Source organism: Solanum dulcamara, chromosome 2 (genome assembly GCF_947179165.1).
Source record: "Solanum dulcamara chromosome 2, daSolDulc1.2, whole genome shotgun sequence".
NCBI lineage: Eukaryota > Viridiplantae > Streptophyta > Magnoliopsida > Solanales > Solanaceae > Solanum > Solanum dulcamara.
Window position 1 is genome coordinate 18,298,158 of NC_077238.1, and position 72,089 is coordinate 18,370,246.

Sequence of the window (72,089 nt, forward strand, 5' to 3'; positions counted from 1 at the left end):
TCAAGTTTACAAATGTCTCTAAGAACCGTAGAGGGTTATACGACCCGTAGAAACAAGTCGTAGAGGGAGTATTGGTGGTTGATTAAGACCAACCTCAGAGAAAGGTCCTAGGACCCAAGTTGATGACCAGTAGTCCCTCAGACGACCCGTAGACATAAATCGTAAGCCAACATCAGAAGCCATGTCCCATAAGTCCCTTAAGGTCAAGTTTACAACTTGACAGGATGACTCGTAAGAACTATTATGAGTCGTAGCAATGACTTGTAACCAAAGTCCTGAGGCTCTCAAATTTACAGGTTTTGGGACCTGTAGAACAGATGGATTTGACAAGCTGTAATGAAGATTACGAGCCGTAGAAACGACCCGTTTGCAAACTTCAAAGACTCAAAAATAGGTCTTTTCTCGGAGCTGCAGGATGAGTTATTTTGATGACTCATCACTTCTTCTACAACCCATAGAAAGGGTCTCGTAGGTCCAAAATCTGAAGTTTAATGAGGGGTAATTGTGTGTTTTTTAAATTTCGATTCAATGAACCTAGACACTTTTATGGCCAAGTTCAAAGTCTATATATATCCACTTTTTAAAATTTCCCTCCTATTCGATTCAATCTCCTAAAATTTCTCTAAGGCAAGAACTCCAAGTCTCACAAGGTTTCATTTACAAGCTCAAGCTAGGATTTTCTGATTTCTTCAAGGTTTTTCTTCAATTCTTAGTGAATTTAATTAAGGTATGTGGGGATTGATTCATGGGTTCCTTTCACCCATGAAGTCCCAAAGTTTTCTTAAAATTTCTTTCCATTTCAATTGAATTATGAACCCTAGTTTTGATGAATTACATTGGACTGATTCAATTCCATTTTTAGATGTCATCAATGATCATTATATACATGTTTTCATATGAATTGCATGATTTTGAGATAAATTATGAATGCTCATGCATAAAGATACTTTCAAGTTATGATTATAAAAGTTAAAGATGATTTTATGAGTTGATCATGAGTTCAGTGATTTTTAATGAAAGTTTCTAGGATTTAAAGTTGAGATTTATGATTTTATGATGAAAATTATGACGATGATCAAAGTTAAGATCAAAGATGTTATTATGGTGTGATAAGTACAATTCTCACACAATCATGTTAAAGGTAGTGATAAGGACAATTTTCACCGAAGTTACGAATTCTTATGAATCACTAAAGTTAATGAGCTATTTTTCTAATATGTTGATAAAGATGGATTGATAGGTAGTTACTATCTTTCTCCATTATGTTATGATCATGTTATTATGAGTTTCTGTTGGGATATTAACCAAGCACCGAGAGGGCTTCTAGGTGGGGTTTGGTCCAATAATGCAGTTAGTTATTCAAGGAAATCCTAGTAGCAACCTAAGGTCCTAAACTACGTTGCCCGCATTGGATTGCCTTCATGGCCTAGCTAGTGGATCCACATATAGCACAATTGAGTTGAGTTGAGATGAGTAACATGACGGAGTATACCCTGGCAAGGTAACCTCCCTTTTCTCGATGAGGGTTCTATCGGATTCCATGTTATAGCTTGCATGATCTTAGATGTCGGTTAAAGGTCTTGTCCCACACAAGTTGAAGTTAAGTTTGAGTTATATGATAAAGTTTTATGATATGCATTGACCATGAGTTTTATATGTTTTCAAATGTTTTAAGCTCTATCCATATTCATTATGATTGGTCATGCATCTTATGACATATTGTTCATGCTCCTATTAATGGTTCATACATACCTTACATACTTAGTAGATTCAAACTTACTAACGCATATTTTGCCTACATTGTCGCATAATATAGGGACGGACGACGTTCTCGATCATCTTATTCGTGGCTAAAGTTGCCCTAGATTCTCAAGGAGTATGTGAGTCCTCATTCTATCGAGGACATAACTTTTATTCTTGTTGTTTACCTGAATTTATCCTATAGTTAGGATGAGATAGGAGCTTGTCCTAAGCCCATATCAAAGACTAGACTAGAGTTATGTTTAGACGGCTTATGATGTAGTCCGATTGGACATTTATGGAGTTGATTTCCCTTAGCCCCATTCCCTTGTGATGATTACTTCTGCTTAACTTTATCTTGGTTCTTTACCTTATGTATGCGATGTATGCTAACATAGCTTATGGTTGGGATCTCTCGCATCCCAATTGCCATATCGCGGCTAGGCCCTAGTCCAGGTCGTGACACTTGTTTTAATTCGCGATTGTCCCACCATGGCGCCACTTACCCCACCATGACGAGAATAATCCCTCTATGATGAGTTGCATCAAAACAGAAGCTCAGAATTTATATCCCAGGCTCCTATTTTACAACATGCCCTCAAACCACGACATTCGAATTTTTACCCTTCACGCCAGGATCAATTACGGGAGTTCTACTCACTCGAATTCGATTTCGTAAATTCGTACGGGATCCTTAGCGTCTTGGCTATCAACTATAACTATCACACTGATACAATCGTTATTCATCCATAACTTGATTACCCTAGACCTCACCTGACTCAAATTTTATCAAAGTCTGGCTTAGGCTCAAATTTTTCAAATCACTGCTCACAAGTTTTCTGGGCCAATTTTCTTCCCTATTGGCTTATCCATAACGAAAGGGACAGGTCGTTACAACATGCCTCTACTAAACTATAGAAGGTGCATAGGACAAGCCTTTAGTTCATCAAACATAATGAAAGAATCATAAGTCTGAACATAAAAATAACATGACGGGTTCAACCTCGAAACATGAGGACTCACCAAAATAGATAAGTAGAATAAATCACTAACTAGCCACATGGAGGAGCGGGAACGTCGTGACTTATATTATGAGATAATATAGGCAAAAATATATTTTAGTACACGGAATGTACTACATATGTAAGAAATATGCATAATCATGAATAACAGACATAATAAGCATGAAACATGTGATGCATGACCAAATAACTTGAAAAGACTGAAGTAAAAGCATGAAAGCATTTAATAAGGTCAATGCATCATAATAGCATCATTTGAGGACTTATAAGAAAACATAGTCATTATGTGGGATATTAACCTTAACCAATATTTAAGACCATGTGAGCTATAATATGAAATTTGATATAACTCCCACATCGAGAAGAGAGAGGTTACTTTTCAAGGTAGACTCCATATCATAATCATCATCATGTTCTATATATGGATCTACTAGCTAGCCCAATTAAGACAACCTACGGGGGCAACATAGATTGAGACTAAGGGTTGCTACTAGAGACTCTCTTACCAAGTCTCCACCACAAAGTCCTCTCGGTGCTAAGTTAATTCCAACAGAATAAGTAAAACATTAACATTTGGAAAGGAAAAAATGTACCAATCCACATTCATAAAATATAGCATAAGAATAGCTCCTTGAAAATTATGATCATAACATATTCATATAGACACTTACCTTTCTAAGTATCTAAATGATGATTCATTTATATTGCGAGAAAATCTTTCACAATTTATCCATTCATACTTGAAAACATACTTGAAACATAATCATACCTTCTCATAAAACCTTCATAAGTTCTTGATCATAAATTCATAGTTCATAATTGAAAATCATATCATAATGCATGGGTCCATAAGAAATAGATTTAAAATCATGTATCATAGTAAATTCATTCATAAAGACGAAGAATAACATTAATTAAAACCAACTGGGAAAGACACATGAAAAATTAACATGAAACTCTCATAAAATCGGGTAAATTGAAATTAGAGAATTGAGTTTTTTTGGAACCCAATGGATGAAAGGAATTCATTGATGAATTCCCACATACCTTAATATCAAATCTCTAATGCAATGGAGTTTGAAGAACCTTGAACGTGAAGCTTGAACCCTAGCTTGAACTTGAAAATCTTGAAAAGAATTCTTTTATAGAGAAGATTTTGGTTGGGATTGTATTTGAGAGAATGAGGGGTTAATAAGGGATTTTTGGGTAGTTATTGGTATAGGAAATAACCCCAAAAATGTTCAAGTCTAATTATAAAAGAGTGGGAAACAGTCGAAATACCCTTAAAATAATAATTGAATAGCCCTTTATACGGAACCCTTCTATGGTCCGTACAAACTTCCACGAATCGTATAAGCATCCGTGGAGAAGGTTGCTACTGGTTCTTGGAAGGTTAGACTTATATGATGGGTTATACGGGTTGTGCAACGTTTGACAGGTCGTAGACCCTGTTGTGAACCTTGCCTTGCTTTTCAATTCCCAAACTCACTTTCACGGGACCCTTTCGGATCGTGGTTCCTTTGACGGTCCGTACAAGGGTCCGTATAACCCTTCCCCTAAAGCCTTCTTCCTGTACCTTTCCTACAGATAGGTCTATGATCCGTAGGACCTTGTACGTACTGTATGACCGTCCGTATAACTTACCTTTTCCATTTTCCTTTTCCAGCGCACTTCACGATGGTCTTCTACGGACCGTTTATGATCTGCGCAAATCTCCATCAAGTTGTGCATCAACCGTTTTTTCTGAGATTCTTCCTTTGTTTGACTTTTTGACTTTTGGGGTCTTACGAGATTTAGGCCAAAAATGATTTTCGTTGAGGTGAAGAAATTGAAGGGTTATCTTTTTCTTTCTTTTATTGTGCATCTAATTTTAGGGGGAGATTTTGAAGGTGCGGGTAATGATATACTGTGGATTAAAAATGAAAGAAGAATGAGAAGAAGAAGATAGAAATATTATTTATGTATTTGTCATGGCGGAGTTGCATATGTGTGATTTGTAAAAGAGGAAGGGGTTAGGGAGAGAGATTGATTATAGTTAATTAAATTCAATTAATTATATAGTATTCAGTTAAGAAGTGACAGTTGTAAAATTAGTTTATTTTGACTTACGTTTTTGCCTCATACTTGCCTACGAGAAAGTGAACACATTTGATATGGCACATCACCACTTAAGGGTATATATATTTCGGTCTAAAATACTTCAAGGGACTTATAAGACTCCCGTGAAATATAAATATGTAGTTGAAAATTCAATAATAGATTAGGGAGATATTTGGCTATTTTCTCTTTAATTTTAATTAAATAGATATCTAAAAAAAATTCTATCTATAAAATAACTTTAACAGTAAACGTGCATTGATATTTGTCATTTTTCATAATTTGACCTTCAAAAGTACTTTTTAAAAAAGATTAATCAAACGTAATCTGCTTATCAAAATTATTTTCAAATAAATTATCCAAACACTATTAAAAACACTTTTTGAAAAAACACTTCTCAAAATAACCAATTTTTAGCCACTTGGCCAAGCATGCTCTTAATCATAGTAATTTTTATACAAAAACAACTTTTTTAATTTGTGATATACTTTAACACCCGTTTGGACATGAAAATTATTTATTTACTTATTAAAAATAAATTTTAGTTGAAAATCAGTATTTGATCATATTTTAAAAAGTGCATTCAATTTCTAATATTCTTTGCAAAAAGTATGGTCAAACACAACACCAATTTCAACTTTTTAAAAAAATCCAAATGAAGTGAATATATTTTATTTTCAAGGTCAAACACCCACTAATTTTAATTAATCTCTATTTAAACTTTATAAAATTTAATTTTACACAATTTTTATTTAGTGGATCATAATATTTCATTTAGCTAAGATGGATTAAAATAATAAATTGAGTATTATTTTATTTTATTGGAATCATTGAATGAAATGCTCATATTCTTTTTTGAGGTTGAAAAAAAAAAACAATACTCATATTAAAGGGGTTAGATCTCACATTTCAAAATATGAGGGGTTCTAAGTAAAACATTTACCCGTCAAAATGTACTATTCTAATAAGGTAAGTCAAGAGATCACCGATCTGGAAACTTAGCACTCTCTCTCACACACAGTGACTGAATATAGCCGTTGCCGGAGCCGAATTTCTAGAAAATTCTCAGTTACTCCGTCAACGTTAAATACTCGCCGGATTCCGGCGAAGAAAACTGGCGTTCAGTCCGAAGAGAGCAATGGCGGAGCTACGCCACTCAAGCTCCATCGGAAACCGAGTTACAGCGTCACCTAGGAAGCGAGACGACGTCGTAGCTTCCTCATCTCCTTTGGTTCCTGACAGTGCTCCTAACGTTGATGATGATGATGAAGATTACCGTGGCCGGTATCCTCGAGATCGGTTTCGTTCATTCTTCTCTTCGCATCTTCAACCTCTTTTCCCTTTCTTCTTCCCTGATGAATCGAGGTCTCATCCTCACAAGTTCAAGATCTCGCTTTTTCTGCTTGTTGTTGTCATACTTTCACTAGTCGTCCTGATTTCCTCCGTTGTTCATCGTTTGGTAAGCCTTCATTTTATTGATCTCAAAATACACAGATACGCATATGTATATATATCGCTTCTCAATTCGCTCACTGGAGCTTCTTTTTTTCTTTTTTTCTAGTTTGGATATTTCTAGTTTTTCAAAAGATTCTCCGGTTCTAATTAGTTTGAAGCTGGTATCAACTAGTTGAGGTTATCAAGGGTTAGATGTTTCTGTTATGCTCTCATAAGGTTCGGGTAGGAAAATGTGTGGAATTTGGGGAAGGTGCATTTTAAGAGAACATGTGATTTGCCTTGAATGATAAAATTATTTGCCAATGCTGGAATGAATGAATCTGAGTAGAAGGGGATGGAATAGAGGATTCCTATAGCTATTTCAACTAGTTGAGTGATTGGTCAATTTGAAGCAGCTAGAAGTAATTTAGGAAGTGCTTTTGATAACTTTGGGTCAATTCAGGACCTTGACTTCCATATAGTGTTTTCTAGAGAAGATGTGCATCGACTAGAGATAAATACAGGAAGTCCTCTTGATGGTTATTGGTCAAGTTAAGACCTTAATTCCGTAATATATTTACTAGAGTAGAAATGTATGTCTTTCGGCTGCTAATGTAATTAAGTAATGCCATGTAATTTGGTAAATGCAAGCCAATCTTTAGTGTTGTTCTTATATGAACACTAACAAGTCATATAGCTGAAGTTTGCTTTATATTATCTCTGATATCAATCAAATTGTTGGCCGTGTAAGCATCTTTCTTCCTCGACTTTCTTCATATAAAGGATTTCATTTGTGGTATGGAATCATATGAACAAAAAGCTTGGTACTTCTGATTTCATATATACGAATAATTAGTTTTGATGAAGTAAGGTTTTTCATTAGAAAGGCATCAAGTTGATGCAAAGTTACAAAAGCTGAAAACAAAAATACATGTAAATGAGAGTTAGCTTAACTCAGTGCTAATTACATGGGCTTGTGTAACCCAGCTAAAGAGACTAAGTAGACACTTAGCTTTGAGGGAGGAGTTTGGAATTGAGATTCATCAAAACATCTTCCGTTTCTTCCAGTCCACAAACACCAGAAAATAACTGCATGAATCATCAACCCCATCTTCTTGATGACCTTACCCCTAACCCGACTTGAAGTTTGCTTTTTGGTGATGTTCTTGTGGGTGGTGAAATTAAAACACATAGTTTTTTAATAGGTAAATTGAAGCACATAATTTTCAACATCAGCTCTCAATGATTATGTGTGTAGTTACATCTTTCCACATGTAATAGTTCTTTTCACAATTAGGAGGTATAAACAGGTTACAGATTTCAAGCAAATAATCTAAAATAAAAGAATTGGTTTATAATATGTTAGATTAGATAAAAAAAATTCTTGATTAAGGAGTTTGTCATCGGGGCTATTATTGTTTTGTGTGCTACATTGGCCTTTTGATTTGCTTAAACAAACTATTATTGAAATAATGTTTGATGTATTCCCTATCTGATGTTCTTTGACTCAATTTCAGTGTTTAAAACATTGTTTATGTTTTTTCTCTGTGTAGAATGCTCCATATTTGTGCAAAAAGGATGGTATAACTCTTCAGTGTCCACGGGTAAGTTCTTGAAAGACTACCCTTTTGTCTCCTACTGCATCCTATTACATAATCACTACCATCATTGTAGTCAAGCGTCCAATCTGTCTTATTTATTAGGTGAAAGAGCCTCCTTCCTTGTGGGAGAATCCTTATTCATCAACAACCTCATGGAAGCCTTGTGCGGAGCGACGTGAGGGACTGATATCAGGTATTCTTATGCTCCTTAAAATTATATCTATACATGTGCCTTGTCATGTCTTCTGGTGGGGGAATTTGGTTCATATACTCCTTTAAGTTTATGAGTTTAGAGAATTTACCTCATCCTCTCCCCTCTTCCTCAAGGTAACAGTGCAGGAGAAAAAGAGAAAAATATCTTTCAGGATTACACTCTAGACAGATCCCTTCGATCAATTTTATGATTTTCTTTTTTTCCCCACGAGAGCGATATCCCTTTGCTACTTTCCTCAGCTAATGGAAAAAATCCTCCTGCTTGGCGCCATCCATCTCCAAATAATAAATGCGCTGCTTGAGCTCAGACTGTAGCACTTAGGTGCAAGGGGCATTGCTTTCAGTGCAATCCATATCTCTTCCCCTGCTTTGCCTGCTTGCTGCTCTGCTCCCCCTTTGAATGAATTGTATCCGTTTCCCCTCTAATAGAAGCTCAAGTTGACTTTTAGAGATACAAATATAAAACAATATATTGGATGAACCATGCGACGGATCGAAACCTGACATTTAAGTGAGAGCAGGGTAGAGTGGCAGATGTTTTTGGTGTTTGGATAGAAATGTCATTTAATATCTGAAATGATAAAAGAACAAGGCATGTAATCTTAAAGGTGAACTTTATTCAGAAATAGCAAGTTGTATCATCTTATGCAATTGAAGAATGTTGTCGTTAGTAGTTTAATTTAAGTTTCAAATTTATCTCTGTTGTTGATAATTTGATTTATTAGGTCAATTGGATTAGACTCTTGAGTGATTCTTCTTCTAGTGCTCATGGAGTGATTAAAGAACTTTCCAAACTCTAAGAGTAGAAATAAGTAAAAGTTCCTCCAATATTCAGGGATTTGACAGAGAGGTAGCTGTGAAAATATTGGTTAGAAAAAATGTGAGTGATGTGTGCATGGGTCAAACATTCCTCTTTTGGTTGGTATGTGAGATTTCATATACGAGTGTTAACTTCCTGTTGAAAAGAGAGGGACTGCTAGTAATGCTTTGATAGATCCTTTCACTTAAAACTCACATGGACTCAAATGCTTATAATGCAATATCCCTCTCTGCAAAGGAGAAAGGTAGAGCGGTAGGCCCATTAGCCACCAAGTTTCGTACCGTGCAACTTTTAGCCCTCGGAGATTCTCCAATGCTGAATCTCAAATTCCTTAATTACAACTATTCTTTTGCCTTCAAACAAGAGTTGCTCCTCCGTCCCCTTCCTTCCATCGTAATAAATGGTCCAATATCTTCAAATTTCTATCCAACTGTCTCCTTGTGTCATGCACCTTATCAGCATTAGCTTTTTCACAACGCATTCTGTTCTCAAATCATAATATTATTGATTGCACAAAATGCAGAATCCTTCTGGTTTTACTGCAGTCAGAGGTGCTTTTCATTTTCCCTTTCACATTGATGAAATGGGAAATTTCTCAAGCATCACTTTCTGAAAGGTATTCTAGCATTGCTCTTGCAAATTTGTTATATTGTCTCAAACACATCAGAGCTTCCTTATTGTGTTCTGGTATTCGTTTTTTGATCCTTAGCCGCTTCCTTTTGTCTCATATTGAACACTTTGAGGAGTAAAAGTGGAATAATTGTGCATGAAAGCTTCTTTAGTCTATGTTTGTTCATTAATATTCAGGAACCTAGGTTGGGCAACATTCTACCGTCCCTTGTAGCAACTAACCCAGAAAACCCAAATTTAAGAGACCGTGTAATTTATTGAAATTAAGCAACTTTTGTCTTGTGTTCTTGGCTAATTATCTGTTATAGCTATAATGATTATCTTTTAAGCATTTGACATCTATCATTTTGATAAGTAAGCATTTAATATCTTTCTAAAGGCTTCCATTAATATCTTTGGTATTTTGATTCCTCTTATTTATTTGTGTATTTTTTCTTAAAATTTGAAGTTATCTGTGTTTTCTTTGATATATGTAATCTATCTCCACTTTTTTCCCGACTTCTTGCAATGTTGTTCTTAGATCATTACATTCTGGAGCCTAGAATTGTTAGTTGTTTTCCCACCTTAGCTTTTTGTATGAATTACAGCTATCTAGGATAGAGTAAATTAGAACATCATACTTGATACAGAGCTGTGGAACTCTGTGAATATTCTTTGGTATACGTCATGTGTCATTGAGAAGGGAAAACCGAGCTGGTCTTCCCATTCATGAAGCTTGTAGCATTACTTAGAAATGGAGAAAATGGTGTAACAGGTTTCTTCCTGATACTCCCTTGTTTGCAAAAGTTATTCATCAAACTTCTTTGGGTTAGATGTATCATTGACAGCTTGTTGGAATACCCAAATCAAATAACTGATCTATTATCCGTTTACTTCCTCATTTTGCAAAATAGTGATATAGCTTGGCGCTTTGCAGATATTCCGCCCGAGAACGCCACAAACGGTTATATATTCATACATGCTGAGGGTGGCTTAAACCAGCAAAGGATCGCTGTATGTTTCATGTCTTATGCTATGCTTTTGTCTCCCATCTTTTTATTTTTGTCTCTGTAACGTTTAGTTATTTCTTATTTTGCATGTCAGTTAATGAATGAAAACTATCTATTGTCTTTTGTAATTATCTGCAGATCTGTGAAATCTGTTATGTGTTTCAAAGGATTTTTACCACTTTAATTAGTCATGCATTTCCTCGCAGATATGCAATGCTGTTGCAGTGGCCAAAATTATGAATGCTACCCTTATTTTGCCAGTATTAAAGCAAGACCAGATATGGAAAGACCAAACGTAAGGGAAACTTGACTGAAGCAGCTGTTCTTTGCTCATATGGATGGATATTGTCAATTTTTAATGTTGCACCATAGTGAGATTTTAGTCAAACTGCATAGAAATTAAAATTGAGGTTTATGGTTATTGTATCAGTTTCTTGTAGAAAAAACATTCCAGATTAAATATCATTGTATTGCGAGAGTTTTCCAAAAGGTTGGTAAGACGTTAATTATTCTTGACACGAGTTAACTATGTTTACAGGAAATTGGAGGACATATTTGATGTAGATCATTTTATTAACTACCTGAAGGATGATGTGCGAATTGTTCGCGATATCCCAGAGTGGTTTACTGACAAATCTGAGCTGTTCACAAGCATAAGGTATGCCCCCCTAGCGTTGTTAGCATTTTACATTTGCATTCTAGTTTCATTTTCATGTAGCAGTTCTAAGTATAGTTTTCTTAAATAGTTTTAAGTATAATTCCCTGACAAGATAAATCAACATAGTGCTCTACAAATTCAAGTTAACATCATGCAAATCCCCAGCCGACCTTGTCGTGGTGTGGTTGTAATATATAAATGAGAAACTGTCTCTCCATGAGAATTCAAATTAGTAATTACCCCCAGCACAAAATTCTCTAATCCCCATACCCCACCACAGCTACAGGATTTGTGCAAGATTTCTAGAATTATCTCAGTTACACCGAAGTCTAAGAGACATTGATGAGGATAATAACCAAAATGGACTTGGTATTCTCATAAATAGACCTTGTTGACACCATAAATCGTACAAGAGCTCTAGAGTTGCCTTACAGCTTTGGGGTTCCATGCTTCTAAATTGGCATCACTTGGACACACTTGAAGACAGTATTGGGCATTTGCAAGTTGGAGAGGAAGCGTTGGATTGAGCCAAAAACAGCATGGACAAGTAGTCCACCATTTCTTGTTTTGATTATATTGTATGTGAAAAATAAAAATAGTTGGATATTTCAGGGTACTGAGAAAAGCAAAAGGAAATAAAAGAGTTACTGATTCTGTCTTGTATACTTTCAATGTAAAGAAAGTAGCCTGCATAAATACAATAAAGACTTATGAATAAATAAAATCTCACAAGAACTGCAATTAAGGTATAGCTGTTGAACGTGAGCACATAGTGACTATTTTCATTTATGTTTTACATCAGTTTTTCTAAAGCTTGTACTATATGCTTGCCAGGCGTACAGTCAAGAATATTCCCAAGTACGCTTCAGCAGAGTTCTACATAGATAATGTTTTGCCACGAGTCAAGGAGAAGAAGATAATGTCACTAAAACCTTTTGTTGATCGACTTGGGTAACTAGATTTCCATACTCCTTTTAGTGGTCTGATTTTATAAACTGGCTTTGACCTGATAAACTAACCGCGTTTCATTCAGGTATGATAATGTTCCTCCAGAGATAAACAAATTGAGGTGCAGGGTTAACTATCATGCTCTGAAGTTTCTTCCCGAGATTGAGCAGATGGCTGATCAACTCGTTTCAAGGATGAGAAACCGCACTGGTAGTTCAAATCCTTTCATGTGAGTTATTATGCTTGTAACTGCTGTTAAACATGCTGTTTCGCTTCTTCTGATCTATGATGGAACTTAAAATATTTTGTCAAAACTAGGGCTCTTCACTTGAGATTTGAGAAAGGAATGGTGGGTCTATCATTCTGTGATTTTGTTGGAACAAGGTCAGAGAAAGCTCTCATGGCTGCATACAGAAAGAAAGAATGGCCTCGGCGGTTTAAGGTTATCTAGATTATGATCACTATCCTATAAAGCCGACAGTGACCATTTCATTTTTGATATATTTATCTTCTGTTTGCTGTTTGTTTCACTGGCAGGATGGTTCCCATTTGTGGGCATTGGCGCTGCAAAAGCGTAAGGAAGGACGATGCCCTCTTGAGCCTGGTGAAGTAGCCGTGCTGCTTCGGGCCATGGGTTATCCTAAAGAAACTCAAATATATGTTGCTTCTGGACAGGTCTATGGTGGACAAAACCGCATGGCACCACTGAGGAACATGTTCCCAAATCTGGTAAGCTACTTGCCCAAACTTCTGATCAAGGGACCTTTATCTATATTTTGTTCAGGTTCTATTTGCTTGTAGCTGATCTTATTGATGACTACTCTTGTCATCTTTAAAATAAACATGAAGGGAATGATTTTGTGTAATTTTTCACCTTTGTATTTTGTTTTGTTTTGTTTATTATATCAATATCCTGTAGATTAGATATGTTTTACCCAGCATATTTTAATATACCTAGTGAAATGCCTGTGTTTTTTCCTTTATTTCTATTATATTTTGGGATCTGTAATAGGTTACAAAAGAGGAACTAGCTACAAAACCAGAATTGGATGGCTTCAGAAAGCATGTGACAAGCTTGGCAGCCCTTGACTTCCTAGTCTGCTTGAAGTCTGATGTATTTGTGATGACACACGGAGGAAACTTCGCCAAACTGATAATAGGAAATCGTAGGTACATGGGTCATCGTCTAAAATCCATTAAGCCGGACAAGGGTCTGATGTCCAAATCCTTAGGAGATCCATATATGGGATGGGCTGCCTTTGTGGAAGATGTTGTCATAACCCACCAAACCAGAACTGGTTTACCTGAAGAAACGTTTCCAAATTATGATCTTTGGGAGAATCCTTTAACGAATTGCATGTGTAGAGCCTGAATTGACAGACCTTTATTGTGAAGATAAGCCCTTTAAGTAGTGCATCTTTCTAGAGTTGTGCACAGGGAATTGCGAAACTTTCGCTGTTAACAGAGCCTGAATTATAAGGCAATTTACACATGGGGATCCCAGAATGGATAGAATGTTGTAGTCTTTGAAGAGTATTAACACAAGAGTTAAGCAATTGGCTATTGGGAGTGGGCTCTCTCTAGCTGCTGCCCTGTATCGACCACACCTCTGTTATGATCTTTCTTTGGGTGCGGATACCAATACAGTTTTGTATTCTGGAATATCAATTTATATTCTCAATTGTTTCATGATATAATGTATATTATTTGCAGTAATAGAAAAAAGCTTCTTTCATTTCATTTGAACGCAGACCAAATCTCTTGGGCGATTTGGTGCATCATAAAATACACAAATGTCTTCATTTAGACTACCAATCAACTACCCCTCCCTCTCCTCTCTTTCGGTTATTATTCAAGTGAACTGATACACTTTTTAACTCTTATCCTGTTCTTTGATTGTTTGTAGTATCCAGTATATGTCCTTGTCATTCAGGATTATCCATTTACTTAAAAGAGTGTTTTCTTGTTCCTAGAAGACTCCTAGCGTGCTGAAATGGTTTTTTCTTATTTGATGGGCGTGTTTTTCTATTTACAAGTAGAAAGTTGTGATATACAGATGTATGATAATCATATATTGGAATGGTTTAGGTCATAAATTAGGTTATTACTTTATTGGAAAAAGATATTGTAAGAGGTGGTAGTGAACAACTTTTGTTTGAATCTATTTCGTCAATGTTGTTACCATTTTCGACTGTAATAATCAAATTTAGCAAATTTCACATTATAGCAGGAAGTTGGCTATTTTTTGAGAAGGAATCGAATGCCTATCCAAATGGGTGGCTGTGTTATCATTGTCAAACTATTTAGATAACTACCACAATCCTAATAATGTAATCGTCTTTTTCTCTTATTTAATTTTAGTGTAATTTATATAAATTCCAGTGTTAAAAGCTAATTACATTATTTTTCTATCATTTTTCAAATTACAAAAATCTCTTTTAATATTACCCCTTAGAATCAAACTTATGCCTAGCAGGGTATAAGTTCTTTAATAGCTTATTTGGAATGGTTGTTACTTTTTAAATATAATGTTTGTTTTAATTGTTACATAAATTTTATTGTATCATATCATTTAAATTCGTTAGATAACAACGAAAAATTTTCATTTCGTTAACTAAATATTTTCTTCTTATTTTATCTTTATTTATTATTGGGAGGGACTAATTACATTTTTCAATTCTCGAGGGAGGTGAGAATTACTAAAGATTTTTGAAATAGATTTTCCATTTTCCATTATTTATCTTTCATTTGCTTTCTTTTCATTTCTCAAATTTTTTACTTTTAGTAATTCTATGTACTTGCTCGTTTTTTTTTGTTTTTTTTTATTTTTTATTTAGCATAACTGCATTATTATTTTAGTTTTGAATTAAAGTAGAATTTTACTATTGAAAGAAATTATATTTTTCTTTTCTTATATTTCTTTAAGTTTTATTGGAATTTTACATAGTATAATGTTAATTACTACTACTACTTTTTTAATTTTGAATTTCTGTCATATTTATTGTTTCAATTTATTTGCTTTAGTAGTATTAACTTGTAATTTCACATAGCATGACATTCATGTTTTAGTTAGAATTGATGGATTTTTTTTTGGTCAAACATTTGAATAGTTTTATGAAATTATATTTATAAATTAAATCTTTTTGTCAAACATGTAATCCACGATGTTTATACTTCTATTTTTTATAATTATTAAATTATAATATTTTTAAATATATATATATATATATATATATATATATATATATATATATATCAATTATTATTTATGATATCAGTTTAAATATATGTGTTTATTAATAAATATATTTTCGAAAGATAATATGTATTTTAAATACCTAGTTTAATATCCTTTATAAAGGTACATATTTTTGTCAAATATTAACTTTTAAATTTTGATAATTTTTTATTTTTAAATTTAATTTAACTGTGTAATTACAATTGGACAATTTAAGAATGCACTTGTAATTACACTATAATTATATTATGATAAATAAATAAGTCATTATAATTATTAGTCTGTGCAATTATTATCTTTTAAAAATTATTTTAATTCTAATCATCAAGTGACTTCAAATTGACCCTTAATAATTTTTTAAGGGATATGCATTAAAAAAGGACAAATATTTAATAGAGACGGATTCAGAATTTAGAGTCTCTGAGTGCCAAGTAGACTCATCGATTAAATCAACTTTAGGTTTGGATCAAACTATTCGTCTTTTTGATCTATGTAACAAATCAATAAATAAAATATGAATAGTAACAAGATGAAAATTTATGTATTACATATATTATAAATTCACACTTCACATTCAAATAAGATCATAAGGTGAACAAAGAAACTTTCAATAATATTACTAATATCATAAATATTCATCATTCATTTACAATTGCCCTCGACGAGTTTTTATATTCTGAAAACGGTCAAGAATGACATCATTACTTACATTTGCAAATACATCACTTTATTAACATACTAAACAATTATTTAAATATTGATCACCAATGTTATTCCGCACATTATTTTTGATGTGCTTCACAGATGAGTGCTTTCTCCACAGTTGTCGTAGCAACGGGTAAAATTAAAGTCAACTTCACAAGTAAATAAATAAGTGAATAAATCTCCACAAGATTTGCCTCAACCAATGCCATTGCCAAATCTTGAATTTCTTGCAAGTTGGAGAACTTGGAATTACCACTTCGCATATGAATAATGAAAGTATCGAGTTGGTAACTCAAATTTTGAATTTTTCCATCATCAAACTCACTTGGATAACACTTTGCTAAAGTCATGATTCTACCTTTGTCAAAATTAGAGAAAAAATTGACCGGATTCAAGCTACCCAACCCAAGAAGCAAATCACTACTCACAACATCAAAACGATCATTCAACTCTCGAAGTTGCACATCAATGACCAAAAAAAAGACTTCAACACACAAGTGATGGGAATAACCAACACTTGAAGACTTACGCTTTGACTTTCCGAGAAAATAAGACTTATCCAACTTGGGAATCAAGATCATGCAAATCACAAAATGAGGAAACATTATCCAACAAAGATTCACATCCACTTTCCCTCATATCTTGCAATCTTTTCTTTGCAATATTAAGAAACTCCACCGCATTAACAATGTCTTGATCTTTTTTTCTTTAAAATCTTGCTCAACTCATTTGACATTGCCAAACACTTTCTACATCAAGTGAAGCATACAAATAAATTTGAATGTTTTAATTTTTGTCAAAAGATATTCCGCTTGATTTCTATCACTTGATGTTGAACCTTTAAGTTCAATCACTTCAAGCACATGAACCATAGATGAGAAAATAACAATAAAGTTATCTAAAGTTTTGAAATGAGATCCCCAACGAGTATCACCTAGTCTTTGAAGTCTGCGTTCTTGATGTAATCCTTAACCATTATGAACTTCACCGGATTCAAATAATTGTTCTAACTTTTTGGCTTGATGATGACGAAGTAAATCTCCACGCTTAAAAGATCCTCCAACAACATTCAACACATTACTAACATGATCAAAAAAGTCTTCAACATCCAAATGTTTTTTAGCAATAGCCACAACTGTTAGTTGCAATTGATGAGAAACACAATGAATGTAATATGCCGATGGACTATCCTTCATAATCAAAATTTTGAGAACATTTATCTCTCCCTTCATATTACTAACCCCATCATACCTTGTCCACGTATTTTGAATGGACTTAGTGAGTGAGTGGTCGGAAAGCAAAGAATAAACTTCTTTCTTCAATGAGCATGCCGATGTGTCACCAACATGGACAAGACCGATAAATCGTTCAATTACATACCATTCTTATTAACAAAACGTAAAACAAGAGCCATTTGTTCTTTGTGTTAGATGTCTTTGGACTCATCAACTAATATAACAAAGTAATCTCCATTCAAGTCCCCAATTATAGCTTTCAACGTTTCTTTTGCACAAGCATTGGCAATATCCTTTTGGATCATAGGACAAGTCAAAGTATCATTTTATGGGGCATTTTCTAATATCACTTTTCCCACATCCGGATGCTTCCCTTGTGCCATCGCAAAAATCCTAGAAAGAAGCCTTGATTAGTTGAAGATTCACTTTCATCATGACCTCGAAAAGGCAATCCATATAGTAAAAGAAGTATTGACACATCAATTGAGTCTTCCAAATGCATTCAGTACTCACTTTTTAATTTTTGAGAATGCTTGTCAAGAGCAACTTGAATTGATTGATGATGATTTGACAAATCTAGCATCCTATAGAGGCATTTATCGTGGATGCTATTAACATCACCAACATGCAATCGAAATCTTTCAAGTGCCTTATTCCAACTCCTAAAATCAATTTTATTCTAAAACTCACTCGTACTTCCATGGAAAAATTCATTTTTGAATAAATAACAACATAGACAATACACTGAATCTTTCTCCACGCTATATTCCAACCATTTAGAATATGGACTTTTGAACTAATTTGAACAAAATTATCGCATTCTACTTTCAATTTCAGTTGAAGGATATGAATGCATGCGAAGTTGACAAGACCCCTTTTGAATATAATGTTTCCTCACTTCATCACATATGCAAGGGTTATAATCAGCAATTTGCATTCTTTTTCCTGGATCGGCTTCAAATGAACCCAAATTAAGGTCATTTTTAATATGAAAATGATTGACATACACACTAGAACTTGCTTGAGAATAATTAAATTTCGCGAGAAATTTATCCATCTCAATTCACAAAATTAGAACACTTTCCTACAATATGAAAATTCAAATCCAACTCACAATTAGAACACAATTGTATTACTTGTTAAAGTGAACAAACAACAATGATACATCAATAATTATTGAATTTCAACACTCCCTATGTTCCAGAAACAACAAACAATAAACCCAAGGCAGCCTTAATAATTCTGTAACTAACCGAAATTAAAAAAATATAAAAAAATCTCAATTTTATTATTGCAAATATTAAGATAGTGTTCTGTTTTTCACATTATCACTATGAGATTTTCCATAAAGACTTTTGAGGTGTCTCAACTCTTAACTTAAATAATTGTGTACCAAATGCCAAACCACAAAATTAAAGGGTTATTTTTTACTCTCCTAATTTTTATTTATTTTTAACTATTCATAACTAATGTTCTTACAATGTTCTTGAAGTAAAATCAAAATTCTTGTCTAATATGAAATCGGTCCTCACTCATCAAAACTCCAGAGAACTCAAGAAAGAGAAATAAAAAAAAATCTTACAAAATAAAATTACAAACTTACAATCTACAAAAGGTTGTGGACTTGTGGTGGAAAAGAGTAATCAGCAGCAGAGTGCATCGCTGGCCGGATCGCCTGAGCCTTGAGGTGTGAAGAGTGAGGGGAGACGATTGCAACGGACTGAGCTGAGCATCTGAGTGGCTGTGGCGCTGGGCAGTGGCAAAGATTTTGGAGAGAGTTTGAAAGAGAAGAGGGTTTCAAAGTTGAAGAGAAAAGACCAAAACTTTTTTGATTATATTAATAATAAATCAACAACAATTAAAAATTAAAAAAAAAAAAAGAAGAAACAAACAAGCGTACTTGGCTGTGTCAAGCTGCAGTTGAAATAAAAAAAAAACAAAAGCAAACGATTGGTTGTGCTTGTAGGTTGCAGTTGAAATTTTTTAGAAAAACGTTGTCAATACCGCGACATCAAGCTTAAACATTTGACCCTTTACCACAGACACCTAGAGGACTTTAGTTCTCTGAGTAGCATGTTTATTATTTGTAAATATATATATACACACACAAAGTTAGCAGGTGGCGTGGCACCCCACGGGCCTTAATATATCCGCCTCTGATATTTAAGAATGGGAGCGGAATTTTTTTTCGTTTTCTCTTAAACTGTGTCATTAACAAGTTATTACTTCAACAGTAGCATTTTTAATTTTTCATTAATTAGCATGTCTTTGGGGATTGCTTGTTTGATTTAGTAAGGTAGTTAGTACAGTAGTAATTTATGTCAATTGATTAAAGTAAATGTTTTTGGAATCTTTTTAACAAGCGTAGTTACTTTTATAACAAGGGTGATATTACGTACTTTCCCTAATTCATATTAACTAAAATTTTAAGGCAATACATATTCATTAAGAAAAGAAATTAGGACATAAATCGAATATCATTTTTTACTTTCGCCTTTTTAATCATTCTCAAACTATTCTTAAAAATAAAGATAATTCAAAGTAAAATCATAAATATGAGTAATTAACTCTCTTAAACTTATCACCTAGAAAATTTAAATAAAGGAGAAAAATAGAAGAAATTTCACAACCCAAACAATTAACTTATTTTGAACAAAAAAACTCAAAAAATCAATTATTACAAACTAGAGAGATTACGATAATTAAGCCTCAATTTCAAATAAGTTTGGATAAATGGTATGAACATTCTTCAAGGAGCATACTCACAATTTATTTTATATTTTATCTGATAATATGTTTATTTTTATTTTTAATATGTAACAATAATATAATTTTGTATCAAAATTTTAGTATAATCTGATACCGCATTCAAAATGAGAAAACAATCTAAAATGTAAGTATAGACGGATAAAATAATAAAATTATATATGAAAGCCTTATACAATCGAGATTCGAGTGACACACCAATAAACTAATACAAACCCTAGCCGCCGTTTTAAACTCTACTATTTGCCGATCGTTTCCAGTGGCTATGACCACCAGTTCACATGGTCAACCCCCCACTGGGGTTGATACTCAAGTGACTGAATCAATTATATCATCGAAACTAAATTATGTCGTTGTTGTACGCCCGACACAGAAGGAAGAAAAAGAACTCCCAATGAAACTTATCGCTTACTCTTATGGTGAGCCTAGGATAATTTGGGAGGAGGAAGAGGTTGAACAGATGATTATAAATGAGAGTCTCCAATATGCAGTGATTGGTAAATTTTTGTATGGGTGGCCAGACATAAAAGATCTAAAAAGATTAATTCCAAAACAATGCGAGCTTAAGTGTCACGATCCGATTTTGAGTGTGATGACACCTGTCCTTTTCCACCGGACAAGTCAGCCTAAACCCCAACATTTTGATAAATATAATAAAAATAACCTAAATAAATAAATAATAAACCAAAAGTAGAAGTCTTTCAACTTAAATACCCCAAAAGATTGGTTGTCACATGTACAAGCCGCTAAATATCGAAAATTGAAATGAAAGTACAAGTCTCAATATGTCTTCAACTCTCAAACAAAGTAAAGCATAAAAATACAGGAAGTACGAGAGTTCATTGGATATCAATGGTTACCTCTCTCAACTCCCAGAAGCCTCAAATGATCAAGAAAAGAGACGGTGATCAAAGTCCAGACTCGAAACCTACACAAGTATAGAAGCAAGGGTGAGTACCAAACAACGTGGTACCCAACAAGCTAACTAAAAAAACTAAGTAAATCTAAAAGAATACACGAACTCCGTTTCCAACCCAACCGAACCTCCAGACTACACCTGTACAGAAATCAGCCCAACCTAACAGTTCATATTATATAGTTCAATAAGATACATATCACAACTCAATATCACAAGATGTATTGTACAAGTAATCATAAGTCACAAATAAGCATCAAATCGTCAACATAGATATACAGAATATGTATATGCACACTCAAGATCATGTATATGTGCAATTGTAGGCAAAGACCTCGGCATGATAAACTCTGATTGAAAATGACATCGGCCTCATAATCTCTGATTGAAAATGACCTCGGTCCCACAACCTTGTCAAAAATGACCTAGACCATATGCTTTTGCCAGAAATGACCTCGGTAATGTAATCCTGCCGAAAATGACCTCGGCAATATATTTTCGCCGGAAATGATCTCGATCTCACAATCCTATACCTCTCATCACAATGTTTCAAAACCAATGCAAACAACATGCTCACATAAGTAATGAAGAATAATCAATTTAGAAAAACCACAATCACAATTAGACTATCAAGTATTTTATCAAATACACATAGATATCTAGATTATGGCATGTAATATTCAATAATCAACAATATCACACATCACCTTTTATTAACCCCATCAATTCATTTTAGATTAGTTCATATCACAATTAAACTCGTAACCTCATCCCCATTTTTCTCCAACACAAATACAATGGGATATTCGAGAATTCTAAGAGATTTACGAAGTTTTAAGAGTCCATTTTTCATATCCAAGACACGATCAATCAATCCATGTGTACCTGATACGCTCAAATGACAGCATAAAGCGATCGTTGATCAAATATAGAACCTAACGAAGGATAGGGTCGATCCCACGAGGAATATGGTTTAGACTTTAGATTAATTATTTATTATTTGCTTTAGTAATTAAGTTATTTCCATAGAAAGAGAAAACAAAGGGGAGAATTTTTATAACCTGATCAATAAATTAAATAGCAAACATCAATGAACGAAAGTACGGTTTGATGTGGTTTAAATCAATAAGAAGTGAAACTAGAGTTTTATGTGTTCTCCAAGAATCCTTAACTAAGTAGATTATTTTATTAGTAATTCTTTCCTAGTGTGTTATATGTAGAATCGGTAAGTTAATTTTACCTAAATCCTTGATCCGGCAAATAGATAAATTTCACTATGCAACTTGATCTGTGTATGAGTGTATGTTTTACTAACCCTTACCAATGATCCCAGATTTAGCTATCCCTTGATCCGTACAAGCTAATTAGATGATGATGATTAGCCCCAAATCTCATTGTTTAATCCATTTTCCCATCCGTTACCTCCTTGATCCGGCATGTAAGGATAAAGCAAGTTCTAACGTTGGCCACTGTTAAAAAGTAATCAAATCGAAGGCAAAAATAATACGTGCATGCACACTATTCAAGAATCACTTTTTATTAAGTTCTACGTCATTAAGTCTTCATGGTTCCCACAATCCTAGTTGTGGAATTAGCTACTCATAACTACGTGTTCACACTTAATAGCATTCAAGTTAAAAGAAATTTTGAACTTATAATGAGAAGTGTGAAAGCTCAAAAAATCTTCAATAAAATCCGAACGTAAAATATCAATAACAAAAATCCGAATTTAAGAATAAAAGCTCAAAAGTATTTTAAGCTATATTCTCAAACCCAAAAATGTACATACAAAAATCTGAATCTAAGAAGTGTATTTATAGACTAATTTTCCTAAACTGAAATTCAGATTGGGTCTACGACTTGTTTCTACGAGTCGTAAGCTTTCAGACAAGTCGTAGAACCAACTCGTACTCTTTCATCTTGCACTTAGGACTTCTTCTTCTTCTTCTTCACAGCCTCTCTCTAGGGCTTGTTATCTTGAGTACGACTCATCAATTGGGGTCGTAGACACTGTCCTTCTTTCACCACTTACAACTTCTATCCACGACTGACTACTACGCCTCGTTGAAATGTCGATGAGCCGTATAACCTGCTTGTTTCCTTCTCTGCTTCTTCCTTCCTTCACTGTTGCTTTGACAACTAACACCTACGACCCATATGTCCAATGACGAGTCATAGGCTGAGCTCTTAGACCTCAAGAATTACCTTCCTTCAGTGCTATGATTCCTCAATCAATTCTTTGACTTAGTTTCCTGCAAAATATGCACAACCAACATCAAACATGCTAACATATGCTTAAAAGACATGCACATTCTTAAGTTTTAAGGCATTAAAAGTATCGTAAATACACGATACATCAACACCCTCAAATTAAGATATTGCTTGTCCTCAAGAGACACTAATATACTACAACGACTCCATGTAAAACAAGATTTAATAATGTACAACAATCATAGGCTATTAACTCCCGACCCTTTCCAATTTCCATTCATGATACTTTTGCAGCCATTATTTCAAATAAGACTAACTTATGTGGATCAATGCTAGACACTTCAACACGCATAGACACTTAACATGCCACAAATAACATTTACTGTTTTATGATTATTTAGACAATGCCACTTGTGTCCTCACTGAAAAAAATCCCTTTTTTCACTCATGAATTGCATTTATTATTTAAACTTCAGGGACGTGGGAAAACAATCACGCTCACAAATGAAATTTAGACTTTCATGCACAATACCATAGGCTTGCCCTTATTTTTAATACTTAGACTCTTGAACCATTGAACTAGGATCACTAGGACTTTTACGGCTTGTAATGTAGGCTCAGGGGCAGGTGTGGTGTATTTAAATTTTAGTGACTTTCATCCCTCCTCAAACACTATATCAACTTTGAGTTCCACCTTTGTCTTCGCTTGTTGCTTTCGCCTTAGGTGTGGCTTTCGTTTGTACATTTTTCTTATGCTTTGTGCTTCTCTTTGCTAACTCTTTCCAAACCATTTATTCGTTTTATCCAACCACCTTTTTCTTCCTTTTCACACATCACCTTTTCAAACCTTTTCTTTATTTTATTTTTCTTTTCTCACACCCCTTCTCTTCTCGCCTTTCTCTCATTGTAGCCACCCTCAAATTAGGCTTTTAGCCTGAGTTGAAGTGCACATTATCTTAGGAGGGATTGGGGGCCAAAACAAGGGATTACTATTTGGATTAGGGGTATTTGAAACACGTATTTATTTGATCAAAAAGGTTCTTTTAAAAGCTTATATCTTTGGTTCAAAGGGTAAAACAATGTTTGGTTGGTTCTTTTAAGGATAAGTGGAATAAGTCAAAAATGGCCTATGATCCTTTCCTAGTCAACAGTTCAATCATCATAGTACGATCAATGGGGCAAGTTCTAGATTGGCACAAACAGTCCAAACACACAAATGCCTCACACACACTTGGCAACAAGTTTCACTGTCAATCATCAATCTTTGGTTCATGTTTTAGTTTAAGTCATGTGTTATTATACTGGTTTACATCATGTCATACAAAGATCTCACATAGTCAATCAATCAAAGAAACAGTAATGGCAATTCAAGAAAATTTCGAAGAAGGTCTATTTGTTTTCATTTAAAACCTAGCCTTCATGCCATAAATCCCTACTCTTATTTTACATTTACGTTCTAAACATGCCGGTTCAACATAAAAAGAGGTCTTTTGGGAAAAAAGAATACAGGCAAGAAAACCCTAAGAATTTAGTCGAGTGTCTAGAGTACTCAGACTTTACCGAGATACTCGTGCATTCATTTATAACCACCCACCCCTACTTGAAAATCCTTGCATTGTCCTCAATACAGTACAAAAAATAGTGAAAACAATAAGGGGGAAAGGGAAAAGAACCTGTGGCGCCTAAGCGCCGAAGTCTATATGGTGGCATCCAGGTCCATCTGTGTGGATCCCGGTGCAGCAGCATGTGGTGCCACAGTAGTCTGTCATCATCATGAGTTTCAATATGAGAGATCGAATCTCCAAGAGTGCTGCCTCTACTTCTCTCGTGGTATCTCCTCGATCACTATAGATGCTCGAGTAGCCTCCTCAACCTCCTGACGCTTCCTCATTTTTCTCTTCTTTGCCTCATCCCTGTCTAAAATGGCATCATTAGTATGGGGTATTTTGTCTCGAACAACCTCAGACTCATCATCCACAAAAAAATCAAACAACTGCGGAGGCTGAACAACATGTAAAGCAAATGGCATAGGGGCTGGTGTAGCCAGGGATGTGATCTCTGCACAAAGTGCTCCTATCTCAGTCTGGATGGCAGTAATGTCAGCACTAGATGAGGCTTGCAATCTCGCGCTCATCCTCATATTTAAGGCATAAATACATGCCTGAATCTGTCTCTCTCGATCAGTTAAAACAGCTTCAAACTTTGCTGCCATACGCTCCTTTGATTTGATAATGGCTTTATGGACCCATGGCTTGAGTTGCTGCATCAATTGGCCCAATTGGACCTCGATATATGCTTCCCACTGCATCATAATGTGTAGAGCCTCGGCTGAAATAGTGACTAAGTCTGTGTGCTGTGGTCGCGGCAAGCTAGTAGAAGGGCTGCCAAAATAGCCGGGACAGCCTTAGATGGCTCTACAGAAGGTGGTTGCTGGTTCGGAGCAACTGCTACATCATTTTTCTCAGGCGCAGAACATGGACAAACTCCAATAACTGCACCTATGGAAAGGGAGCACGTTGTTGTCCGATCGGGTTTGTATCATCTTTAATGAGCCCGGGGTCTGTAGTTTTGTTCACTCTAATCAATGAATCGACCCTAGAAATCATTAGAACTATAGTATCCCTGCATAGTGAAAACACAAGTCACAAGAAAGGGATTGTGGTGTTCCGTCGAATCTCCTTCTCATGAATCTCTGAAATAATGATACTCACCACGTCTACCTCATAACCAGCCATAAAGCACGCTATGAGCACGGCCCGATCCAATGTCAAATGGTTGTCTGCATTGTTCAGATTGATTTGATGTCTAACAGTGGTCTACCAAAACTTAGTTGCAAAGTTTAGTGACTCCTTTTTGATCGGTGTCGGGTGTGACACCCAATCTGCTGTGATGCCATGCTCCTTTATATAACCCGCTACCCATATAAGTAGCTCGCCATATTGCACCAAATCTATCATGGCATTTTTATCATGAACTACCCTTATTTTCTAATCGAACTCTACTGTCGGGTTGCTGGTGGAGAGTTTGGGTCGTAGATGATATGTCGGATAGTCTTTTTGGATAGACTAACTGGATATCCCGAACCAACGTGGTCAAGAGGACTAGATGCTCTAGTTCATTTGCTTTGGAAGGAGCCAACTGCTTGATTGTGGTTGCGTATAAAGCGTAGAACTCTCAGACCTCCCAGGGTGCTCAGCCATCCAATCTAGTCGGTGATGACAAAATAAGTCACGAATCTCAAAAACTGCTTCCAGATCTGTTGTGATCATGAGCGGCTCCTCAGTAATAGGCCTCCTCAAATTTTAATGATCATTTATCTCTTGCCCCATTCTGTAGAAATCAAAAAGCCTGGGCATGCATTACTACTTCGGTTGACCTCCTATGTGGATTGGTATAGATGGTTGCTTGGGTGTTTCCTTCCCTACGGAGTATTTGAATCCTAAAGTGGATGGTGGTACAGAATCATTGTCACTCTTTCATCTCTGCTGAATCTCCCTCTTGAGAATGGGAGGGTGTTAATGTTGAAGATGTGTGGGTGTGGGGGGAGTATCCACATGGTATCGGTGAAGAGACGACTTGGTTTGAGTGATATGATTTGGATTTCCTCACCAATGGTGCCACAGAGTCATGAGAGGACTTCTCCTCGGAAGTATTAAGTTCAGCATCTGTGGGCACATTTTTGAGGCATCGTCGAAAGTTTTCCATGGCTTCTTTCTTTGACGACATTTTCTTCCCATTACCCTACTTTGGTGGTTGTTTTGGAGACATTGTTCCACAAGAAAGAAGGAAATCCATTGAATATTAAATTGGGATGGACTTTGGTTTTGATATTCCTAGATGCTCAATGAGTCGGGATTTTTAGATTTTGGTCAGTTTTGAGCTTCAAATTGTGTGCATTGATGATGGAATTTGGTGAGGTTTGTTTGGAAGAGAAGAGAAAGAATTCTTGTAACGTTTCAAATGATTTTATTTTATGCATTTCAGTTATGCGGGTCGTTTCAGTTATACTACCCGCAAAATAGGTAAGCTACGACCCGTAAGAGTAGACACGGGTTGTAAGCTTGCATCGTTGTTTGTTTCAAAGGAAAGGATACGTACATGGAGTCTATGAGTATAGGCTACGAGCTATAGAGATGTATACGGGTCGTAGAGTAGATTCATAGACTTTAAAATGCTTCTTTATTCAATATGGGTTGACGAGTCAAGTGTACGAGTCATATAAGTGACTATGACTTGTACATTATACTCGTGTATCTTTCTGAGTCTACTTCTATTTCTAGTATTTCCAAGTCGGCATGGGCACGTACTCAACCTTTGGCCTATTTTTTTATGCTTTTTGTGACTCTTATTTGACACGGACCTTGACAAAGTCTAAGTTATCCTAAAAGCTAACAAGTAAAAGTACATGACTAAATTGGGTTGCCTCCCAAACAACGCTTGATTTAACATCGCGAAACGACGTGGATATACTTAGTTACTTAGACTTCACTAATCTTCCATGATTTTGATTTCATCCTCTGTGCCCATGTATGCTTTGATTCATTGACCATTAACTTTTAACTTCATACCATCCTTCTTGTCTATCTCAACTGCACCATGTGGAAAGACTTGACTCACTCTAAGTGGTCCCAGCTCTTTAGACTTGAGTTTGCCAGGGAGTAAACGCATCCCTGAGTCTAAAAGAAGGACCAAGTCCCCAGGCACAAATATTTGCTTTTCAATCTTTTGGTCATGATATTTTTTCATTCTTTCTTTGTACAAGGCTGCGCTTTCATATGTATTTAGGCGAAACTAATCAAGCTCGTTTATTTGATTCATCATTTGCTCTGATGCAGCATCCCAATCCATGTTCAATTTCTTCAATGCCCACATAGCTTTATGTTCCAATTCTACGAGCAGATGATAAGATTTTCCAAAGATAAGTTGATAAGGTGACATACCTATAGGCGTATTGAATGCAGTGCGGTAAGACCATAGAGCATCATCAAGCTTCCTTGACCAATCCTTTCTATTTGCGCTCACCGTCTTTGCAAGTATTTGCTTGATTTCACGATTTGAGACTTCAACTTGTCCACTAGTTTGTGGATGATAAGGAGTTGCTACATTATGTCGAACCCCATACTTTTCAAGTAATGCTTTGAACAATCGATTGCAAAAGTGGGAACCTCTATCACTGATTATTGCCCTTGGTGTACCAAATCTTGAGAAGATGTTATGCTCGAGGAAGGCGGTGACACTCCTTGTTTTATTGTTGGGAAGTGCAATAGCTTCAACCCATTTAGACACTTTGTCAACTGCAACGAGGATGTATTTCATTCCACTTGAACTTACAAAAGGTCCCATGAAGTCAATTCTCCATACGTCGAATAATTTAATTAATGGAATAGGGGTGAGTGGGAGCTCATGTTTCTTTGAAATTCCTCCTTCCCTTTGGCAACGATCACAAGATTTGGAAAAATCATGAGCATCTTGGTGACTTGTTGGCCAGTAGTACCTACATTGTAGGATCTTATAGGTTGTCCAAATACCACTATGATGGCCTCTGACGGGCAACGAATGGAATGCTTCTAAAATACTCATCATCTCTACTTTAGGTACACAGCGATGAATAATCCCATCTACAAAAACACGAAACAAGTATGGTTTTTCCCAAAAGAACTTCTTTACATTGGACATGAACTTGCGGCGTTGATGAATATTTAAATCGAATGGCACTATAGCGCTAACCAAATAGTTGGCAACATCGGCAAACCATGGAATTAAGTCATGTGATGCTGCTAATACTTGTTCGTCTGGGAAGGTGTCATTTATCTCAACTCTATTTTCCAACTTTAACATCGCCTCTTCTTCAAGCCTAGAGAGATGGTCCGCTACTTGGTTTTTAGTCCATTTTCGGTCGTTCACTTCAAAGTCGAACTCTTGTAATAGAAATACCCAATGAATAAGTCTCGTATTTATATCCTTTTTTTCCATGAGATATCTCAATGCAGCATGGTCTGTGTGTACAATGACTTTGGTGTCCAACAGGTAAGATCTAAACTTCTCGAAAGTGAACACAACGGCAAACAACTCTTGTTCGGTCACTGTGTAGTTTCTTTGAGCAACATTAAGGGCTTGGCTAGCATAATATATTGGTTGTAAAATCTTCTCACGCCTTTGTCCCAATATTATGCCAAGTGCTACTTCACTTGCATCACACATGACTTCAAAGGGATGTTCCCAATCCGGTGTAATAATGATAGGAGCCGATACTAACCTTTTCTAAAATTCTTCTAATGCTTTTATACAGGATTCATCAAAAACAAACTTCGTCTCCTTCTCTAGTAGTTTGCATACAGGATGTGCTATTTTGGAGAAGTCTTTGATGAAGCGGTAATAGAATTTGGCGTGTCCCAAAAAGCTTCGAATACCTTTTACGAAGATGGGAGGAGGTAACTTTGTGATTACCTTAATATTTGCTCGATCTACCTCAATGCCTTTATTTGAAATCTTGTGACCCCGCACTATGCCATCTTTCACCATAAAGTGACACTTCTTCCAATTTAGCACAAGGTTGCACTCTTCACACATTTTTAGTACATCTTGGAGATGAGCCATGCAATCCTTGAATGAGTTACCAACCACTGAAAAATCATCCATGAAAACATAAATTGTATCTTCCACTGTGTCCAAAAATATGGACATCATACAACGTTGAAAGGTCGCCAGTGTGTTACACAATCCGAATGACATTCTTTTGAAAACAAACATCCCATATGGGCATGTGAAGGTGGTCTTCTCTTGGTCTTCTGGTGCTATAAAGATCTGATTGTAGCCTGAATATCCATTAAGAAAATAGTACCAACCTTTGCCAGCTAGACGGTTGAGCATCTGATCCATGAAAGGCATTGAAAAGTGATCTTTTTCAGTCCATGAGTTGATCTTGCGATAATCCATACACACTTTCCAACTAGTGGCATGCCTCATTGAAATGAGTTCATTCTTTATATTTGGCACCACAGTAATACCATTCTTTTTTGGTACACATTGTACAAGACTTATCCAATTACCATCTGCAATTGGATAAACAACTCCAGTATCTAACCATTTGATAATCTCCTTTTTAACTACCTCTTGCATAGGTGGGTTAAGACGTCGTTAGTGTTCAATGCTTGGTTTAAAATCAGGCATGAGTTGGATTTTATGAGTACAGATGCCTGGTGGTATGCCAATGATTTTAGATATGGACCACCCTATTGCTCTTTTGAAATGCCTCAAGACAGATGTAAGAGCTTCTACTTTCTTTTGATAAAGATCGACAACTATTATGATTGACAACGTGTTGTTGGGTCCTAAGAATGCATATTACAAGTGAGCTGGATGTGCTTTGAGTTCCAAAGTTGGAGGTTCCTTGATGGATGGCTTCGCGGGCGGAGTTTTTCTATTTTTCAAGTCTAAATTGAGTCTCTTGGATGCGTGATTGAAAGTCCCAAGGAAATTTAGTGACAAACGATCTCATCATACTCTCTAATGTGATCTTTATCAAAGTTCATGATGACGGCAGCTAAAGCTTCAACACCTAACCTCTCTTCAATAGATATGTCTGGTTGCAAATCGTCAACAATATCAATCATGGATACAACTCATAGATCATTGTGATGCTTCATTGCTCGGCATATATCAAAGATCACCTCTTCATTGTTTAGTTGAAATTTTAGTTTGCCAGCTTCCATGTCTACCAAAGCACGACCAGTTGCCAAGAATGGTCTACCCAGAATGATAGGAACATCAAAGTCTACTTCGCAATCAGGAATGACGAAGTCAGCAGGAAATATGAATGATTCAACCTTCACTAGGACATCATAAATAATTCCCACAGGCTTCTTCATAGTACGATCTATCATCAAGAGCTGCATTGACGTCGATTTGAAGGCTCCAAGCCTAATTGCCGGAATACCACGAGCAGCATCAAGTTAACGCTAGCACCCAAGTCATATAATGCTTTTGCGAAATTGAATACCCCAATGGTACATGGTATAGTAAATGCGCCTGGGTCTTCTTTCTTTTGCACAAGGGAGCATGTGGCGATTGCACTACAATGATGCAAGTTGTCGACCGGTTCAAAGCTTACCATTATTTTCTTTGTGACAAGATCCTTCATGAACTTGGAATAACCCGACATTTGTTCTAGAGCCTCTATCAAGGGAACATTCACTGAAAGTTATTTCAGCATGGAAATAAACTCAAGGAACTTTCCATCTTCAGCCTTTTTCTTCAATCTTTGCGGAAAAGGAGGAGGATGTCTTGGCATTGGAATTGGAGTTAGATCAACGTCTTTTGCATTGCCTTCTTTCTCATCATGCTTTACATCTTCTTTTTTAGGTTGTTTGGTGTTTGGATCTTCACCCATTACTTCTTTCTCAATTTTTCTTTTCATTTATCCTCACTAACAACCACGTCGTGTACATTATCCTCAAGTTCTGGCATACGTGGATCAACCGTTTGAATGCCACTTCGATTGGTCACTAACATGCATTACCCGTCATTTTTAGAATTTTGAATTGTATTACTTGGGAGAGTTCCTTTTTGGTGTGGGTTCAAAGATGATGAAATCTGCCCCAATTGTTGCTCAATAAGCTTTATGGATGTAAAATGTGATTCAACTCTTTGATTCATTCCGGAAAGATTATTGCGTATCTCCTTAAGATTATCCTCTGTTGCATCATACTTTTTCATCATCTTAGCCATCATGTATTTGATTCTTGCAAGTCCGGATCCCTCATCTCAATTATGTATGCACCACCATTGCTGTTGTCTTTCCTTCTCCAATCATCTTCTCTGTCTTGCCCGCGATTTCGATCATTGTATCTATTTTGGTTGTAATTGTTCTTGCGATTGTAGTTTTCATCATGATTTTAATTATTGTCGCGGTTGTAATGGCCATCTCAATTGAAGTTGTTATAGTTCCGACCTTGATTTCCTTGACCTTGGCACCAAGAATCCTGATTGGATACTTAGGTGTTTGTCTAAAAACCCCCTACTTGATCATTCACATAATAGGCATCTTCCTCATATCGATAATCGTCATAACTTGGTGCCCTATTTTGATGGTCAATTGCATTTACTTTCTCTTGTCCCATGTTTTTGACTACCAACCTGATGTCAGTCTTTAATTGAGCGAGCTCTTGAAGTATCTCTTAATTTTATAAGTTGGGATTCTGATTTGTGCGAACAGAAAAAAAAAAGGTTTTTGAAGTTTCTGTGTCCCTAGTGCTCCAAGATCTGTTGGTCTTTGTAACACGATCAAGTCTCTCTACGGACTCTTGGAAAGTATTAGCCAAAAATACTCCACAAGTGATGGTGTCGGAAACTGCCTTTCATTATCATCAAGTGCACGATGAAATATCTCAAGAAGTGACTCGTCCGCTATCCTATGATTTGGCACGATCCGTAGATACTTTACAAATCTCTCCCAAGCTCCACAAATTGATTCTGGGCAACTGTTGGAAATTATTGATTTTGTCAGTTAGTTTCAACTTCTTGGATAATGGAAAATATTTCTCCGTGAATGTTAGGTGTAATTCATCCCAAGTTTTGATAGAGTTGTACGGGAGTTCGGACAACCAAATTGAAGCTTCACCAGTAAGTGATAATGGAAAAATGCGTAATCCAATAATATCCATATTCAAGCCTGGGTCGTCAATATTTCTTTGACAAACATATGCCACATTCTGGAGATGAATGTATGGATCTTCGGATAACAATCCCGAAAATAGTCCTTTACTATGAAGCATTTGAATTAGCCCACTAGTGATGCTAAACTTTGTTCCTGGCAGCACTGGAGGTAACACAATCACACCCATAGTTCCGACAGCGTTAGGATGAACCCATAGTTGTTCCATATGCCAAAATTAGGACGTTTTCTTGGTGGAGGGCATTGCCTTGTTACTTATGGGTTATTAAGGACATTCTGTAATTGCTGTTGCAGAGGACGTTATGGTGCATTGTCATGTTGCTCTCCAAGATGTTCTGCTCTATCCCCAAGTCGTGTCCTTCATTATTAATATTGTTGTTCGCCATCCTACGTAATGCTCTTTCAATTTAAGGATTGAAGAAAATCAAGGGATTGTCTTGACTTCTCGTATTTGGCATGCACTAGGAATCAAAACTTGTTTCAGCACAAATAAAAGGAAGAGTAAGGTAAAATAAGGAAATAACGACTACCAATCAAATAATAAAATTAATCTTAATCTAAAGCCAAATTCTCCGGCAACGGCGCCAAAATTTGATACGCTCAAATTACACCTCCTTAAAGAAGCATAAAACGATCGTTGATCAAATATAGAACCTAATGAAGGTTAGGATCGATCCCACAAGGAATATGATTTAGACTTTAGATTAATTATTTATTATTTGCTTTAGTAATTAAGTTATTTCCATAAAAAGAGAAAATAAAGGGAAATTTTTTTATAACCTGATCAATAAATTAAATAGTAAACATCAACGAACGAAAGTACGGTTTGATGTGGTTTAAATCAATAAGAAGTGAAACTAGGGTTTTATGTGTTCCCCACGAATCCTTAACTAAGTAGATTGTTTTATTAGTAATTCTTTCCTAGTGTGTTACATGTAGGATCGGTAAGTTAATTTCAACTAAATCCTTGATCCGGCAAATAGATAAATTTCACTATGCAACTTGATTTGTCTACGAGTGTATGTTTTACTAACCCTTACCAATGATCTCAGATTTAGCTATCCTTTGATCCGTTCAAGCTAATTAGATAAGGATGATTAGCACTAAATATCGTTGTTTAAGTTCTTCTCCCATCCGTTACCTCCATGATCCAGCAAGTAAGGATAAGGCGAGTTCTAATATTGGCCACAGTTAAAAAGCAATCAAACCGAAGGGAAAAACAATACATGCATGCACACTATTCAAGAATCATTTTTTATTAAGTTCTACGTCGTTAATTCTTCATGGTTCTCACAACCCTAGTTGTGGAATTAGCTACTCATAACTACGTTTTCACACTTAATAGCATTCAAATTAAAAGAAATTATAAACTTACAATGAGAAGTGTGAAAGCTCAAAAAATCTTCAATAAAATCCAAACGTAAAATATCGATAATAAAAACCCAAATTTAAGAATAAAAGCTCAAAAGTAGTTTAAGCTATATTCTCAAACCCAAAAATATACATACAAAAATCTGAATCTAAGAAGTGTATTTATAGATTAATTTTCCTAAATAAATTTGGATTTGGAAACCATAGGAGATTAAAATTTGGATTGGGTCTACGACTCATTTCTACGGGTCGTAGGCTTTCATACGAGTCGTAGACCCAGATAGTATCTTTCATCTTGCACTGAGAACTTCTTCTTCTTCACGACCTCTCTGTACGGCTCATTATCTTGAGTACAACTCATCAATTGGGGTCGTAGACACTGTCCTTATTTCACCACTTGAAACTTCTAGCCATAACTGACTGCTACACCTTGTTGAAATGTTGACGAGCCATATAACCTACTCGTTTCCTTCACTGCTTCTTCCTTCCTTCATTGTTCTTTGACGACTAACACCTACGACCCGTATGTCCAATGATGAGTCGTAGGTTGAGCTCGTAGACCTCGATAATTACCTTCCTTCAGTGCTATGATTCCTCAATCAATTCTCCGACTTAGTTTCCTGCAAAATATGCACAACCAACATCAAACATTCTAACATATGCTTAAAATACATGCACAATCTTAAGTTTTAAGGCATTAAAAGTACCATAAATACATGGTACATCAGTGCCTTTCCCTTCCGATTATACTTTGAATCTCTATAATCTATTCAAAATTCGGCAAAAAATTTGACTTCGCAAAATAGGGGTTTAAATCCAAGAATTTTTGGATGAAATTGTTCCTCTTAACCTTAGGAACTCAATAGCAAAAATTATTTCAAAAACCCAGCTCTAATCAAGTTAAAATCACCATTTTAAGAAATTATTAAAGTTGTTGAAAATGAGCCATTTTCTCCAATTGAAATCCTCAAATACATGTGTCACGATCCGACCTAGGGCCTAGTCGTAGCACGGCGATCGAAATCTCGAGGGGCTCCAATCAAGCCTCTTGTACATATCATAAGCATACATAAGATAAAATATAAAAGCGGAAACATAATAAGAGAGTCTAAAACCATGAATAAAAATCTGAAAATGTCTTATGACAACATAGAGTCAAACATACGTCCAACTAGATGCCTCTAAACATGAGTATGGGCGGGGGCTAAGACATGTCCCTAACTCACCCTCAACATACAACTTAAACAAAATTCTTTTGAAAAGAAAAATAGTAACCAACTTGAAACTAGTACCCGGTAAATGAGGATTCACTACAACACCTTCGGATAGGAACGCCTACTAGTTACGTGGACGATAAGGATCTTCACCCTCAACCCCTATATTATGAGATAATGTAGGCAAAAAATATGCATTAGTACATTGGAATGTACTAAGTATGAGGGCGTAACATGCAACGTAAATCATGGAATGCAAAGGTCAAGTAAAACACATGATAAGTTGGAATACGTAAAGTCATAAGAAAATCATAATTGACTAGAGCATAAGAAAAAAAACACAAGTTCAAGTCATAACATACTTAAGAGATCATACATATGTGGGATAGGACCATACCCGACAATAAGACCATTCGAGATATAACATCGAATTCGATGATACCCACATCGAGAAGAAGGAGGCTACTTTGCCGAGGTAGACTCCTAATCATGACCATGTGCTATTTGTGGATCCACTAGCTAGGTCATAAAGGCAACCTATGGTGGCACGTAGTTTATGGGGCATGAGGCTGCTACTAAGGCTTTTGTTAGGGCCCCCACCTTAAGTCTACTCGGTGCTAAGTCAAATCCCATGAAATACATATATAACATAAGATCATAATATCATATATCATAGTCGTGATCATAGGCTTGAAATTATAGAGTAGCTCATTTTCATAACATACTTGTAATGTGAGAATTGTCCTTTCATCAATACAATCATATTTGCATAATTCATATCGTTACGCCTTAGGTCACCACATAGGGCCCTAAGTCACCTTACTTCATAACTTGCATGAAATTCTATAATTTGAGACATACTTATAATTCATGATCATAATGGAAAAACATAGACATAACTCATGCTTTAAAAATTCATGACCATAGCTTGAAATTGAAATTAGGGAATGACATGAATGCATGATCAATTGACTTGAAAATCATGAAATTAACTTGAAGATATGCATGATCATAAACTTTATATCAGCCCAAACATAATTCATATAGATAATATCCTTTAGAAGTATAAATCAAAATACTCATAATTTATATCATGAACCCTAGAAATCAAAATAAGAGAATTTATGGAAAAACACTTCAATTTAATTCAATAACCGTCAATTTTTATCAAAATAGTCTCATGATCATACTTTAAATCAAAATTCATGCAATTGGAATAGAGATCACAAAACTCATAAAATACCATACTTTAATTTGATAGAAAACCTTGAAAAATTGATTGGGCTTCATGGATGAAAGGATCCATGAATCAATACCCACATATCTTGAATGAGAACACCAATTAATTTGAAAGAACTTGAGAATTTTGATGGAGAAATTGAGTGAATTTACTTGAAGTCTTCAATGGAAACCCTTGAGAGCCTTTTTGTAGAGAGAGAAATATTTTATAGATGAATTGTAAAAGAATGAATAGAATTAGAGGTTTAGGTTAATCTATAGAGTTGAATTATGTCCTAAAAACGTCTAGGTTCATTAACTAGTAATTTGGGAAAAGTCTAAAATGCCTTGAAAAAACTTAAATTCAGCCAGAAGACCTTCCCAGGTCCGCGACGCGGTCCTGTCGCGGACCACACTATTTTGTGCTGCTTCCCAGATCTGCGACGCAGTCCTGTCACGGACCACACTATTTGTGGATTCTTCAAAAATCTTTCTTCCGATCTACGGGTCCTAAAAATCCACCGATACCATTTTTCCGCAGGTTTTGATCCCCTAATCGATATTCCTAACTCGGATTTTCCAAAAAGATTAAGGATAATGTGTTACATGAGAGGCCTATTTTCAAGGCATTCTTAAGGTATTTTGTGGGCATTTTTTAGGGATGTTACAATATCTCCCCCTTGGAAACATTTGTCCTCGAATGAGATTCAACTAATATAGGAAAGACATGGAAAAAGGATTTAGAAACCCGACATGGATATGAGGACACTTTGAAAAATGCATAGAACGTGTAAACTTCGTACTTAAAATAAAACATAGTCCTTGAGAGAAATCATTTTCATGAATCATGCATGTATATGAATGACATATAGAACTGAAGCATAGAAGTTTAATCCATTTGATCATGAGTAACTTAGTACCTTTAGGCTTGAGTGAAAGGAAAGAGATAAGGATATCGCTTTATCATGTCCGATTCCACTTTCCACGTAGCACTCTCTACTTGTTGATTCCTCCACAACACTTTGACAGATGTAACGTCTTTATTTCTCAGCCTCTTCACTTGGCGGTCTAAAATCTCAATTGGGACCTCGTTATAAGTCAAATTCTCTTCAATACTCACGTTCTCCCTTGGTACAATTGAATTTGGATCACTCACAAACTTCCTCAACATCGACACATAAAATACCGAATGAACCAAAGCCAACTCAAGTGGCAAGTCTAACTCATATGCTGCCTTGCCAATGCGCTTCAATATTCTATACGGTCCTATATATCTAGGGCTCAACTTTCCTTTCTTACCAAACCGTATTACCTCTTTTATAGGTGAAATCTTCAAATACACCATGTCATCCACATCAAATTCAAGTTCTCTCCTCCTAGTGTCCGAATAGGACTTTTGATGACTTTGAGCCATTTTCAATCTTTCTCTTATGAGCCTTAATTTCTCTATTGCATCAATTACCAAATCTGGACCAATCAACGTCATCTCACCAACTTTAAACCACCCTACCGGAGACCTACATCTTCTCCCGTACAAGGCTTCAAAAGGAGCCATTTGTATGCTAGAGTGATAACTATTATTGTAGGCGAACTCAATCAATGGCAAATGGTAATCCTAACTTCCTCTAAGGTCAATCACATATGCCCTTAACATATCCTCCAAGGTTTGAATTGTTCTCTTAGCTTGCCCATTGATTTGAGGATGAAAAGCAGTACTTAGATTGACTTTAGTGCCAAGACCTTTTTGAAATGAATTCCAAAAATATGAACTAAATTAAGTACCTCTAGCCGATATAATCGACAATACAACACCATGAAGTTTCACAAGTTCATGAATGTATAACTTAGCATAGTCTTCGACACCATAAGAAGTTTTGACCGGTAGAAAATGCGCCGATTTGGTCATTCGGTCCACAATGATCCAAATAGAATCATGTTGTCGTCTAGTACGAGGCAAACCCGTGACAAAGTCCATATTCACATCTTCCCACTTCTATGTAGGAATTTTGGTTTCTTGAGCTAGACCTCCCGGTCTTTGATGTTCAACTTTCACTTATTGACAATTAGGACACTTAGCCACGAATTCCGCTATGTCCTTCTTCATGTCATTCCACCAATACACTTCCCTCAAGTCACGATATATCTTGGTGGATCCCGGATGAATTGAATACCGAGAACTATGGGCCTCATTCAATATCAACTCTCTTATTCCATCAATATTTGAAACACATAACCGACCTTGGTAATGTAATACCTTATCTTCTCCTAGGGAGAAAGCCTCAATGGACTTTTCGGCAACCGACTTCTTCAATTCGACTAAAGTTGGATCATTGTCTTGCTTGGCCTTAACTTTTGCCGCAAGAGACGATTCTGAAACATTATATATAAGAATGACTGCATCATTGGAATGAACCAAATGTACACCTAAACATGCTAATATATGGACCTATTTGACCAATTCCCTTTTACCTTCATAAACATGTACGACACTACCCATAGACAACCGACTAAGAGCATCGGCTATAACATTTTCCTTACCTGGATGGTAGAATACGCTTATGTCATAGTCTTTTAGGAGTTCAAGCCACCTCCTTTGCCTAAGGTTTAAGTCCTTTTGACTAAACACATATTGCAAGCTTATGTGGTCAGTAAACACATCAACATGCACCCCATAAAGATAATGGTGCCAAATTTTCAATGCAAACACAACCACCGCAAGTTCAAGATCATGGGTTGGATAGTTTCTTTCATTTACTTTAAGTTACCTAGAGGCGTAGGCTATAAACTTACCATGTTGCATCAAAACACAACCCAAACCAACACGTGAAGCATCAAAAGAAACAACAAACCCATCTGAACCTTCGGACAATGTCAAAATAGGAGCTGACGTAAGACGATCTTTCAATATTTGGAAACTTTTCTCACATTCTTCCGACCATTGAAATTTTGCCTTATTTTGTGTCAACTTAGTAAAAGGAGAAGCATTAGATGAGAACCCTTCAACAAACTTTCTGTAGTATCCGGCTAAGCCCAAAAAGCTTCTAATGTCCAAAGGAGATAATGGTCTAGGCCAATTTTTAACTGCCTCCGTTTTCTTTGGATCTACTTTAATTCCATCACCGGACACCAAATGGCCAAGAAATGCAACCTCTCTTATCTAAAATTTGCATTTACTAAATTTAGCGAATAGTTTCTTTTCCCTCAATGTTTGTAACACAATCCCCAAGTGGCCCATATGATCTTCCTCATTCCGAGAGTAAATCAAGATATCATCAATAAACACCATTACAAACATATCCAAACATGGCTTGAAAATGCGATTCATCAAATCCATGAATATAGAGGGAGCATTTGTCAACCCAAACGACATTACTACAAATTCAAAATGACCATACCTTGTCCGAAAGGCTGTCTTGGGAATATCACACTCCCTTACCCTCAATTGATGATAACCGAAATAGAGGTCAATCTTAGAAAAATAGCTTGCTCCTTGTAATTGATCAAATAAGTCATCTATCCTTGGGATTGAATATTTGTTCTTTATGGTGACATTATTCAATTGTCGGTAGTCTATACACTTTTGGAGTGACCCATCTTTCTTCCTAACAAATAACACGGGAGCACCCCAAGGTGAAATACTTGGTCTTATAAAACCCTTATCTAACAAATCCTTCAATTGTTCTTTCAACTTCTTAAGTTCTGTCAGACCCATATGGTAAGGAGGAATAGAGATAGGTTGGGTATCGGGAAGGAGATCTATACCAAAGTCAATCTCTTTTTTAGGAGGAATATAAGGCAAATTATCGGGAAACACGGCAGAAAACTCATTAACTATAGGGACCGACTCAAGAGTAGGAGTTTTGGAATCAATGTCCCTAACTCGCACAATATGATAAATTCACCCTTTGGAAATTATTTTCTGGGCCTCAATACATGAGATGAATCGACCCTTAACCACTGAATTATTACCCTTCCATTCAAGAATTGGCTCATTAGGGAAGTGAAACTTAACCACAAGAGTTCTACAACATATAGATGCGTAAGCGGCATGTAACAAATCCATACCAAGAATGATGTCAAAATCAATCATATCAAGTTCAACAAGGTCACATGGAATAACTTTGTGAAAGACCCATATGGGATAATTTTTATAAGCTCTCTTGGCTAATACCAAGCCACCAATAGGAGTATACTGAGAAAAGTTCTATTAACACTTCGGGGAACACATCAAACCTCATAGCAATGTAAAGAGTAACAAAAGACAAGTGGCACCCGGATCAAGCAATGCATATGCATCAAAGTTAAAGACTTGTAACATGCCCATGACCACATCAGAGACTCATTAACCTCTTGCCTAGCATGAAGAGCATAGAAGCGATTGTTGCGTTGGCCACCCTTAGGTTGAGCTTGGGCGCCTTGTTGCACTTGGCCTCCTATAGGACGACTATCTCCACCCTTGTTGGCTAAAAGAGGGCACTCGGATCACTTATAGCCCATCTTGCCATATCCATAGCAAGCATCTGTTCCGATAAAGCACTTTCCTCCATGATTCCTTCCACACTTTGCACATTTTGGAAGAGAAGGGTTACTAGCATTTGCACCTCCTTTACCTTGAGCTTTAGGGTATGACACCCTATCCTTAGTAAATTTCTTCCCCGAGCTTTATCCTTGATGAGAGCGTCCACTGCTACCAACGGTCCTAGCATTGGAGAACCCACCTTCATACCTTGCCCTCTTAGAATCCCTCATCCTCATTTCTTTGAGCGTTTCTCCTTCAATTTGTTCGGAAAAAGTCATTAGCTGATATATGTCCATCTCCTTAACAAGCATAGAGGTGCGACATTCCTTGGCAACCAAGTCGGACACCCCCGATATGAATTTACTCATTTGAGCACATGGATCGGCAACCATTGAAGGAGCATACTTGGATAGCTTAGTAAAGTTGAGGGCATAGTCCCTCATCCCCATATTGCCTTGTCAAAGATTTATGAACTCCAACACTTTAGCCTCCCTTAACTCAAGAGGAAAAAAGTGATCAAGGAAATTAAGTTTGAAAGCTTCCCATTTGACAGGACCTTCATCCACCCTCTCCAACTTCCATTGAGTGTACCATAGTTGAGCAACACCTTTGATTTGGTAAGCTGCCAACTCCGCTTTTTCTTCCGAAGTCACCCCCATCATACTCACTATCTTGTAAACCTTATCAATGAACTCTTGAGGATCCTCATCAACCTTTGAACCATGAAACTCCAGAGGATTCATTCGTGCAAAGTCCCTTGCTCTTGAGGCTGGAGTAGGAACATTAGGAGGAGCCACAACACCTTGGTTGGTCACTACTCTGGCTAGCATAGTGATAGCGGTTCGAAAATCCGCATTAGTCACTTGATCCGGTAGAGGACCATTGTCTTGAGGAGTCGGGGGAGCTTGGGATTCATTAACATTCTCTCCCCTTGGAAATGGTGGTCTTCGTGGAGCCATTTTTCTGAAAATCGCAAAGAAAGACTATTATGGAAAAGAAGTCTGAACGTAAACTCTATAGCACGACATGGATCATGAAAGAAGTGAGAATTCCTAAATGTCTCATAGCCTCTTACTAATGAGTGTGGCGCGCTTCACATGCATGAATAATACTCTACTTGACATGGCATATTGGACACCTAGGACACTTAGAAAAACCTTTGCTCTGATAACTAGTTTGTTACGATCTGACTTAGGGCCTAGTCGTAATACGGTGATCGAAACCCCGAAAGGCTCCAACCAAGCCTCTTATACATATCATAAGCATACATAAGGTAAAATATAAAAGATGAAACATCATGAGAGAGTCTAAAACCATGAATAAAAATCTAAAATTATCTTATGACAACATAGACTCAAACATACATCCAACTAGATGCCTCTAAACATGAGTATGGGTGGGGGATAATATATGTTCCTAGATCACCCTCAACATACAACATAAACAAAAGTCTTCTGAAAAGAACAAAAAGTAACCAACTTGAAACTAGTCCCCGATCAATGAGGACTCACCACAACACCTTCGGATAGGAACGCCTACTAGTTATGTGGACGATAATGATCTTCAACCTCAACCCCTACATTATGAGATAATGTAGGCAAAAAGTATGCATTAGTACATTGGAATATACTAAGTATGAGGGCATTATATGCAACGTAAATCATGGAATGCAAAGGTCAAGTAAAACACATGATAAGTTGGAATACGTAAAATCATGAGAAAATCATAATTGCCAAAGCATAAGAAAAAAAACATAAGTTCAAGTCATAACATACTTAAGAGATCATACATATGTGGGATAGAAACCATAACCGACAATAAGACCATGCGAGATATAACATGGAATCCAATGATACCCACATCGATAAGGTGGATTTTCTAAAAAGATTAAGGATAATGAGTTACAGAAGCGGTCTATTTCCAAGGCATTCTTAAGGTATTTTGTGGGCATTTTTGAGGGATGTTACATGTTAAAATCATCAATTAATCATTGGGAAATAATGAAGTAGAGTTAAAATAACTTACCCAATGAAATCCGTGAGAAATCCTTCTCTAAATTACCCCTACCGAGCATCAAAGTTCAAAAATGGAGAAAATAGCCTAAATCCCGGCCAAAACCCCTTTCATATGTCGCTTAAGCGATAAGGATTCGCTTAAGCAGACCCTCACTTTCGCGAGAATTGGGTCTCTTTTGCGACCCCCGCCCCTTCGCCAAAGCATCATCCTTAGTCTCTTTCGCGATCTGGACCTTTGCTTTCACGAGAGGGTGTTTACTTAAGCGAAGGTTACTTTTGCAACACCCCCTTCGCTTAAGCAAAGACACCAGAACCAACAATTTTCACCAAGTCTCAAAGTCTCTGAATTGACCCTTGGGATTCATTCAGAATCCCGTATAAACAAACCATCTAGGTAACCCTACTAAACTCGATGTTCTGGACTCATCAGAACAATCAGTATTCAATTTCGAGACTTTTTTTACCCGAAAACCAAAAAGTCGCAATTAAACCAATATTATGCCTCAAAAGACCAAAATGCCCTGGGAGCTTCCAAAAAAGAACTCTCCTTAGGCTTAAAATCACCCTCTAAATCCAACGGAGTCATCAGAATTAAATTTTGAGTGTCCGATCCTCAAATGCTGATCAAAGTCAAATTTATGGCCAAAAACTCAATTATTTCCAACTCAACCCGTCAAATCCACGATATGCCCCCAAATGTAATTTTGTCAACTCTTCTAAACTAATTTCAACATTCTAGAATTGATGAAATCGACGAAATTTTATTTTGAAACTTGACACTCCAAATGACCTCAAATACCACTTTTGAGTCATTCTAAATCTTTAAAACTCAAAGTTTATCAAAAATTTTAAATTTTCAAGAAAACTACAGAACCAGCATTAGATATCAATCAAATATGACTCGGGAAAGTTACAAGGAGGGGTAAAATAGTCAATCAAATATGACTTGGGAAAGTTACAAGGAGGGGTAAAATAGTCTTTTTACGAAAAAATCCAAAAATAACCTTTAGGGTCATTACATTAAGGGAGAATGCATACATTAAGGGAGAATGCATAGTAGGACTACTTAGCAATAGACATGTCTTGATTAGGGCTTCTTGTTTAGAGGATTATGTTAACGTACTATCGAAATGAGCCTTTAATTTGATGCACTAAGGGTGTTCATATCATATGATAACTCTAAAATGGGATCCAATGTTCGATACACAGAGGAGACTTCAACAACCATCGCATGGATAGCCTTTCCATCAATAGCACCAAATTTCTTCATCAAGAAAGCAGTGTTTTCATTGGCTGTTGTTGTTAGAAAGCCGCTACAAGTGGACATGGCAACAAGAAATCAAACAAGACCTAATTGTGCAAGGATGAAGGAAGAGGTAGATTTGCTAAAAGAGTTCCCAAAAAGAATCAATGTGGGGCTTATAAGGCATACAAGGGAGATATGTGAGAAATGGATAAAGATAAAATATGACTATGTGCCAAAATACTATAAGAGCTATAGAATTGAGGGTAATAATGAACAACAATGTTATATAATTCATCTAGAACTATATCCAAATGAGAAGAGAAAAAATGGGAATAAGATGAACATGGTTAACTTGGAACATAAAAGGGGGACAGGACAAGTTAAAAAGGGTGAGGGGGAGGCAACAACAAAGTAATAAAGAACAGGATCAATTCATTGAGAAAAAAAAATAAAAATGGAGGAGGATAGAGAAGAGAAGGAATAATAAGAAATGAACAAGTTTGGAATGTTAAAAGTAATCAACAAGAAAAAAAGATGGTAAGCACAAGCAATAAATTCGAAGAATTAGCAGACAATGATAAAGAAGATAGGGCATAAGAAACACTTCAGATATAGAATAGAGGAAGAGAAATAAAATAATGGGTAGAAGATGTTTTTGGAGAAAATGAGAAGGAGTACGAGCAAAAAGGAACAGAGGGAAAGAAGAATGGATCAAAGAAGGCAGGGGAGAACACACAAAATGAAAGTCCAGGTGAGTAACAAACAGTAAAAAAAAAGGGGGAAATGTTAAAAATTAGAAAAATGTAAAGAGTAGTAATAAGGATCATGAGGAAAGGAACGGGGATGATGAGGGTCACTCTTTTATCGGGCAAGAAAGAAAGGAAGAAGATAATCAGCTAAAGTATCAAGATCTACAAGAAGTTTCGGGGAAAAACAACTGAGAAAGGACGCAGAAGAGGATGAAGACATTAGGGAGAACATACAGACGATTTTCAAAGATGGAGATTTATCTCCCAGATAGATAAAGCAACTAGAGAGTGGTGCAAAAAAAAGTAAATCATGTGCACCATCAATTCCAATATAGATGAAAACAAGGAATAGTAAGGAAAGGCCAGAGGATATTTCTCAATGATTGGGAAAACAATACTTTGAAATATAAGGTCATTTAAAACTCAAAAATCATTTGAGAGGTTAATTTACTACTCAATTATTGGTCGCTAGAACGTAGGTGGCTTTTTGTAGAGACCTCATGATGTCGCCAAATAGAGATCTCACGAGGTCCTTACTATTTTTTCCAAAATTAATCAAAAAGAGACCTCATGAGGTTGCTAGTTTATTATTTATTTTTATTTTATTTTTTAAAAAGAGAGACCTCATGAGGTCCCTATATTATTATTTATTTTTATTTTATATTTACGGATAGAGATCTTATGAGGTCTCTAAACAGTATTAAATTTATTTAAATTCATTAACAAAGATCTCATACAGTCGCTTTAACAAAAACATATAAGATAAATAAGCGACCTAACGAGGTCTCTTTGATGGGAAAAATATTTTTTTCCAGAAAAAAGACCTCATGAGGTCGCTTTTTCTCATTGCTTGAAAAATGAAATTGCCAGAAAGAGACCTCGCGAGGTCTTTTTTATGCAATTTCTGGAAAATAAAATGCAGAAAAGTGAATTCAAGAGGTCTTTTCTGGGAAATAATCTGGCAGCTTATTGCTTCTTTTACAGCTACCCACCTGCCATTTTAATTCAATATATATTCTAATCAGCTAAATCAAGATCAAAGAGATGCGAACAATAAATCGATATAACAAATCATTTGCTAAATATTCTCTTATCAATTCAATATGAAAAACAACTTAAAAGTGACGAATTTGAATGAACAAAACATAAAAGTCGTAAGTTATGTATAATAGAATGTCAAAGTTATCATACATTCACAAAACACATAATAAGTTGCATAAAACAACTATAAAGTAAGGAATTTAGATCATCTAGTACAACTCTAAACTTCGCTAATGAGGTAGTGTGTTCACCACATGATCCTCATCATCTTCTTAACTACTGGACTCATCTGTCAAATCTTTTTGTTGACAATATATTTGAGATTGAGTAGGTCGAGGAGGGCAAGCGGCATCATCAGGACAAAGGGGAATCCCTTCTGAAGCAGTTAATGCATCTAGTTGGACCTTAAGATGTAAGACCCCAGAAGTCAAAAAGTTGGAACCAAGGACAAAATTATAAATTTTGGACTGACCTCATATTTATGATTCACTCTATGATTCGTAGAGCATTCAACGAGTCGTAAGAGTGAGTCGTAGAGTGACTTTTTGAGCACTGTTCAGAACCAACTCAAGAGGAGTCCTATGACTCAAAATTATGACTCGTAGTCATGTTGATGAGTCATAAAGATGACTCATTTCACAACTTCAGAGACCCTCAAACTTGTAGGTTTTTAGACCAGCAAGACGAGTCAAGACAATGATTTATAATCATAACGACGAGTCGTAATAACGACTCATAAGAAAAGTTCAGAGACTCGAATTTTAGGTCTTTTCCAAAATCTGCAGGATGAGTCATCTTGATGACTCGTCACTACTTCTACTATTTGTAGAAGGCCTTTTGTAGGTTCAAATTTAAAAATTTAGTGAAGGATATTTGTGTCATTTCTCAAGTTTGGTTCAATGAGCCTAGATACTTTTAAGGCCAAGTTCAAAGCCTATATTTATATATATATATATATATATATATATATATATTAAATTCTTCAAAATTCCTCTAAGGCAAGACCAAAAATTCTCTCAAGCTCTCCTTCAAATTCCAAACTAGGGTTTCAAGTTCAAGGTTCTGCTCTAAATTTGAGTTGATTTCACCAAGGTATGTGGAGATTGATCTATTGATTCCTTTCACCCATGGAGTCCTAAAATTTTCTCAAACTTTTCTTCAAATTTCAATTGTCTATTAACCTTAGTTTTGATGAATTGCATTGAGTTATTTCAATTTGTTTTTTTTAGATATTATTAATGATCCTTATAAACATGTGTCTACATGAATTGCATGATTTCAAGTTATATTATGAATGCTCATGCATAAAGTTAATTTCAATTATTATTATGAAGTTTAAAGATGATTTTTATGAGATTGATTACGAGTTCAATGATGTTCAAAGAAAGCTTTTATAAACAACATTGAGATTATGATTTAATGATGCAAGTTATGACGATGATCAATTATGATCCAAGAAAGTTATTATGGTGTGATAAGTACAATTCTCACACAATCATAGTTAAGATGGTGATAAGCATAATTCTCACCGAAGTTTATGGATTCCTATGAATCACTAAAGTTGATGAGCTACTCTAATGATTATTTTCATGATGAAGTTAATGATGATACTTCTATTCTTTAATGAATTCTTTTGGGATATTGACTAAGCACCGAGAGGATTTATAGGTGGGGTTTGGTCCGGTAACACAGTTAGTTACCCAAGAAAATCCTAGTAGTAACCTAAAGTCCCAAACTACGTTGCCCCTGTAGGTTGCCTTCATGGCTTAGATAGTGGATCCACATATAGCTATTGAGTTAAAGTTGTTTCTCACGGAGTCTACCTTGGCAAGTAGCCTCTCTCTTCTCGATGTGGGAGTTACATTAGATTTTATGTTATAGCTCGCATGGTCTTAAAATATCGGTTAAAGGTCTTATCCCACACAAGTTAAATGCTAAGATATGAGATTTACTATGAACTTTTATGATCATTTGTTCATAAGTTTTCTTATGTTTTCTAGTGGTTTAAGCTTTACTTCATGTTCATTATGTTGGTCACGCATCTTATGTCATATTACTTATGTTCCTTTAATTGTTCATGCATAACTCACATACTTAGTACCTTCTATGTACTATCGCATATTTTGCCTATATCGTCTCATATTATAGCGACGAATGACACTCATGATCATCCTATTCTTGGCTAGAGTTACTTTAGCTCCCAAGAGTTTATGAGTCCTCATTTATCGAGGACATGACTTTTCTTTTATGTTGTTTACTTGACTTTTCTATTATGATTTGGGTGAGCTAGGAGCTTGTCCTATACCCCCATCAAGTCTAGATTAGAGGCATGTTTAGACGTTGAAATTGATGTAAGTCCATTGTTGGAAATTGGGATCGAAGTTACCTTATTGACTTTTATGTTAATTCAATTCTTCCTCTTACTTTATTATGTTTCTTACCTTATGCGTGCTTAATGATATGTGAATAGTTTTGGTTAGATCCCTTCAGAGTTTTATTCGACATGTTACAACTAGGCCCTAGATCGGGTCGTGACATAATACCTGCATACTCTATGCCCCTCCTCCTTTCCCTAGTCCGCGATGCTTTAACTTGAATAGATAGCTCACCAATCTTCTTTTCCATTGCCAAATTAGTCTTACTTATTTAATCATCAAGAGAACTACCCAGGCCTTCTAGATCAGAATGATATTCACCAAAGGTCCGTTGTGGCATTCCATAGGCATAGCCATATCTACTCGGACCACCAACTGAGTTTAGCCAAACTCTCTCAGCCTGCTTTTGGTTAAGAGGCATGTCTTGGTTATCTTCTGGCTGAGTTTGACGAAAATCCTTATGTCTTGAAGATATTGATTCTGAATTGAATAGTAATAACATTAGACTATAAATTTAGAAAATAAAGCAACTATTGTTTTAAATTAGAAGCTTACATTGGTTTGTTGAGCTCGTGGCTCAACCCAAACGTCTGGATCCTCGGAATGTTTCTTCTTCCTTGTGTGTGTAACCTTGAATGCCTCAGCTTGAGTTATCAACCTCCCATATTCCTTTTCCTACAAATGAAATTAATTAAGTTCTAATCAAGAATAATTAAATATTAATACCTATAATATATATAACTTAAGAAAAATGAAACATATCAATTTTCTTCTCACATTTCCTTAACTTTGAGCCTTACTTATGTGTAAAGAACCACCATTGGGATATACTCAGCCTCCCACTCAGGCACCTATGATGATGCACACATCGAGGTATACTACCCTACATGGATACACTTATTTGGCTCCAGAGGCTCAGTGACCGACATCTAGTATCTCTCGCACAGTTACTCACACCCCTACAAACTAATAGGCTGATGGTAGGAGTATCGGGCTCAAAACTGTTGCCTTGAAAATGAAGAATTGACATCCCGAGTTGTGAAGTAGATGCTGATGAAGGTTGTGAGTCTGTAGGGGATTGAATAACTATGTAAGAGATACTAGATGTCGGTCGCTGAGCCTCAGGAGCCAAATAAGTGTATCCATGTGGGGTAGTATACCCCGATGTGGGCATCATCACAGATGCCTGATTGGGCAACTGAGTATATCATAGGAGCCAGCTTATAACGAGATTTTCCACAAAACTTACATAATTCTAGATCAATATCATCCTTTATAGTATAACATGCAGCCATTTTCACAACAATGGATTCTCATCGATGACAATCCTAACTTTGACACCAACCTCTTTGCTTTATAGAAATTATCACGTATATCTAGATTTGGGTAGACTAAATCATGCATAAGGTCAATCATAGAATCCATTGTTCCTTATGGAATATTCCAATATGATTTGATACTTAATAACCCTAACAACAATAGACAACTGAGAATGTGGACTCTCCTCATATAAAGACTAGCTAGCAACTTCCAATTTTTCAAAGAAAGTTCTACACCCACCATTAGGAGCTTTTTCAACATGATTACCAAATTCAAAATAAAAATGCACCCCGTATGCATCATGAACCATTTTGTCCATTCTATAATTTTGTGGATTAGATTTTACCGCACTACTACTTTCACCAACAACATAGTGTTGAAATACATAAAAACTATTATCAATTTCTCCATGACTAATCCACACTGTGTATTCTTTTTTAAATCCATTTCGATAGAGATGAATCTCAATAATATCTAATTTTTCATAATTCATACATTGAGATTTGTTACAAGGACACTTAACCATGCCATTACATCGATAATGTTCTAGTGTCTTTGCATACTACACAAAATTAGTGACATCTTTGACAAAGTCAGGCCTCAACTCCACTCGGCCAATATTAGTCATATTATACATCCAACTATGATCCATCTACACAAATATCACATAATTTGAATTTGTTAAATAATAAATTATGTAATAATTTACAATCCTGGAAGTCAAATTGTAACATTCTACTTAAGCATATAAAATCCTAGAATCATCATACTTTGCATCACTGGATAGTATTAATTACTTCTATATCCGAGTGTTACATAAATTAGTTATTCACTTATTTCCTAATCAAAGGGGAGAATTCACTTTTTGTTTCTTTTTCTTAAACATATTTTCTTATCTATTCCAACATTTATCCTTAGAAACATATGTAACAACCCGCCAAACACAAAATGCTAAAAGTTAAATCCTAAATTACCAATATTTAATCCTACTTCAACAGGAACCAGAACCTTCATATGGCATGTAAGCTTACCAAAACAACTGTCCAACCCTCTATCTTACAATATCTAAATACAGAATTTCGCCAATATCCTCTATCTTGTATACTTTTTTCTTAAAAATCCACATCCATTTGAGTTTTTACTCCTTCACTTGGACTCCCAAAACATGAACCACCCTCCCATTCTTCTCATTATGAACATAATACATAAGAAACAAGATCAAAAATAATATATCATCCTTCTTACAATTCAACAAATTAATTTGTACAGTTAATGTTTGTATCGCCTTTTGAATCACTATAATCGATCTTTTATTAGTTTTAATCCCCTAAAATATACTTCCTTTCATGCCCCGAAAGGGTACCCTAGGCTTGGTCGACACTCAGATACTAATGTTGGAATCAAGAGAACCATTTGATCCATTCACTTATCCAAATTCTGAGCTAAAGATGTAATATAACTTGAAAGACTGACAACTCAAGTGGGCACTCAATACCTCATTAGTAATGAAATGATAAACTAAAAATACTTTAACATAATGTAACCCAACATCATAAACTCAATAGTGAAATCAAGGTTTTAAAAATAGATAGTGAAATCAAGGTTTTAAAAATAGACTCTGAAAAGAAATCCATCTAACTCGGCTCTGACACTATCGATAAAGCCTTTATCTCAACACTAGAAAGGTGCCAAGACAAGTCCAAGGCTACCTCAAATGACTATCCAAGAATAATGAATGAAAGAACATATATGAATCCCTCCAAATGCAAGGAGGTATCACTAAAAGCTGGACGGGGACTTAATTTTCAATGATGCGTCTGTTGAGGAACTTTATCACTTGTATCTATATCATAATATGATGCAGGCCAAATGACATCAGTACATGGAATGTACAAGTATGTAAAATGGCTTGAAGGAATATAATCAACTATACTCAAGCTCATGAAACTCAATTCAAGAGACTTATTCTGAAATGACTAAATTCAATAAAGCATGAAGTAAAGTAAAACAATGCTTTAAATAATATGCAATAAGAGACGTAACTCAATATACGAAAGTTTGATAGTTCACTCTTTGGGAGGTTCTCTAACCGACAACCAATACTTATGAGCTAGTGAGGATACACGTTTAAGAACTGTCATTGCCGCAGTCGTCAATACTTTGCCATAGTAAAGAACGCTCAACTCAGTGGATCCAAAATCATTTAAAGTCCATCGCTTTGGGACTTAAGAGGCATGACCTCTATCCTACACTAGCTACGTTATGGGGTTGATTTACCTCTACTCTTATCCAAATCGGTGCTCAATACTACTCCCAAAATACTTTATTATGCTCATGTAATGAATAAAATACTTAATTGCCTCATTTAGTCTCTTTTGGACTTAGCTCAAAGCTCAACTCATGTTAACTCAAGAAGTGCATTTAAAGCATAATTTAACTCTTCAACTCAACCTCAAAATAGATATTTTAATGTAGTACTGCTTAACTCGTTTATACTAAAAATGCTCATACTAAAATAATAGTGAAGAGATTTCTCAAACTCACCTCATGCTCAACTCTTTCTCAATATAACGTGAAAATAGTTATTCTTTAAACTCAAAATAGTGTATAACAAAATTAACACAAAATGTTCATAAAAAATCTTTTAAAAACTCCTTCAATGTATAGAATACAATTGAAATCTCAATTAGGGTTCATGGGAATGCAAACACAAATCCCCACTCTCAACAAGACTCAACTCAAATAACTCATCAAGGAATATAATAATATATGCAAGAACACAAGGAAATTTTATATACAATCTCAATAGGGATTATCATTAACTCAAGAACTCAATTCATGGACCCTTGAAACTCAACTCAACTCAAAGAACTGGAGATGTAGGGCATGTGGATGAACTCAATCCACGTTATGGGTAGCCTTACATACCTGAAAATTGAAGAACAATCAGAAGTTGGAAGATGGGAGCGAATGCTTGAACCCTAGCTTCTTTCTCTTCTCCAATCCTTTCTCTCAAATAAACTAAGTGTTAATGAGGGCTTAGTCATATAGGTACTATTAAGGGACTCAAAATAGTCCCAAAACATTTAGGTTTTGATTGACAAAGGGTGGGAAAAGACCAAACTAACCTCACAAAATCTAACTCTAGCCGTCTATGGGTTGTTCTTACGAGTCATCATTTCTTCTACGGGTCATAACTTTCATTCGTAGGAACTTTGTGCACATTCCAGTAGCTACTGGTATGTGACACTAAACTCTACGACTCATTTTTATGATTCATAAGAATTTCTATGAGTCATAATCAAGACTCGTAGAAAGGACTTTAAAGACATAAAATTTTCTAAGTGTTCAGAGGTTCTATGATTCTTTTCTACAAGTCGTAAGAATTTCTACGAGTCGTAATCATGACTATGTTATATTTCGTATTTTTGCACATTGGACTATTCGTGAGATAATGGACATAAATTCAACTACTTTTAATTTCAAATTTTAAAATGGCATGAATTATTTATAAATGACAAGTTATATGGATAATATATGTGAATTTAAACACAACATAAGAAGTACCCTTGAACCAATTCAAAGTGGAAGCCATCAACAAGATTTTTTTTAAGTCACATTTTTGGTGATCTGACTTCGAGAAGCCATAACCCCTTCAGCATATGGGAATTTGGGAAAATTCTCAAAATGAAAGTTGTAGATAATTTAAATATCTTTCCAACATAGGTCGTGGGTCAGAATGTGACATCAGGATAAGAATATATGGATATTTTAAGGCATAAAGGTACTGAACAGTGGATTCGGCCCAACTCGATTCCAACTCGGGTCAGGCCCAATACCCACGCTATTAAATGGAATTTTTTAGCTTTTTCCTTCAGCTTTCAGACCAAAAATGTCTACAAATTTTCAGAGCGAGTGAGAGAGGACAATCCTAGAGAAAAACACCAAAATTGACCACAATTTAAGCCTCGAATCTCGAAGCTCATGAAGAGAAAAGTGTTGTATATCGTGTTGCCTTCAATTTGAGCTAAAAATCAGCCAAGAAGGAGAAGTGTTAATGTGGTTGTTGCACACTTGAGGTAATATTAAAATCTTTTTTCATTGTTAACAAGTTTATTTAGAGTTTTAACGGATTAGAACGAAGAAAATAGCGTTATAAATTCGTTTGTTGATTTGTTGAGATTTATGGGTTAAGGGGTTGTTTTAAGTGGATTAAATGGATGAAATTAGTTGAATGATGATGTATAATAATTTTTGATGTTGTTGATGAGTTTTTGTTCTTTAATTTTGAAGAATAAAGTGTATGAAAATATTGTATATATTTTGAAGCTGTTTGGTATGATATTTGTGGGCTGTTGTACAACTTGGTGTAACATTAACATAGTTTTCTTACATTTAAATGAGTGATGTATCTTTCATGGGGCTGCTGCTATATGGCATTAAAATATATGAAAAGATTGTACGAAATAACATATAAAAATTGGAGATGGTTTGCTTGGTGTATTGTAGGGGTTCATAAGGTTTTTGAGCATCTTTATGTGGTTAATTAGGGGCTGTTTTGGTATGTTGTTGTTGTTCTTGTTGAGCTTGGAAGATTAATGATAGTTAAGATTATATGTTGCGTTGTATGTTGGTTGGATTGTTGTAGCAAAACCTTAAGACTATGGATCATTAAAGATAACATGAAGATGTAGTAGTTGTGTGTTGATTTGGATTGTTGTCGGATGTTATGCATGTGAGCTTTCTTATTCTAGAAATGATGTTATAATGAAGAGATTAAATTGTATTAAATGAAATTGTAAGTAAGAAAACTCCATGATTAGTGTTGGTATTAAAATGGACAGAATTGGAGTTTCTTGAATTAGATTGAGTTGGTTCTAACGTGTGACTGATTGTGTTGAATTGAAGGATTAAGTGTATTTATGATTCTGCATTGTATGGTAACTGTTAGGGTATTATAAATTATTTCGATAAGGTGTGATGGTTTCAACCTATTAAGAGTAATTCGATAGCACCGTAGTCATCATGTGGACAATTAACGAAAGTCGAATGTTATGTGGGTTGTTTGGGGTATTTTTGAATATCGTCTTGGCTTGTCTTGATATAGAATTTGAATGTGTGATTGTTGATGTTGCTTGGTGATTGTATGGCTGGTTTGGAAGTGGGGAAAGTGAGTGATATAGGAGAGGTGTTGTCTAATATTTTTTAGAAATAACCTACTAACGATAAAGTACGTTTTATGCCTTTTATAGCTTAACTGTAGTGCTTAACATTTTAATATAGGTTGAGACAATATTGGGCAGCATATACGTATTGTGTGCAAGTAAACGCTAAAGGTATGTAAAGCTAACCTTTTTTTCTTTTGGCATGATCCATATGAAACAAACGGACGACGAATGTATAAATTCCAACGAAGCTCTTATTCTTAGATACACTAGGATGGCTAATGTTCTTGATTCCTGGAACTTATATCATTATGTCTTGATACATGTGTATGATTTCAGCCATCCTATTTTGATATAATTCATGTTTGGTATAATTCATAATGACAATCAAAGGGTACTTGAGATGACCACTGTCTTGATTTTCAAATGATAGTTCATTTTGATTATTATATTGAGTCTCAAATGATGATTTAAATGCATATGGTTACTCACTACTCTGCTCGTGCATACTGTTGTCACATCTTTCATTGAGTCCTTGGTCGGGTATGTATTTGTGCACAGCTTCACTGCATTGTTCACCGAGTTCCTCACTAGAAGGCAGGTACGGTGTATATATATATATATGATGATATGATATGATGACATGATGAGGTGATGATGGCGCGAGCCCCATGATGGGTCAAATATGATATACATATATATGAAAGATTCATCGAGTTCATAATGGGCCAGATATGATATATAATATAATCATGCATGATTTTATTTCATAAGGCACAGGTACAGTGATTTCTTGAGTAACGGTATCATACTTCTATCCTGAAACCTCTACTTTAGATATGATCTTTCTTGTTGTATTTTATATTTATATACTCAGTACATATGTCGTACTGACTCCCTCTCTTCGGGAGGGCTGTGTTTCATGCCTGCAGGTACAGATACTCATTTTGGAGATCCGCCAGCTTAGGATTTCTACTCGGCGATTTTGAAGTGCTCTATTGTTCCGGAGCCTAGACTTTTTGTACCAATCTCTTTAATGTATATATTTGTTTATTTAGGGGTACGGCGGGGCCCTGTCCCATCATATGCTATTGTTAATACTCTTAAAGGTCTGTAGACACATGTGTGGGTTGTATATAGATGTTATCCAGTTGTTCTAGTATGACTTATGTTTTGGGACGTTCCCATTCGTAGTGGTAGCCTTGTCGGCTTACGTACTATGTAATCTTATCTTTTGACTATTGTGACTCCCTAGGAGACAGGTGGTTTTGGTATGTATATATATGTGACAGTTTTGAGATGATGCTCCTCCGTATAAATTTCATATCATGTGAGTGTTGATCGATTATAGATAACAGGTGTGTATATGAGTGTCCAATTCAGGCACTAGTCACGGCCTGTGGATTTGGGTCATGATAGACTAGTAGAAAAGACCCTAAAGACTGAATTGTTTCTAAGTATTCAGAGGTTCTTCGAGTCGCTTCTAGGATTCGTACAAAACTCTATGAGTCGTAGAGTGGAGTCATAATTTTTGATGATCTGACAGCCTCTAGGAAAATGGTCATAACATTTTACTCCGAATTTGAAATAAAGCAAACTTGGTGTTGTTGGAAAAAAGGACTCAAAGACCTTTAATTTAATAGGTAATGGGCCACCTAATCCTTTATATTATGTTATATACATTCATTTGAAGCTGACCCAAGTAAAATCTTACATCGAAACTCAGTCGGTAAGAAAGCTATCAACTCAACTTTGTGCTAGAGGATTATTGTGACCCTAATTCACTTCAAACACTAAAGAATCAGTCATAACTATTATATTATAATTAAAATTTATTGTATTTAGGCCTATATGCATACAAAGAATTGTTCGGGTCTTAGCATAGAAATAATCGGGGTGTTACACTTTCATTCCTTCCAAATACCTCATTCATAGAATAATAAAAGAAACCCCATATTTGAACTTCTTTCAACAGCTAAACTACATTAATTCTAACTAGTTTTAAACTAATTCAAACATCTAAATCCACCAACTAAACCACATTATTTCAAATAATAAATCAACTTAAGAGTTAGTTAAATTTTAATTACATTATTTCAAATAAACTACATTAACTCTAGCTAGTTATAAATTAATTCAAACAACTAAATCAAACTAGGGGTTGATTAAATTTTATTTCAACTTATTTCAACAACTAAACAACATTAATCGATCTAGTAAGAAAAACTATTTTTTCATAAATATGATCAACTAATGTTGGTACCTATGCTTAACAAACACATTATTCCTAAATTTAAAGCTAAGTGTCAACACTAGATGGACACAAATTGATTTTGCAAGAAAATCAATTTTATCATCAATAGGATCAACTAGTGATGCTTAACAAACACATTATCACCAAATTAAAGTTAAGTGTCAACACTAGATGGACACAAACCGATCTTGCAAGAAAATTAAATTTTTCATCAATTGGATCAACTAGTTTTAGTACTTATGCACGCATTATCCCAAAATTTAAAGCTAAGTGTCAACACTAGATGGATACAAATTGATCTTGAAAAAAAATCAATTTTTTCATCTATAAAATCAATTAGTGTTGTCACTTAATTAAACAAACACATTATACACCAAATTAAAGCTAAGGATCAACACTAGATGGATACAAACTTGATGATACATAATTTTGAGTGAACCAAAACCAAAAGTATCTACAATGAATGAAGGTTGTTCACCAAGAAAATACTGAAATGCGTACATTGATTAGATACAAAAAAGGACTTGAAGAAAGAAAGGAGAATTACCACGGGAAAATGGAGAGAAGTAGAGTTTCGAGCGGAAGAAACTGGAAAGGCAAGCGTGAAGCTTCTTCAGTAACAATTACTAGTAGTGTAGAATACAGTAAAAGTACACAAGCAGATACAAAAACAGTAAAGATAAAACATATCATAAGACAATAATTGAGATTAGAAGGAGAAGATTTTAGTGGGAAAAAAGCCTATGATTAGTGAACAAGTAACACAAAGAGTAAAAATCCACAGTTGCATATGCCCAACACAGAATATAGATGAATAATGCCACTAAATTTCAATACTAACAAACATACAAAAAGAAAACATGAGAAAACAAAGAACACCTTCTTTGAAAAGAATATTGGAACTTAAAATATACACATTATCAGCAGAGAAACCATTTAAGTTGTACTGGCACTTTCACACCGAAGCAAATAAATAAATCATCAGATAAATTTTAGCAGAATTTTTTATTACATACTTAAACTTGATGTAAAGATTTGCCTCTCATATCATATCTTTTTTTCTTCTTAGTTCTTTTTTTTCTTTTTTATTCTTTTCTTTGTTACATAAAGAAGAACAAGGCAATGACCTGACATATGAAATCAAGAAACACCAACACTTTATTTTGTACGATGTTTGACTTGCAGCTCTCCCGCGCTGAGCAACTCTGTTTCTTCTTCATTTTGACCCATTTTTGCTTAGAATTCAAGCCAATTTTGGCTCAAACATCTATTGTTTTTGCTTGTGACATTGCAACCAATCCTAGCATTAAAAACTTTGCATTATGTGATATCTAATGGGATGTGTCAGCCTAGATAAAACATTTAGTGAAAATATTAACCTTGCAAGAAATAATTAGGCTTAAGTCATCGATGGCTCCTTAAAATTATCCGCATAATTCATTTAGACATCTTAATTAGGACAAAAAAGTGAAAAATATTTTTTAGCCTTTAATAATTTTGAAAATTAATTGACAAATAGAATAAAAAAGAAAATCTCCTCCCTAACCCCCCCCATCTTCGACCTGACCCACCTAACCCTTTGCCCTTTCTTCTTCATCCTTGTAACCCAGCCAACTACCATCGATTTCTCCAACAATAATATATAGAACAAAAAAGAAAATATCTCCCCTAGCCCAAATCCATTCATCTAATCTTTTCCTTTTTCGTTCTTCTCTTGTCATCCGCTATTTTCTATTTCTCCACTGATTATTGAGATTTTTGTAAAAATAAATCAACGTCAATAAATTATTTCAAAATCAATGTCTAAGAGAAATCAAAAGTATATTGAATTTTTTATATCATTTTTAGTGAGTTTAGTGAGTGGTGATGTTTGATGAGAGATCGAAAATATAGATGACGAATATCGATCTAATTTTTTTATCTCCAATGTCCAATTTTTTTCTTGAAAATTAAATTAGCATATTTAGTTTTGTTTTCTCCAAAAAAAATGAAGAAACAAAAGAACCAACTAAAAGGCTGAGAATTTAAAATCTGTAAAATGGTGGGCTGGAGAAGAAGAATAAGACTGGTACATGGGTAGGGGTGAGGTGGGATTGTTTTCATTTTATGAATTAAGAGACTATAATGTAGAATTTTTTAATTTTTTTTAGTTATTTAGTATGCCAAGTGTCAAAATATAAGTACAAACTTATCAAAAATAAATTAAAAAATAAAATCAGAATCTATAAATGCTCTCAGTAGTGGTGAAAAACACTTATTTTACAACATCAGCATTTTGTGTTTAATAGAAACATATTTTGAACAATTTAGGTGTTCAATAAGTACAAGTCTTAATTGAAGTGTTTAAAGTGAAATATGAGGAGAACTTTAAGTGTTTGTCGATGATTTAAGTCAAAAAAATACTATGTTGGTGAACATTTTTGGCAGTGTGAGTGCTTGAAATCCCAAAGTAGAGTGGTGGTGTGAACCATTCATTACATGGAATTCCATACTCTAGTCCAAGAGTTAAATTCAATAATATAGTCCCTCATGCCACTAGCTTCCTTCAGCCTATTCTCACTTCTGCTTCTTTTAGTAAAACTCTATTTGAGACTATTGGAAAGGTTATATCTTTTTCTTGTTAATATTTTTTTTTCAGATTTTTTATTTGGTTTGACTTGGCATCAAGTTTAAGAAAGTTTGATATGGATAAAAGTTAGTTAAAAATAAAAAGACAGATCTTGAAACTTAGAAAGAAGATCAATGATTCCATGCTTTCCTAAAGTTAGGAAAAAACAAATGTACTCTCATTATCATCTATTATAAGTTGGCAAGTCGGTGTCTTCCAAGATTAACTTTTGTCCAAAGATATGCCTGTCATTATCATCTATTATAAAATTTTGAAATAAATCAAGTCAAATTTCACAATCAAACGCCATTTGTTTCAACTTAAAACCTGAAAAATTAAAACAACCCACAAATAATATCTCAAAATAGCGCAAATTTAAAACTTAGACGATCGACTGAGAGGTTGCAAGGGAAGGAGTTGGACTGGTAGAGGAGCTGCTTCTTCATCCCAACTGGATGGAGTAGCAACGTCTTCTTCGTCGGGAGTGAAAGCAAAATTTAGGGCTTTGAAAAAAGTAAAATTGAGAATTGAATGTGGAAAAATGTAGACTTTTTGATTAAAAAAATAATTATTGTATTTATTTTGATAAATATAATACTAGAGACCCTTTTAAATATTATTTGACTATTTTGACTAATATAAGAGACCTCATGATGTTGCTAATATTACCTATTATATTTTACATAATAATGTCCTCGTGAGATCTCTTTTTTTAGTCAAAATAGTCAATGAATATTTTAAAAATAGAGACCTCATGAGGACGATATGCTTTTTCAGAATTTTAAAAATAAGATCTCTATTATTTTTTGGTGAATTATTTTTATTTAACTGACCTCATGAGGTCTCTTCCTTTAAAAAAAATATTTAAAATAGTATTTAGTAGAATAGTGATCTCATGAGGTCTCTTTTTTTAGGTCTCTGTTTACTATTTTTTAATAGTGTAATTGACTTGAATAGAAGATATTATTACAATTTCATAGCACTTATGGAACTGTTTCAAGGACCACAGGAACTAGAACAATATAAAAGGAAGTTGGGGATGCAACAAGCTTATTGTAATTGTTCATCAAAGATTTGAATTCTTTGGGAGGATGATTGGGCATGAGAAGTAATAAGTGATAATTGGCAGCACCTGACAATGAAACTTTGCAAGAACAATGTCAAGATATTGATTACCTCAGTATATGCAAGATGTGATGCATTAGAAAGAATGGAGTCGTGGGAGGACTTGGAGACAATTGCCAATGAATTTTCTTTGTCGGGGCAAGTGCGGTGGGGGGATTTTAATGTTATCAGAAATGCTGAAAGAAATGATGGGGGTTTAGATTTTACTCAAATGGAGGCCATAGATTTTAACCAATGTATTAATAATTATGCCTTGACTGAGTTGAAATTCACGAAAAGTAAATTTACCTGGTAAAATGAAAGAATAAAGAGTGACTGTATTTTCAAAAGGTTGGATAGGGTTTTATGTAATTAGGTGTTGATCAACATACTAATTTTTAATGAAGTGCTACACCTTGTGCAACAAGGATGTGATCATGCACCATTAAATTTTCCATGTACCTTAGAAGATAAAATTATTTTGAGACCGTTTAGATTCCTTAATTTTTGAGTTAAACATCCAGATTTTAAGAAGCTGGTGGAAGAGAAATGGAGAGTGGAGTTTGAAGGTTGTCCATTTGTGAAGTTTCAAGCAAAAATCAGAAAACTAAAGGGGTTTTTAGTTAAGTGGAACAAGGACACGTTTGGGATATATTTTAGTAAATTGCCACCATAGAAGATTATATATGGGTGAAGGAATGTCAAATGGATATAATCCTAGTGCAGATAATAGAGCTGATTTATGTAAGGCAGAAGTAGAGCTAAAGAATTTTTTTTATATTGAAGAAGAATTTTGGAAGCAAAAGGCGGGAATGAAATGGTTTAAAGATGGAGTCAAAAATATAAAATTCTTTTATAATTATGTAAAGGAAGGAGGAGAAAATTATCTTTAACGAAAATGTAAACTGCTCAGAGGAACATGTTAAATACATCTGACAACATTAGAACGAAAGCAGTATCTTTCTTTGAGGGATAGTTCAAAGAAACATACACGCATAAAGATGATGGAATGTTGGATCTGATTCCTAAGGTGATTATAGATGAACAAAATGAGGAGATGGGGAGAATTCCCGACAAGGAAGAAATTAAGGAGGTGGTACTTAGTCTTAATGTTGAAAGTGCGAGTGGTCCTGATGGTTTTTCAGGATTATTTTTTCAAAGTTTTTGGAGTATAATTGGGTAGGATGTGGAGAAAATGATGATAGATTTTTTTTCTTTGGAAAACAGTTACCCAGGTTCATTACTCATACAAACCTGATTTTTTGGCCTATAAAGGAGCATGTGAGTACTTTTGTTGATCTTATGCCGATCAACCTAAGTACCTTTGCCAACAAGATTATATCAAGAGTGTTGCATGAAAGATCTCTGGATTATTACAAAGGATTATATCTAGGAACCAATTTGATTTTATAAAAGGAAGAATCATATCAGAGAATGTTCTGTTGGTAAAAGGGACATAAATCTAAGAAAGAAAAATTAAAACATGGTGGGGAAGTTAGATATGCCAAGGCTTATGATAGAACCTTATGATTTTATTTAATCAGGGTGTTAAGAAGATTTGGTTTTTTAGAATATATCATTGACATGGTGTGGAGATTAATCTCCAACAATTGGTACTCAGTATTATTTAATGAAAAATCATATGAATTTTTCAAATATTCTAGATGGATTAAACAAGGAGATTCACTATCACCCACTTTATTCATAAATGCAGCAGGGGTATTATATAGAGGTTTAGATTATTTTTTTAATTGAAGATGGGTCATATAAAGGTCTAAATGGTTTGTTGGAGGATAGGAAATTTAAAGGGTATGACCTACCCAAATTGAGTCCACAGATAAACCATTATCATATGCAGATGACACAAATCTTTTCTACTCTAGAGATAGGAAATCAATCTGCAAAATGATGGAAGTCTTAAAAGGATATGAGAATTTCTCAAGGCAAATGATCAACTTAAACAAGATATTGTTTTATCTACATGATAATACTCTATTGATTGTGAGTATTAGACTAGGGAGAATAACAGGAATTAGGCTAGGATCCTTTTCGTTTAATTATTTGGGTGGCTCAGTTTTCTATGGTAGAAAGAAGGCATTATATTTTGAGGAGTTGCTGAGGAAGGTCTAGAAGAGGATTGTAGCATGGCAGAACAAATAGCTATCGTTTGGAGGAACATGCATATAGATAGAAAATGTATTACAATCAATGCAAATATATTTTCTATGAGCAATGAATCCACCAAAAAAGTTTATTGAGCAAATTCATAAGTTTTTGCAATTTTTTTCTGGAGGAAAACAGGTGGAGAAAGAGGAAAACATTAGGTGGCTTGAAAAGATCTATGCTTTCCTAGAGTTGAAGGAGGGATAGGGTTAAAATCCCTACATGATATTTCTAAAGCTCTTTTTTGCAAATTATGGTTGAGCTTCAAAACCAAATCTTTTTTATGGAGCAATTTCATGTAGAACAAGTATTGCAAAAAAGTGCACCCATTAATTGCACTAAGAATTGAGGCCTCTCATACATGAAAAAAAATGGTGGAGATAACAGAGTAGATAGAACATGACATATGGTAACAGCTGAAATCAGGAAAAGTCATTTTTTGATTTGATAATTGAACCAAACAAGTGGCGTTATATTTTACAGAAGATCAAGTAAATGGATAAGAAGAAATAGAGGTGAAGTAATTTATCAAAGATGAGGATTAAGATAGAAAATAACTAAGAAGTATGATTTCAGAGGAAATGATTGACTATATAATGGAGAGTGTTGAGGCTAATCTGACAGAAGGGGTAATGGATAAATCTTGGTGAATAGGAAGCACTTCTGGTGAATTTTCAGTGAAAACAACTTATGAAATCATGAGGCAGAGAAAAAGGGAGGAGACCTGATGGAATAACATCTGGTGCAAAGAAGTTTCTTTCAAAATAAACTTCTTTTAATGGAGATGCTGGAAATGAAGAATAGAAACTAAGGATAACTTAAAGAGAATGAGGATAAATATTGCATCCAAATGTTATTGTTGTGAAGCATGACTAGGAGACAATGACTCACTTATTTCTAACAGCTCCCATAGCTCAAAAGCTATGGAAGCAGTTTACTAATTTTGCAGGTATTCAAGATCATGAAGAATTACAATAAACAATTACTGCGTGGTAGGGAGGAACAAACAGGACAAAACTGAGATACATATATCAAGCCAGTCTAGTTGTATTAATGTGGAAACTGTGGAAGAGAATAAATGCAAGAAGACATGAGAAGAATTTGAATTTTAAGAAAGTTCATATGCGGTGTAAACATTGTATATCATCTTGTTAAATCAAAATACCCATGGATTGATATTCCTAAAAGTTGAGAAGGGATCCTAAGTATGTTATAGAATTATAAACCCAAATTACACTACCATGTTGTAAAATGGGAAATCTCAGATAAGGGAAAGGTAAAATGCAATACGGATGGGGCATGCAGAGGAAATCCAAGGGAAAGCACATATAGCTTTTGCATACGAAATGATAGTGGAAACTTACTGTATGCTAAACCTAGTAAAGTTACAATTTTTATGAATTTGATTAACAGGGTGTTCAAGCAATATTTGAATATGTTTGTGATTGTGTTCATTGATGATTTTGGTTTATTCTCAGAGTCATGAAGAGCATGCCGATCATTTAAGAATTGTCTTGCAAGTCCTTAAGGATCTCCAATTATTTTCTAAGTTTAGCAAGTGTGAGTTTTGGTTGAGGTCAGTTGCTTTCCATGGCCATATTGTCTCCGGTGAAGGTAGTATGGTGGATCCTAAGAAAATCGAAGTGTTTAAGAATTGGCCTAGACCTTTGTCTCCTTCTGATAGTCAAAATTTCTTGGGCTTAGCCGGTTATTATAAATAGTTTGTGGAAGGATTCTCTTTTATTACATCGCCCTTGACTACTTTGACTAAAAAGAATGTGAAATTTCAATGGTCCGAGCGATGTGAGAAAAACTTTCAAGAGTTAAAGGATAGACTTACTTTCACTCTTGTGTTGACTTTATCGAAAGGATCCGATGGGTTTATTGTTTATCTTAATTCTTCAAGAGTTGTTCATGTTTGTGTTTTGATGCAAAATGGTAAAGTGATAGCCTATGCTTCTAGGTAACTCAAGGTTCATGAATAGAACTATCTGACTCAAGAATTGGTGTTAGTGATGGTTGTGTTTGCTTTGAAGATTTGGAGACACTATCTCTATAGTGTAAATGTTGATGTATTCATTGGTCATAAGAGTTTGCAATATGTGTTCAACCAAAAGTATTTAAACCTTCGATAAAAAATATAGCTTAAATTGTTGAAGTATTAAGACATGAGTGTGTTGCACCATCCGGATAAAGCAAATATGGTTGTCGATGCTCTTTGTAGATAGTCTAAGAATAGTATTTCCCATATTAAGAACGAAAAGAAGGAGTTAGTTCGTGATGTTCATAGGCTAGCTCATTTAAGTATTTGCTTGGTGATTCGGAGGATGGCGGTGTTGCTATTCAAAATGGTTCTAAATCATCTCTTATGGCATATGTTAAGGCAAAGCAAGATAACGACCCTACCTTGGTTGAGTTCAAGAAAACGGTTGCCGAAACATTTATTGAGGCTTTCTTCTAGGGAGATGATGTGCTTAGATATTAAGGTCGATTATGTGTTCTTGATGTTGATGGCCTAGGGGAAATAATATTGTCCGAATCTCATATTTTGCGGTATTCCATTCATCCGGGTTCCATAAAGATATATAGATATTTGAGGGAAATGTATTGGTGGAATGGCATAAAAAAAGATATTGCGGAGTTTGTGGATAAATGTCCTAATTGTCAACAAGTGAAAGTTGAGCATCAAACACCGGGAGGTTTAGCTTGAGATATTGAGATTCCTACTTGGAAGTAGGAAAATTTGAATATGGACTTGATTATGGGTTTTCCTTATACCTATAGGTAACATGATTTGATGTAGGTTGTTGTTGATCGAATGACTAAATTGACGCATTTTCTTTCCATTAAGACTTCTTATTTGGCTGAGGATTAAGCCAAACTTTATATTCGAGAATTAGTTAAGCTTCATGGTATTCCTTTATCTATCATCCATGAGGTACTTAATTTACATTTCAAGTTAAGCTTACCACAGCTTTTCACCCATAAACTGATGGACAAGCCGAGCGTACTATTCAAATATTAGAGGATATATTAAGAGCATAAGTAATTGATTTCAAGAGTAATTGGAATGATCATTTTCCATTGATCAAACTTGCTTATAATAATAGCTATAATTCGAGAATTCAAATAGCTCTATTTGAAGCTTTATATGGTAGGAGGTGTAAGTCCTTTATTGGTTGGTTTGAAGTTGGTGAAGTTACTTTGATAGGGCCCGAGTTGGTACATGAGGCTATGGATAAGGTTAGACTCATTATAGAAAGGTTGAACACTGCCCAAAGCCGACAAAAATCATATTCGGACATACGAAGAAGAGAAATTGAGTTTGAGGTTAATGATTGGATTTACTTGAAACATTCATCCATAAAGGGTGTGATACATTTTGGCAAGAAAGGAAAGCTTAGTCTTCAGTATGTGGGCCTATACCAAATTTTGAAGAGGTTTGGAAAGGTGGCATATAAGTTGGACTTACCATCGGAGTTAGCATCGGTGCATCCTGTATTTTATGTGTCCTTGTTGAAGAAGTATGTTGGTCATTCTAGCTTAACTGTGCCTATGGATAGAATGGATGTGAAGGTGAGTTTGTCCTATGAGGAGATTCTACTAGAGATTCTGGACCGACAAGTTAGAAAATTGAGGAATAAAGAAGTTGCAACCGTTAAGATGTTGTGGAGAAACCAAGAGGTTGAGGGTTCTACATGAGGGCGAAAGCCTATATGATGTCACGATATCTTCATCTCTTTCTTTCTATTCCTAGTTAAGGTATTATGTTCTTTCATGGTCACTCCTTTAAAATCAAGTGTCTAAGTCATTCTCATGTTTCCATATACATGCATGTTCATGAAGTTGATTTAAAGCTATGATTAATGTTAAGCTGAAAATCTCATGATTTATGCATTTTAAAATATGTTATTGAATTCATGTTGGACTCTTATGTTTCTCTTCCTACCCCTTTCTTGCTAGTTGAACTCATTCGAGGAGGAATATTTTCAAGGGGGAGATATTGTCAGGCACTGGAAGTTGAAAAGATGAGATTTAAGTCAAAAAGGGGAAAACTGTGAAATATTTTGGTCTGAAGTTCGCCAAACTGCTTATGCAACTCGCCAAAATGGGTCAAAAGCTAGCCCTTTTTGTTTCGAAAAAAATGTGCTCAGTGACCAGGGACTTTTACGAGGAAAGAAAGACCTTGACAACTCACCAAGTAAGGAAGGAACTCGCCAAAATGTTCAGAGAAAATTGCTTAGAAAACTAGGAACTTTGGCGAGCATAAGGTAAGGTTCGCGACACGCCAAGCATGCTCGATGAGCTAATCTCTCTTGCCCAAAAGTTCAGAATAGCTGGCAGAGAAGGAAGACACTAGGTGAGGGGAGAATAAGGTCGGTGACTCGCCAATCATGTTAGAGAGCTAAGTCGAGCTCGCTAAAATTCTCATAGGTTTTTACTCAGAACTCAGTCAAAATTGGCAAGGTTTAGGAGAGGATTGGCGACTCACCGACTAGATTGGTGATCATGGCCTATCTCGCCCATTTCATCTCGTTAGTAATTTAATTAGGGTATTTTACTAAATTTTGCTTCATTTAAATCCCTAAGCTACATCACTTTAAGCCTATATTCTAAACCTATAACTACCCAAACCCTTTGAATTCACCTTATTTACTCTTCAATCCCTAATTATAATAATTCTCTCTCTAAAATAGTCTCTGAAGGAATTTCTTCTCTTCTAAGCTAAGGATTCTCAAGGGTCAAGTTCAAATCTCCAATTAAATTGCACTCAGAGCTCTAATTCATCAAGGTATGTGGGAATTCATCCATTGATCCTTCCATCCATGGAGTCCCAAGATTTTCTCTAAATTCTTCTTTATGATATCTATTTCTAAGCCCTAATTCTTATGAAACTGCATTGGGTTAATTCAACTATAGTTTCTTTCATTATCATTGAATTAATTATGTATGAATTAAGTTAAATTGCATGATTTCAAGTTGACTTCCATAGACCCATGCATTATGTTATTTGCAAGTATGAATCTATGAAGTTATGATCATGAATTGATGAAGTATTTTATAAAAAGCTATGATGATGATGAATTAAAATTTCAATGATGTTTTAAGCAATTTTCTATGGTTGTGAAAGCTAATTCTCACACCTTCATGTTTAAGATGGTGAAAGATTTTCTCACCTAACCACAGATTCATAAGGATTGAAAGGTTATCTCATTCTTGTATAAATTAATCATGTGAATGAGTTATTCTTATGATTACTTTATGATATTGGATTGGTATTAATTATAGCATTTCCAAATGATGTTAATGTTTGTGTTTTAATGAATTCCATTGGGTTAATGACTAAACACCGAGAGGACTTGAGGTGGGTTCGGTCCGGAAGCTCAAAAAGCGACTCAAGAGAATCCTAGCAGCAACCTCTAGTCCCTAATTATGTTGCCCTTATAGGTTTGCCTTTATGTCCTAGCTAGTATATCCACAATAACTCAAGTTAAGATGTTCTCACAGAGTCTACCTTGGCAAGTAGCCTCTTTCTTCTTGATGTGGGAGCTATATCGGATTCCAAGTTATATCTCGCATGGTCTTAAGGTCGGTTAAGGTCCTATCCCACACAAAGGTATATGATATAGTAAAAGTTTTTATGATGTTTATGATGCATTAGCCACATAATTATGATTATGATATTCAAATATTTTCAAGTTTTACTCATGTTTTAAAGTTATTGGTCATGCATCCCACGCTTTTATTGATTATGTCCTATCATCATTGTTCATGCATACTTTTCACATACTTAGAGCATTCCATATACTAATGCATACTTGGCCTACATTGTATTATAATATAGGGACCGACGATCGCGCACCTCCCAATCGTGGCTAGAGTTCGATTACTACTTCTATTGTTAGTGAGTCCTTATATTCCAAGGACGTGACACTTCATGACTTCTTATATTTCTATGTAATTATTTTCATGTTGGTGGGTTAGGAGCATGTCCTATGTCCCATATAGACTAGGAGAAACATGTTTAGACGTTCATTGAGTATGTAGCTCCAATTATTCAGACGTATTATTTTGAGCTTTCTTTCTATTTGAGATTTCAGTTTGAGACTTATCTTCCTCTTATGCTTTTATTGATGTCTTTAACTTACCTTATGTATGCTAAGAGACTTGATTGGAGTCCCTCGAAATTCAAATCGTTGTATCACGTCCAGGGCCTAGTTTAGATCGTGACATTTATATTTAATTTAATGATTGCTTCAAAATACCTATTTCTAGAAATATTCAAAGATTGGTGTAAAATACATTAATGAAATAGTAAAGGTTAAAGTACATGATCATGAAAATCTAGTAAATGTATTTCATCATTCTTGTGGTCAAACATCACCAATTGTGAAGAGAACTTTTTCCAACAATCAAAGGTGTAAAAAATCGATCTCGTAAAATAAAATAAAATAAAATAAAATAGTATAAATTTTAGATCTAGATAAATGGCATGCCTGTGCTTATTATGAAATTAATTCTTTCTAAATTTATTCGGATATAATCATATAAAGCCATTGTTGATATTCAAAATCATTAGTAGACACTAAATAAGAAGACGATGAATGAAGAAAATAGAGTGATAGAGGACTAATTTTCTATGCCGATGATGAGAATTTGCAGAGTTGAATCGACATATAGTAGAGAATTTAGGATAATTATTGAAAACTATTCCTAATTTAGGACATTCAGGAAGTACACATAGAGAGGATTGACAGAGTAGACTAATGAAAATACCAAAGAATAAGATTTACGAATAGAGACAAAACAATGGAAACAAAGAAAAGCCTACTTTACTGAATCTAACACCTGATATTTTTGAAGATTCTATTTTTTAAACTATGAAATGTGGCAAAAAAATTTAGCAAGAGATTAATATGTTTTCTGCTTTTCAAGATGTGCCACATAGGCGGATTGAGGATATATATATATATGACATTTTAAATATTTTATGAACGTAAAAATAAGCATATAACATTTTTTATATCAAATTAATTTAGTAGCCACCTGTGATTCATTTCTTCTTCGTTGTAGTGAAGTTTTGCATAAGGTCTCGCTTGTGCCACAAGTTGATTGCAATTTCTTTTCTTTTAAATCCTCACTTTTTCAATTTGTTGGGGAAAAAAATTCATTGGCTGAATTGAAAAATCATAATTAATCATAAGTGATACTTATTATACATCAATTTCACAAGTTAACAAGCTAAACATCAATTTCACGAATTAACAAATTAATTCTGATAAGAACACGAGAAAAGTTACAGCGAAGCTCACGTCTGATTATGTCACGATCTCGACCTGCTATTAGTGGCACCCACACTAATCCTCCGGTGAGAGAATTAATTATTAATCCAACTTAACCCATAAAATCAATCATGAAGCAAAAACCTCATATAGAATATTAGAAAAACAGTTAAAATGAGTAAAACACTGAATACACATAAATTCAATGAATATTATAAAAAATATTGCAGAAATATACCTCCTAAAATCTAAAAGTCATAGTACAAAAACTCTAACGTATCTAGAATAAGGGGGATGCAACCCCAACAAGAAAATAAAAATCAAAGTCCAAAATATTCGTGTCCGAAAAGATGGACAAAGAAAATAGGAGGAATCCACGGCAGCCTGAACGAAATAGCTCACCCTTAATCAAATAGTGAAAGTATCATAGTTAAGATTGATCAGCAATCGTCTGAATATGCCCTGTACTTAATAAAACAAGAGAAATTATAGTACTAGTACACAAACCTTTGTGTAATGATAGGATTATACGATTAGTTCTAGTTATATGAAATATGAACATGCAACCATAACTTAATAAAACAGATAATATACAATCACATCATAGTTAAAGAACAGACCAGACTTTCAGTCCTTATGTCACGATCCAAAATCGGGTGTGATGGCACTAGTCCTATCCCACTAAGACAAGTCAGCCTAAATCTAAAAACTATAGAAAACAATATGAAAATACTAAATATATCAAATAAACAAAAATGGAAATCTTAAATAAATTAGAATAATCCCCAACATTTGATTGGCACGTGCACAAGCTACTAATCAACATGAAGTAAAAGATAAATACAAGTCTCAAATGTCTCTGTATCTCAAAGAAAATAAAATAAAAAGGGACAAGGGAGATCATCGAGTGACAATCAGCTATGTCTGAAAGTTACCTCGAAGCCTCGGAGGATAAGGGATAACTCAAACTCACTGTCCGGGCTTAAAACCTAAACAAATGTAGAAGCAAGAAGTGAGTACCAAACAACACGGTACTCAGCAAGTCAACTAACAAAACTAGGCAAATCTAATAAAATTTGAGAACTTCTTTCATCCCAACCGAAACTCCATAAATACAACCTGCACAGAAAATCAGCCTAGCCTAGAGTTCACAACACACATTTCAAATGACCACAAGACAGATGTCACAAATATCACATGGATCATACACATAAATCAAAATACACCACATAAATATGGAAGGATGATCATACACAAACAATAATTGAGCATTAGTCACAATCGTGGGTAATGTCCTCGGCATCACACTCTCGCTGAAAATGACTTCGGCATCACAATCTCGTTGAAGAAGACCTCGGCAACACAACATTTGCGTCTCATTACAGTGTTTAAGAACAAAATGCAATCGGTATATTCACACAATAATAAGGAATGGCAAGTTCAAGAAAGTTCACAATCACAATGAATCTATCAAAGCATCTCCTCAAGTACACATTCATATCAAAATCAAAGCATTTCAAACTTTCACATCACAAGATTAGCGCACAT

The 72,089-nt window shown here is 35.1% G+C and overlaps 1 protein-coding gene and 2 pseudogenes across 1 annotated transcript; 1 reads left to right on the forward strand and 2 right to left on the reverse strand.

Annotated features, from left to right (window-relative positions):
• The first annotated feature begins 5,792 nt into the window (after positions 1-5,792).
• Positions 5,793-13,958, forward strand: LOC129880401 (protein PECTIC ARABINOGALACTAN SYNTHESIS-RELATED). Its single transcript, XM_055954418.1, has 11 exons — positions 5,793-6,318; positions 7,847-7,897; positions 7,997-8,087; positions 10,474-10,550; positions 10,753-10,841; positions 11,085-11,204; positions 12,039-12,155; positions 12,238-12,381; positions 12,471-12,594; positions 12,690-12,881; positions 13,165-13,958. The coding sequence occupies exons 1-11, from the start codon at positions 5,998-6,000 to the stop codon at positions 13,522-13,524; spliced, it is 1,686 nt and encodes a 561-aa protein (XP_055810393.1). The 5' UTR covers positions 5,793-5,997; the 3' UTR covers positions 13,525-13,958.
• Positions 13,959-27,762: 13,804 nt separating this feature from the next.
• On the reverse strand, positions 27,763-33,065 carry LOC129870567 (uncharacterized; annotated as a pseudogene).
• Positions 33,066-50,052: 16,987 nt separating this feature from the next.
• On the reverse strand, positions 50,053-50,601 carry LOC129870578 (uncharacterized; annotated as a pseudogene).
• Between the last annotated feature and the right edge of the window lie 21,488 nt (positions 50,602-72,089).

Excerpts from the sequence above, each read along its gene's own strand:
- LOC129880401 (XM_055954418.1), top strand. The coding sequence starts at position 5,998 with ATGGCGGAGCTACGCCACTCAAGCTCCATCGGAAACCGAGTTACAGCG. Across the intron at positions 7,898-7,996 it reads TAACTCTTCAGTGTCCACGG|GTGAAAGAGCCTCCTTCCTT; the intron begins GTAAGTTCTTGA and ends CTTATTTATTAG. Across the intron at positions 12,882-13,164 it reads GGAACATGTTCCCAAATCTG|GTTACAAAAGAGGAACTAGC; the intron begins GTAAGCTACTTG and ends GATCTGTAATAG.